General features: G+C 42.3%; 1 protein-coding gene across 2 annotated transcripts; it reads right to left on the bottom strand.

Moving 5' to 3' along the window:
- Positions 1-7,132: 7,132 nt before the first annotated feature.
- TMCO1 (transmembrane and coiled-coil domains 1) lies at positions 7,133-54,077 on the bottom strand. Of its 2 annotated transcripts, none has more exons than XM_070746875.1 (7): positions 53,897-54,077; positions 51,629-51,706; positions 35,901-35,960; positions 34,140-34,186; positions 27,727-27,794; positions 13,666-13,810; positions 7,133-7,923 (listed from the first exon to the last, which is right to left on the bottom strand). In XM_070746875.1, the coding sequence occupies exons 1-7, from the start codon at positions 53,964-53,966 to the stop codon at positions 7,825-7,827; spliced, it is 567 nt and encodes a 188-aa protein (XP_070602976.1). In that variant the 5' UTR covers positions 53,967-54,077; the 3' UTR covers positions 7,133-7,824. The 2 variants fall into 2 exon arrangements, with proteins under 2 accessions (XP_070602976.1, XP_070602977.1); XM_070746876.1 differs by having other exon boundaries at positions 13,666-13,755; positions 53,897-54,064.
- Positions 54,078-67,024: the final 12,947 nt, after the last annotated feature.

Below are 67,024 nucleotides of genomic sequence, written 5' to 3'. Positions count from 1 at the left end.
CTTGCAGTGCATCGAGAAGACCGTTCAGGTAAGTATAACGGTCCTTCTCCAATGCACTTGCAAGAAGAGTCCAGGATGGGATATACCCAAGTTAGAGTCAGAGGGAGGGAGAAGGTTGGACCAGGGGTTCTGAAAATGAACACACACCCTGTAACACCCTCCTTCCAAAGGTCGCTTCCGAGGAAGCAAAGGAGTCTATCCTGTAATGTCTTATAAAGGTGGACGGGGCTGCCCACGTGGCAGCTCGACAAATGTCCTCGAGTGAAGCCTGTGTCCTCCAGGCCGATGACGTGGCCGCACTCCTGGTGGAGTGAGCAGTTATCCCCTGTGGTATGGTAGTGTTCTTGGCGGAGTAGGCCTCTGAGATACAATCCCTCAACCACCGGCTGATGGTTTGAGGAGACACCTTCCTACCCATCGTTCTGGTGGAGAAAGACACAAAGAGACCCTCGGAAGATCTGAACTCTTGAGTTCGACGTACATAGATTTTTAAAGCACGTCTAACGTCCAGCTTGTGCCACCTCAGCTCAGATGGGTGGCTGCCATGGGTGCAGAAGTCCGGCACCACGATGTCTTGTGACCTATGAAAATAAGTGTTCACCTTTGGAACAAAGGCTGGGTCCAATCGAAGCACCACCCTGTCTGGATAAAACCGGCAAAGGTCTTGTCTGATTGATAGTGCTGAAATTTCTGAGACCCTCCTGGCTGATGTAATAGCCACCAGGAAGGCAGTCTTAATGGATAGGAACCTCAGGGAGATGTGTCGTAAAGGTTCAAACGGCGGACCTGTTAAGGCATGAAGGACCAATGAGAGGTCCCAGGAAGGAAACCTATGCACCGCAGAAGGCTTTAGGTTGGTCGCTCCTCGCAGAAAATCTCTGATCCATGGATGCTTCGAGAGGGAACGGCAGTGACTCCCGACGAGGACCGTTGACAGGGCAGTGACATGGCGTCGAAGAGTATTTGGGGCAAGACCCCGGTCCAGGCCCGCTTGTAAGAAGGAGAGCACCATCAAGGGAGATGCTCCCTGCGGGTCCACCTGCCTCTGCTTGCAGAAATCGGCGAATGCCGCCCAAGTATTCTGGTATAACCTCCTGGTGGATGGTCTGCGGGCTGCCTGCATAGTGTCTATGACTGCCTCCGGCACGAGCTGGGTCCTCAGATGTTCCCGCTCAAGTGCCAGACGGTCAGCTGCCACCAATGAGGCTCCGGATGACTCATTGCCCCTTGTGTGAGGAGTACTCGATGATCCGAAATTCTCCAGTAGGCCACCAAGTCTGCGAACCAGATGCGTCTCGGCCAATAAGGAGCTAGAAGGAGAACCTCCGCTCGTTCCTCCAGTAGTTTTCGAATGACTTTCGGTATCAGTGGAATTGGCGGGAAGGCATAAAGCAAGCCCGCCGGCCACCTTTGGTGTAAAGCATTCACTCCCTCCGCTCCGGGTGAGGGGAAGCGGGAGAAAAAACGGGGAAGTTGGGTGTTGTGGACAGTCGCAAAGAGGTCTAGTATAGGCTCGCCGAACCTGCTGACCAGCTCCTGGAAGATCGTGGGGTCGAGGCGCCACTCCCCGGGATCCAGAGTCTCCCGACTCAACCAATCCGGGTAAACATTGTCCACCCCCGAGATGTGTTCCGCTGAAATAGAGGCCAAATTGGCCTCCGCCCACCGTAGCAGGGACTCCGACTCCTTCATTAGGCGACAAGATCGTGTGCCGCCCTGCCTGTTGATATGGGCCCGGGTGGAAACATTGTCCGTGAGGACCAGGACGTGACGCCCTCGCACCATGGGGGCGAAACTCCGGAGGGCCAACGAGACCGCCTTCAGCTCCAGGAAGTTGATGTTGGTGTCCTGTAGGTCCCGACGGTCCCACAAGCCCTGGGCCATCTGAGAGGCAAGGTGGGCCCCCCATCCCAACAAACTGGCATCGGTCGTCAGTGTGATATGTCGTTTTGTCAGATATGAGGATCCCTTGTCCAACGCCGGAGAAGTCCACCAGCCTAGCGAGCTGCGAACCCCTCTCGGAAGGGAAATCCTCCTGTGTAGGTGGCTTGATTTTGTCCTTTGGAAAGGAAGCAGGAACCATTGCAACGGTCTTAAGTGATGTCTGGCCCACGGTACTACCTCTATACAGGATACCAGGGTCCCCAAAATCTTTGATAGGAAAGAAAGTCTCGGGAACCTCTGACCGTTCAGATCCCTCAAGAGTCTCCTGATGGATGACCGCCTCTCCGGGGAGAGGGAGACCATACCCTGAGTGGTATCGATGATGGTCCCCAGGTGAGCCAGCCTCCTCGTGGGCGTCAAGTGGCTCTTGTCCCAATTCACTGTGAAGCCATGGCGTTCGAGAGTGCTGATGGTCAATTGCAGATCCCGATACGCCTGGTCCCTTGTCTTTGCCAGTATAACAATGTCGTCTAGGTACGCCATGAGGCGTACCGACTGCTGTGGCAGAGAAGAAGTGAGAACGTCCAAGAGCTTTGTAAAGGTTCTGGGAGCGGACGAAAGCCCAAAAGGCATTAATCTGTATTGAAAGTGGATTCCACTCAGACAGAACCGAAGAAACCTCCTGTGTGGTGGGAAGATGGGAACGTGCAAGTAAGCCTCTTTGAGGTCGATCGACGTTAAGAAGTCCATGTGACGGATAGACGCGAGGATGGTTCTCAGCGAGTGCATTTTGAAACGTCTGTACCTTACGTAGATGTTCAGTTGACGCAGGTTCAGAATCAGTCTGACCCCTCCGGAGGTTTTGGGCACGAGGAAAACTGGAGAATAAAACCCCGTACCTCGTTCTCCTGTGGGAACCTCTTCTATGGCCCCTATCTCCAGGAGATGAGAGACCTCTTGGTGAAGCAGGTTCCTCTTTTGCGCATCCAAGGGGAGCTGACAGGTGACGAAACGTTGGGGTGGAAGGTGAAGGAATTCGATCCGTAGACCCTCGGCCACAGTGGTCGCCGCCCAGGCGTCCGAAGACAAACTGGCCCATGGTTCCGCGAAGTGAGCCAGCCTGCCCCCTAATGGAAAGGGGGTGAGGGAGTCATTTATTCTTCCTGAAGCCGCTCCCAGCTCCTCTGAAGGGTCTGCGTCCCTGATAGGGTCTGCCACGGTCTTGAGTAGTCGACCTATCTGACCGATAAGACCCTTGGTTGAAGGAGCCCTGGAAGTAAGGCCTCGATGCCTGGGCTGTGCTCGAGGAGGGCTCCGAGCGAAAGGGCTGGCGCCTTTGATATGGAGTGAATCGTCTCTCCGGTTTCTTTGACCTTGGCATAACTTTCTTTTTGTCCTTATCCTCGATCAACACGTCGTCGAGGACCTCTCCAAAGAGCTTGCCACCCTTAAACGGTGCTGAGGCCAAGCTCCATTTGGACTTGACGTCCGCCTGCCAGCTGCACAGCCATAGGAGCCGGCGGGAGGATACTGACGAGGCCATGGCCCTGGCCGCGAACTTGGCCGCATTAGCCGTCGCATCTGCTGAGAATTCGGTGGCCGCTAGGATTTTATTTAGATCCTGGCGAAGGCGTCCGTCCTCAGGATCCACCCTGGATTGGAGCTCCTTAATCCAAAGGAGAGTAGCCCGGTTAAAAAAGGAGGCCGTAGAGGAGGCCCGAATGGCCCAGGCCGCCATCTGGTGGGTCTTGCGCACGAGATTTTCGGCCCTCTTGTCCTCAGCCCGTAGACCCTCCTGAGACTCGGAGGGGACCAGGGCATTGGAAACTAAGCTGGTGACTGGCTTGTCCACCACCGGGAACGTTAACAAGTCCTCCATTTGCTGGTCAAAGGAGTACAATTTGCGGTCGAGGTTGGACGGGCCCTGTGCCGCTGCCGGGTTCTCCCAAGGCCTCTGAACCGTTTCCAAGAACAGATGCGAGGAGGGAATGTCCACTGTCTCTTGGCTCGGCAGTACGAAAAGGCTAGCCTTAGGTTGGGATGAAGCGGAGGCATCTGGTTGTCCGCCCTCCCCTGCCTGTTCGATGGTGAGCTTGGCCTTATTGAGGAGGACCCTAAACAGGGATGACTTGAAGAGACCTGTGAAGGCAGGTTGTTCCGGGGGGTGTTCATCCCCCGACAGGTCATCCTCTCGATCGCTATAGTCCTATTGAATGGAATCCTCCTCCTCCATAGACCCAGTCATAGAGTGAGAGGCTGGGGCAGTCCAAGGATCCCTGGATCTCGGTGGGGGAGGACCTGCCAGAGCATGTGGTTGATATGCTCCTGTCTCAACTCCCTGGGAAAATGCATTGGCGATCAGATCTTGCAGGGCCTGTGGCATGCTCTGCCAAGTGTCTTGAGCGGTGCGCAAACCCGCTGCTGTCGGGGTGAAGGTAGATGACTGCGCTGAAACATGGTGAGAAGGGGCGCAGGATTGAGGCAGAAAGGTGCCAGGCCACGTGGGAGCTTGCCTTCCCCAGGTGCGTGCCTCCGAAGGGTTAGGCTGGGTAGGCCTCTCTGGAGACCAGTCCCTTTCAGAAGCCGAGCCTGCTACCCCTGCTGGAATCACGGGGGAGGCTGGTGGAGGTGTGGGGCCAAAGGCTCTAGTTGGTATTGAGGCTTGCTTCTGTGAGGCCTCCAACTGCCTTTCCAGGGCCTTTATTCGTTTCTCTGCTTCTCTGAGAGAAGAGCCCTGAGAGGTTTTTGTCTTTTGGCCCTTTTCTTTAGGGGTGTTGGGCCTAGCAATGGCGGTGGCCTCCTCCCCTGTTTGGACTGGTGTTTCTGCCATAACCTTTCCCTATGCACACTCACGGTCAGGAGAAAGAACAGAGCACGAGCCAGCCAGAAGCCTTATCGTTTTACTTGAAGCAATGGCGATGCACAAATAACGGAGCTAAGACTCCACTGCGCCTGCGTGTCACCAGGCCAGAAGGAAAAAAACCCAAGGGAGAGCTCTCCGCAGGGCTAGCCCGGCCCCTGCTCCATTTGGCTATATTCCCTGTCTCAGTTGACGTCGCCATGGCAACTGTCTAACAGTCTGAGCAGAGCTGCGGCTCCAAGAGGAAATCGGGCCGGGTGCTAATAGACCAGCAGGGGGTGGGCGGGGACTCCTCCTCCGCCCTGGCCTGCTGTCGGAGGGCTGGCCCTCTGTTGCCGTGACAACCGCCCCTGCGGTCTCGTCGGGCAAGCAATGAGGCCTCAGAATCGGGCGGGAATTCTTCTCTCCATTCCCGCCCTTATACTGCCCCCCCCAAGATGGCGACGCTCCGTGCCTGCCTTATCGAACTGAGGGATTCCCCGGCAGGACTCGATGCGAGCGGCAAGAGGTGGAGGGGGGGGGGTTTCCTGTCGGGGCGTCTGGGGGCTGTTTCCCGGCTTCGGAATCCCGATCTTCAAGCGGCATATTCGCCATGGGGAGCAGGCCCCCCATAGCGGCAGCCGACCGCCTTTCCACCGGGTGCCACCGCGGAGGTAAGCGACCCGGGCGCTCCTCTGGGACCCTTCAACAGGCCTTTTTGCCTGTTGAGAGGAGCTGCAGCTTAGGGGGGTTAAACCCACTGGAAGTAATAACCCCCGCTGCTAACGTGAAGCCGCCCCCTGTGCCTGAAAGAATGAAAACACAAGAATAAATTATTACAAACAATACTAAGAAATTTATCAATAAAATTAACCCTATTAAACTAAGTTTAATAGGAGAACTAAAACTCAAAGTCCCATTACTGCGACTGAGTTTTTTAGACTGGAGGGCTAAGGGGGCGGTGCCTGACTAATATTTAAATATTTAAATTAAACTCAGTCCCAGCCAATCAGGCTGAGAATAACCCATCCTGGACTCTCCTTGCAAGTGCATTGGAGAAAGAAATAGTCTTGTGACATATCAAATGAAAGCTGGTACTGTTCTGAGAAAAATTTCAATTGCAATTTCAATTTATTAGATTTGTATGCCGCCCCTCTCTGAAGACTCGGGGCGGCTCACAACAATAATAAAAACAGTATAACAATGGAACAAATCTAATAATAAAATTATATTAAAAACCCCCAACAATTTAAAAACCATACAACACATACATACTAAACATAAAATATAAGAAAGCCTGGGGGAGATGTCTTAATTTCCCCATGCCTGGTAATATAGGTGGGTCTTGAGTAACTTGCGAAAGACAAGGAGGGTGGGGGCTGTTCTAATCTCCGGGGGGAGTTGATTCCAGAGGGCCGGGGCCGACACAGAGAAGGCTCTTCCCCTGGGGCCCGCCGAACGACATTGTTTGTTCGACGGGATCCGGAGAAGGCCAACTCTGTGGGACCTTATCGGCCGCTGGGATTCGTGCGGTAGAAGGCGGTTCCGGAGGTATTCTGGTCCAGTGCCATGAAGGGCTTTAAAGGTCATTACCAACACTTTGAATTGTGACCGGAAACTGATTGGCAGCCAGTGGAGGCCACAGAGTGTTATAGAAACATGGGCGAATCTAGGAAGCCCCAGGATAGCTCTCGCGGCCGCATTCTGCACGATCTGAAATTTCCGAACACTTTTCAAAGGTAGCCCCATGTAGAGAGCGTTGCAGTAGTCGAACCTTGAGGTGATAAGGGCATGAGCGACTGTGAGCAATGACTCTGTCCAAATAGGGCCGCAACTGGTGCACCAGGCAAACGGCCTCCTCGCCACAGCCGAAAGATGGTGTTCCAATGTTAGCTGTGGATCGAGGAGGACGCCCAAGTTGCGAACCCTCTCTGAGGGGGTCAATAATTCCCCCCCCAGGGTAATGGATGGACAGATGGAATTGTCCTTGGGAGGCAAAACCCACAGCCACTCCGTCTTGTCTGGATTTAGTTTGAGCTTGTTGACACCAATCCAGACCCCAACAGCCTCCTGGCACCGGCACATCACTTCCACTGCTTCGTTGACTGGACATGGGGTGGAGATGTACAACTGGGTATCATCCACATATTGATGAAGCCTCTCCCACCTCTTAATCTTAATTCTAGTCCAAGATATGATAAAAAATGTAAAGCCATACCAGGCCAGAATTTGCGCTTTTTCAAAACTTTAGAAGTCTATAAAAAATTAACCGATGAAGAAAAAAATTCAAAACTTTTAATTTGTCATTAACTAAAGTAGTACTTCATTAAAAAAAATGTAGAGTCAGGTTAGAGTCATATTTCAATCACTTGCTATGGAAGACCTGTATCAAAAACTTTGCCAAAAAGGTTGCCAAATATGAAGCATATTTATTGAAATATATCACAAAATTTCCATTTATAACACTGTTCCACTTTTTTCTCCTTGCCACTTTCACATTGAAACAATGGAACAAAACAAAAGAGCAACAAATTAACAAAAATATGCTCTGAGGAAAATTTTTAATTATTTCTGTAAATCAAAATTACAATAATTAATGGAGATTAAGTGTCTCATGCCAAATTTTCTGTCATAATTTAATGGAACCTCCATTATCCATTAAAATCAAGTGTTGAATGACAATGTATGATCTTTCTCATAAATCCCTAGAGAAATCCAGTTAATGTTGGACTAAATTAACATTTGAAAAAGGGCAGCAAGAGGGAAGACAAATTAAACAGGGATAATGGAAATTCTTTTTTGTTTATCAGTAAGAGTGGAATCATGATTTAAAAAAAACCAATTTTATATGAATTCCTGCCCCATCTTTAATTTCAATTATATTCTTACAAGTTTTTCCAGACTTTAAGATCTTTATGAAAGTATCTTCTCTCCATCCTGGAAACACAGGACCAACCTAAGATATTTATTCAACTTGGTTCAATTCATAAAACCACACGTTTCTAGATATCTTGGGTATCCAAATATTTTTTTAAAAATTTATATAAAATCTGAATATTTTTTTAAAAATTTAATTGGCAAAAGAGATTTTTTTTCTTATTTCAGGAGAACTTCCCAGCTTGAGGTGGGGGACCGAGGAATCCTCCAGCCTGCTTGGTGGCAGCTCGGGAAGGAGCCAGACCCAACAGCTTCTGAATATTCTGATAAAAGAGCAAAAAAGACAGTGCATTTAGAATAAAGCAAGTTTTCCATTAATAAATAATCAAAACTATATGTTAATCAACCTCAAATAATTGCTAGTTTCATTTAGACTTACACATTTACAAACTAAAAAAAGTAGGTGTGCTTAATCTGTACCATTCTGATTATAAAGAAATAAAAATATAATTATTAAATACAGTTAAGGGATTTTCAGAATTTATATTCTGTGAGAAATAAGGGAGATAAAATGAAGATTTAGATTCCAGTATACAAATAAGCCAACTAATGTAATAATTTCAATTCAATAATTGCAGCTATTCAATTTTATTTATAGTGTTAGAGAAATGATTTGCTATTGCCTTCTCCTGTTCACTCCCCCCAACTTTTCAATTTAGAAAGTACTTCAATTTAGGAATACCTAATGATCCTCCCAATAATCATAGCTAACTTTGTGTTGCATGAAATCAGCCAAAACTGGTTAAGTGTTATCATCTTCTAATCTAAGCCACCATTCAATATAACACAAATTTTGTTCCCAGCTTTTAAATGTTGTATTTCAATTGCTTATGTCCAAAACAAATTAAAAATTGCTTACATTCATCATAAACGTCGCTTTTGTGACCACAACAACAATTATGCATTTTTACTATAGAAACAGACGATTTTGCATCTTCTCATTTATACAGTCAGACTAAGAACACTATATGCATTGCAAATTTACACAGATTACCAAAAACTGTTCAGAAGTGTGTGGTTTTCCGAGATTTACGACTATACTGCAAATCAGTTTCACGAATCAATCCCCAAATATAGTCGCCCATCATGTTTTTGTTATATTGTCCTTGGTAATGGCGTTCAAAGTTCATAATGTCCTGGTGAAAGCGCTCGCCTTGCTCCTCTGAATAAGCTCCCATGTTCTCTTTGAACTTATCAAGATGAGCATCAAGGATATGGATTTTGAGTGACATCCTGCAGCCCATTGCAGCATAGTTCTTTATCAGAGTCTGAACCAGTTATACATAGTTTTCATCTTTATGATTGCCTAGGAAGTCGCGAACCACTGCAACAAAACTGTTCCAAGCTGCTCTCTCCTTCCTATTCAGCTTCTTGGGAAATTCACTGCACTCTATGATCTTCTTGATTTGTGGTCTGACGAAGACACCAGCTTTGATCTTTGCTTCAGACAGCTTAGGGAAAAAATCTTGGAGGTAATTGAAAGCTCTCGACTCCTTATCTAGAGCCCTGACAAATTATTTATGAGCCCCAACTTGATGTGTAGTGGTGGCATCAGCACCTTGCATGGGTCCACCAGTGGCTCCCACTTTACATTGTTCTTCCCCACAGTGAACTCTGTCCGCTGAGGCCAGTCCCGCCTGTGGTAGTGCGCTTCAGTATCCCGGCTGTCCCAAAGGCAAATAAAGCAAGGATAACTTAAAACCACCTTGGAGGCCCAACAGGAATGACACCATTTTGAAATCTCCGATAACTTCCCAGCCGTACTCATCATACTTCAAGGCACCTAGCAACATCTTGACACAGGAAGAGATGATACTTATTCCCATTGTGAAGCAGCACGGCTTTGAGGCTCTTGCATGAGCTGTCTATGATGAGGCGCCATTCATTCGGGTTACAGGTGATACCTATAGCCTTGAATAGACCAGCCACATTGTTGCAGAAGCACAGTCCATCTTGATGACTGAAGAAGATGGAAAAAACTTGGTGACGCTTCCTCTGATCTGTGACTTGGACACTTTCATCTAATAAGTTCCATTGCTTCAGCCTTGATGTCAGAAGCTCAGGGTTGGACTTGGTGAGACCAAGGTCTCTGATCAGATCGTTGAGGTCTTTTTGGTTAGGGTAGTATGGCTTCCGCTCCTCATCTACATATGAAGAGAAATCGTGATCTTCAATGTCTTCCTTGGTGTCTGACCTGCTGCTTTCTTTTGAAGGTGGTGTAGCTCTGTCTGGAGGTGTTGGTACAGGAAGTTCAGGGCAGTGTGGTACTGGGGCAATAGATGAAGGAATGTCAGGATACGTTACAGGCGGTGCATTTTTGCCAGTGAGACGTTTGGAAGGGTCCACCATGCAGAAGTAACAATTTGTTGAGTGATCAGTCGGTTCACGCCAAATTCTTGGGATAGCAAAATGCATGGCTCTCTTCTCTCCCCTGTACCAACCTATAAGCAAACAAAATAAAATTTGGATTGAGAATTTGATTTAGGCCTATTTCACACTAATGATTAGTGATATTTACAATATTAACACAGTTAATCTGCTATTTAAGAGAGTAGCATTTATCCACTTACCTTCAAGAGTTTTCTTGCAGTGCTCACATGTCAAATGAGGAGCCCATGGTTTGTCTTAGTCACCAACAGGCATGCCGAAGTATGCTTTGTAGGCCTCACACATCTTAGCAGATGCTTCCAGAGTACTTTTTCGCTCTTGTCTTTATAAACTGGCCACCTACGTAGCAAAATGCGTCTGCTGGATGTATGCAACCTCTTGATGCCATCTAAATTGACTAAATTGCTGTGTACTGTAAGGAAAAGGGATGTCTCTCCAAACTTGATAAAAATGGTCTTTATTCCATGCAGTATTAAAGTACAAGAGTGTACTGAGGATTCAGCAGAGCAAGATTGATCACCTGGTCCCAGAGTAACACACAAGATATACATTTGCATTCCTAAACTCCTCCTGTAATGGGTGTGGGGTGAAGCGTGAATACTGTCGTTATCAGAATCTGAATAGATATTGAATTCACACCTGTCTGTCTAGTTCAATTCCCCTTTGTCTGTGATGGCCATTGCCCACTTACTATGCAATCCCAATCAATTAGATCCTGTTTCTCTGTCTCTCAGGAAGGGCTATAGTGGCTCTATATAACTGTTATACAGCTACCTACAATTCTGTACAGTCCCAGAAAGTTCTAGATAATTCTGGACAGTTGTAGAAACTTCTTGATAGTTCTTACAATTCCAGAAACTTCTTAAGTATCTTCAAATATTGCGAATATCCTTAAAAATAGATTACATTTCAAAATATCATTGTGCTGACCACAAAAGCAAAGTTTACAGGGAAAATAACTTTTTTCTATTCATTTAAGGTACAAACAATCAGGAAAACACACTTAACAACTGGGAACAATTTTTTTTTGAAAATTGTTACATGGTTATCAAACATGTATTGTGTAGTGTGGTGTGGTGTATAGTACAGTATATCATACAGTATTTATTTTTATATTTGTACTTTATATTTTGTAATTTTTGTTTGTTCTCATTCACTTAATACTGTTACTGCCTTGACTATTAATTTTTTTCTTGAAAGCATACAAATTGAAATAGAACTTGAATTTTGCCAACTGCTGCTATCTAAGTTAGTCTGGGTAAATGTCTTTTCAAGCAACATAAAATATAGTATCCTCAATATTTCAGGAAATATGTATGGAATTGAAATTGTTCCAATACAATTAATAGGCTTTGAAAGCAATAGCAATACACTTGGATTTATACACCGCTTCACAGTACTTTACAGCCCTCTCTAAGCAGTTTACAGAGTCACCATATTGCCCCCAATAATCTAGATCCTCATTTAACAAAGCAATTTAATAAAACACATTTCTGAACTCAGAATAAATCCAATTACCATATTTTTCACACTATAAAGTGGTCTGGGCTATAAGACACACATTAGCTTTAGAGGCGAAAAACAAGGGGGGGGGGGGGGAAATCAGCCTCTACCTTCTAGCATCCCTCCGGTATTTATCTGGCTAGCAACCTTGCAGCAAATAGAAACAGCCTGCCTCCTCTGTGTCTGCTGCCCCTGCTGGAGAATTTATTTATTTATTTATTTATTTATTTATTACTTAGATTTGTATGCCGCCCCTCTCCGAAGACTCGGGGCGGCTCACAACATGTAGAAACAAATCATAAGTAAACAGACAAATTTAAAAATATTTAAATATTTTAAAAACCCCATATGCTAACAGACGCACACACAGACATACCATGCATAAATTAAACATGCCCAGGGGGAGATGTTTCAGTTCCCCCATGCCTGACGGCAGAGGTGGGTTTTAAGGAGTTTACGGAAGGCAGGAAGAGTAGGGGCAGTCCTAATCTCCGGGGGGAGTTGGTTCCAGAGGGCCGGTGCCGCCACAGAGAAGGCTCTTCCCCTGGGGCCCGCCAACCGACATTGTTTAGTTGACGGGACCCGGAGAAGGCCCACTCTGTGGGACCTAATCGGTCGCTGGGATTCGTGCGGCAGGAGGCGGTCTCGGAGATATTCTGGTCCAATGCCATGAAGGGCTTTAAAGGTCATAACCAACACTTTGAATTGTGACCGGAAACTGATCGGCAGCCAATGCAGAATGCTGGAGCCTTCACTGCCAAGCAGCTGATTGGCGATTGGATTGGCCTCCTGGAATACCATTGATAAGCGTTCCTTGCTGCCAGCTATTGCTGCTGCTATTTGGCAGTGGCAAAAAGGTGGCAGTGGTGATAAGTGTTGGTGAACAGGTGGCAGCAATAGGCAGTGACAATTCCTGCCACCTGTACAATTGATCAGCAGTATTCAGGGAGGCCAATTCAACCATCAATCAGCTGCTCAGCAGTAAAGGCTCCAGCATTCCCCAGCAGACACGGAGGAGGCAGGCTGTTTGCTGCTGCACCAACTCCCCCCCCCCCGGCAATATTCGCTCTATAAGACACATAGACATTTCCACCCACGGGGGGCGGGGGGGGAAGGTGTGTCTTATATTAAAAAAAATACAGATAGTATCTCTAGCTTTTCAGACATGGTGTTGGAATCCTAATGTATTATAACCGAGTTTCCGTACAATTCCAAACAAGAAAGGCAGTTACTGAAATTATAATATACAGTAGCAAAGGCACAAACATTCTAGGAGTGGAATGATGATATCATCATCATAATCATGACAACTATCCTTGTCCCAAATCAATCTACTGGATGATAATTTGAAGATAAAAGACCTACCACTAATAGATACCATGCACAGATACAGGATAGTCTAGAACAGTGATGGTGAACCATTTTTTCCTCGCTTGATGAAGGAGCATGCATGCCCACACCCATAATTCAATGCCTCGGGAGGGTGAAAACAGCTTTCCCTGCCCCCCACAGGCCTTCTGCAAGCCAAAAACAGACTGTTTCCCAACTTCTGTTGAGCTCAGTAGGATCATGTTTTGCCCTCCCCAGGCTCCAAAGGATCTCCTGGAGCCGGGGTAGGGTAAAAATGCCCTCCCCAATCCCTCCGGAAACTCTCTGAAAGCCATAAATGCCCTCCCAGCGCCTCAGTGCAAGCCAAAAATCAGCTGGCTGGCACACACATGCACATTGGAGCTGAGCTAGGGCAACGGCTCATGTGCCAGCAGATATGGCTCCATGTGCCACCTGTGGCACCCATGCCATAGTTTCGCCATTACTGGTGTAGTACCTAGAGACAATGATTGGTTCAAAGTCACCCAGCCAGCTTTTGTGTTTAATAGAACTGTTTCCCTATTCCTAATCCAGCATATACAACATAAACATAAAATACACAAAGATACATACTAAGAAATGAAATAGATCAGTGTTGCATTTTGTTGAAATTTTAAAATATTTACTAGGAAAACCACAACATCCATCGGTAGCAAACTACACCAATCATTGCTTCTAATTCTCTAGAGTTTTTGTACAAATTATGGTTATTCAGCCATAGAAGTAAAACACAAAGCAGTCCTTACCTGCCGAATAGACATGGTGCAGAGAATATAGAGAAAAATGAAGGAACAATCTGTGCAATCTTCACCCAGAAGATTGCGATGAGACAAACCCTGAATGTAAGAAAGTGGTATGAATGGGAGCTTTGCAACCACTCTTCCATCAAATCTGCAAAAAGAATTTGGTTATAAGGCATTTTATATTAATTGCAGAGTAATTTCAATAGAGAGATAAACAATATTTTGTTTATAAGCAACATTTTGCTCCACATTAATCAAATAACATCACATTTATAATAATAACATAATAATACATAATACATAAATAACATAATACATAATAACATAAAATTACAAGGACAGAATAAGGAGTAACCTCCCATCTACATAACCTTGCTTTATAAATGGATATTTTAAATTAAACGGGAAAATAATCGTTGAAATGAGCTTTGGTAACTGTTATTTTACTTCTCCACATAATCACCACCACTTACCATAGTTCCCTCTAAGGTGTGCAGCGCGCTGGAGCGCAGGCAAATCCTAAGGATAGCCCAGTTTTCCAAGCTGGCGCGGAACCAGCGAGGTTTCTCCCCGATCGACAGCTGATCCGCCCCTCCTAAGCTGTCGGCGGGGGAGAAACCTCCGGCTTCTCTGGCTCTGTCTGAGGCTGCCGTCGCACGCACCCACCTCCCGTGACATCAGAAGGCAGAAGATTGGGGGGGCTGATGGAGGCCAGCCCCCTCGCGCCAATGAAGGCCGCCCTGCGGGCTTTCTCTAGTGTCTGAATACAGAGCGCCGAGGGACGCCCTTCCGCTTCCCCTCAGTTGCCGCCATGTGCGTCATGTCACTTGCCCAGCAGCGGGCGTTTCTCGCAGGGTTCCACCCCCAGTTTGGATGGGGGCGGCTAGTCACCACGGGCATCCCCCTTTTGCTTTCTCTCGGGCTGCAGGATTGGGGTGGGGGCTGATGGAGTGAGCCCCCTCGTGCCGATCAAGGCCGCTTTGCAGGCTTTCTCTAGTGTCTGGATACGGCCATGCACCCAAAAACACACACCCCGCCCGCGGAAGGAGCCGCCCCTGCCCGCCCAGCACCTCCGTCCCCTCACGCCCATGGCTTCTCGTCGCTGTCCCCCGCCCACCCGCCCTCTCTTTCTCCTCCTCTGCTTTCCGCCTTGGGGCGTGGCTCCTCCTGCAACAGCAGTGGTGGCTGCGGCTTCTTGTCCTATTCATCCGGACGCTAGCCACTCCGAGCGATTTGGGAACGCCCGCCCCGCCCCTCCCTTCGCTGAGAGCGCTTTTGTCCCGGGCTATCCGCGAGGGGGCTGCAGGAGAAGCTGGGCGGGCGTTCTTCTCACAGTGGAGGCCGTCGAAGGTGATTTGGAATGTCGAGCGCCTTGCACGCCCGGATGGGTCTCCAATTTAAAAGCCGGGGAGGGGGAATCGAGGAGAGACTTGCCGCCCTCTACAGTATGTGAGCCTTCCAGCCCTTGGCAAGCCGCAGGTCCAGCGGAAACCATTCCCACAAGGGTGGGGGGGGTGTGATTCCCTGGGGCTTGGGTGCTCCTTGGTGTAATCCCGGGGGGGTCCCCCAGGAACCCCCAAAGTGGAAATGTTTATTTCTCCATTCAAAGATGTCAGGGACAATCTGCTGCCCACCTGATATTTCCGCTTGGGGACGATGCTTATTTCCCAAGCGTCACATCGCCACCCTTTACGGGTGGTTTGCTCCCACGGTAGCTGTGGTAGCGAAAGACCCAGAAATGGGGAGGGGAAAGGAAAGGAAACATTCCTGAGCCGTTCAGAACAATTTTAAGCTGCTTCCCCCCGGAAAACAGGGACAGTTTAAAGGCAGCTGATTCAGTCGAAAATATGCATCTTGGAAATTCAATTCAATTCAATGTATTAGATTTGTATGCCACCCCTCTCCGAAGACTTGGGGCAGCTCACAACAGTAATAAAAACAGTATAACAATGGAACAAATCCAACAATAATATAAAAAAACCCAACAATTTAAAAACCATACAACACATAGATGATATTCCAATGTTAGCTGTGGATTGAGGAGGACGCCCAAGTTGCGAACCCTCTCTGAGGGGGTCAATAATCCCCCCCCCCAGGGTAATGGACGGACAGATGGAATTGTCCTTAGGAGGCAAAACCCACAGCCACTCCGTCTTGTCTGGATTGAGTTTGAGCTTGTTGACACCCATCCAGACCCCAACAGCCTCCAGGCACCGGCACATCACTTCCACTGCTTCGTTGACTGGACATGGGGTGGAGATGTACAACTGGGTATCATCCGCATATTGATGATACCTCACCCCATGCCCTTGGATGATATTAAATAGCAGGGGGGAGAGGACCGACCCCTGAGGCACCCCACAAGGGAGAAACCTAGAGGTCGACCTCTGACCCCCCACTAACACCGACTACGACCAACCGGAGAGGTAGGAGGAGAACCACTGAAGAACAGTGCCTCCCACTCCCAACCCCTCCAGCCGGTGCAGAAGGATACCATGGTCGATGGTATCGAAAGCCGCTAAAAGGTCAAGAAGCACCAGGACAGAGGACAAGCCCCTGTCCCGGGCCCTCCAGAGATCATCCATCAACGCGACCAAAGCAGTTTCTGTGCTATAGCCGGGCCTGAAACCAGACTGCTGACGGCCTAGATAATCGGTTTCTTCCAAGGACCGTTGGAGTTGGAATGCTGCCACCTTCTCGACAACCTTCCCCATAAAGGGAAGGTTGGAGACTGGACGATAGTTGTTGAGCACGGCTGGGTCCAGGGAAGGCTTCTTGAGGAGGGGCACACAAGTGCCTCCTTATAAGGAGCCAGAAAGGACCCCCTCCCCAAGGAGGAATTGACAATCTCCTGGACCCAGCTCTGTGTCACCTCTCGGCCAGCCGAAACCAACCAAGAGGGACACGGATCCAGTAAACAGGTGGCGGAACTCACAGCTCCAATGGCCTTGTCCACTTCATCAGGTGTCACCAAGTCAAACTCCTCCCAGACCGATGGACAAAGACATTTAGCCCCAGTCACCTCAACTGACTCGTTGTCAGTTGATACTGCTATACAATTAGAGTCAAGAAAAGACGTGACTTATTTTCTATATAAAATGCCCGCCTTGGGATACCCAGTGATGCAGAGGAGCGTCCGCCGTTAACTTATAATAATAATAACAGTTGGAAGGGACCTTAGAGGTCTTCTAGTCCAACCCCCTGCTTAGGCAGGAAACTTGTTTAAATGACCTTTTCTATTGCTCAAGTGCAGAAGTTATTGTAATATAGGGATGCATCAGAGCTTTAAAAGATGGATTGTGTCATTATCTGCAAAACATTATTTTCTTTTGAAACTTTTTGCTCACTTTCTTTTAGGGGGAGGAAAGCCTTTTGTTATTGGGGAAACAGGCATGCAATTATAATTGGTTAAAGAGGAAAACACTGTGAAAATGCAGTTATAAATAGCAATAATTTTTCCCATAACAAACCTATGCTATTTTAGCATGCGGTGCTTGCAAAACTGTTAAGATAAGTGAATTTAGAAAAGTGGATTCTGCAAACAATTGGTAAATCAACTATGGGCAGTTGATGTACTTTATACTTCATATTAAAGCGCTAACTATTGGAGTACTAGTTTGAGAAAATGATTGAGGCAGAAAATGACAGGAAAGAGAGAGAAACAGAAAGAGAAGTGACTCTTGATTTAAAGCATATGGTAAAAGCACTTAAATAATAAAAGAGAAAAAAAACCCCAGCCCTCACCTGTTTTTATTAATAGTTATGTTTTTGGTTTTGCTGGTTGTTTTAGTTTTAATAGTAATAGATTTTGGTTTTGTTTTATTATTAATTTCTTTTAATAAAAAATAAGGGATTTATTTATTTATTTATATTTCTATGCCGCCCAGTCCCAAGGGGACTGCCGCTTAGACACTATACTTTTCCGCCCACCCCGAAAAGAAATTAGAGGGAACACTGTCACTTACTACAATTTTTTCCCCACAAGGGACAAGATTTTTAAAGATGTGAAATAATTCTACAATTGGATCTTTTCAAAAGATCCTGACAATCCTTTCTATTCTAAGTCACGTTTCCCATAATGATATCCTTCCATGGTCACATGCTGCCATTTCTGAACTGTATGAGGTAAATTAGATCCAATACACTGAGTGCCTTGTGAGGTATGAGGTCTAGCAAAACTTCCTTCTTATGCATCTGACCTCTGCTTAATCATCTTTTTAAAATACAAAATAAAAAAATAAATAAACGGAAAGAAAAGATACAGAAATGTGAAGGAACTTATGATTTTGTGAAGAAACTTATAATTTTAGAAAATAAACAGAAAAATGTGGGTTAGACAGCATCACTACCAAACGGATTTGTAACTGGCTAACTAACTGCCTTCACCAAGTAGTACTTAATGGAACTGCATCTACATGGAGAGAAATATGCAGCGTGGTTCCCCTGGCTCTGCCTTAGGGCCAGTACTCTTCAATATCTTCATCAATAATTTAAATGAGGGAATAGATGGGGAACTCATCAAATTTGCAAACAAGCTAGCAGGAATACCCAACACTCCAGAACAGGAGTCTCCAACCTGTGGGCCATGGTCCACTACCATGGCTTAATCACCACTACCATGGCTTAATCACCATGAGTGGCTAGCTGGTATGTATGGCCATGCATTGTCGCAAGTATTGAGGTTCATCACGATCCTACTGACACGAGCATCATAGCAGACAGGTGCAGTCCCCTTCACATGAGCATTGGAGGCATTTATCCCACTTGTACAAGTCTCATTGCAGCTGCTTGCTATCCCATTCATGTGAGCCATGTCGCGGGCACTTGCTGTCCTACTCGTGCTTGTGTCACAAGCTCTTGTGAGAGTCATCACGGCAGGTCATGGTCCCACTCGTGCAAGCCTTGTTTCAGGCATTGGTGGTCCCACTTGCACAAGTGTCACTGCAAGAAATGAGGGTGATCGCGACTCCATTTGCACAAACATTGTCGCAGGCAGTCGCACTCCTACTTGTGTTAGCCTTGGCACAGATGCTTGCAGCCCCATTCGCGCAAGCCTCACTGCAGGTTTTGCGCTTCCATTTGCGCAAGCCTCATTGTGAGCACTTGAGGCCCCACTCATGCGAACGTCCTGGTCATGTGCACATTCCTCCCCTTCCCCAAAGAAGCATCCCTCCCTCCCTCCCCTCCCCGCTCCAGGCTACCATCCTGGAAAGGTTGAGGAACTCTACTCCAGAACGCAAGCTTAACCTACATAAGGAGCTTGACAGACTTGAACATAGGGCTCAATCTGACAAAATGAAATTCAATGATGAAAAAATTAAGATTCTACATTTAGGCAACAAAAACCAAATGCACAGATATAAAATAGGTGGTGCCTGGCTCAATAGCAGTGAGAAAGATCTTGGAGTCCTAATGGACAATCATTTAAATATGAGCATGCAGTGTGCTGCAGTTGCCAAAAAAGCTAACTTAGACATATGCTGCATTAATAGAGGGAGAGAATCCAGATTTGTTCTGACTTAGGTGTTCCCAAACCATAAAGCAGACGCCTTGTCCCCACAAAAACCTATTTTTATTAAGTTACTATGAATTTCTCTCATTCACATCCCACAAAGTCTTTCAAGGGTGCATTTACAGTCACAGACCTTATCTGGCTTGGAGACCTGCCAGGCTGATTTCTTCAAAACTTGGCAAGGAGTCTCTGAGAGTCATGAACCAATTACCCGTATATACTCGAGTATAAGTCAACCCGATTATAAGTCGAGGCACCTACTTTTGCCACAAAAACTCGGAAAATTTATTGACTAGAGTATAAGTCGAGGATGAAAATGCAGTGGCTAATGGTAACTTACAAAAATGGAAACCAATAAAATTACATCAATTGAAGCATCAGTAGATTAAATGTTTTAGAATATTTATTTCAAAGAAAACCAGTAAACTAGCTCTTTCTAGCAAACAGGTATATGTCCCCCCATGGCAGCTATAGACAAAAAAAAAATGCAAGTACTTACCTCAATCCCCTGCAGCTCCCACTGGTTTGGGTTAGGGTACCTGACCTCTCCTTGCCTCAAAGAGATACAATTTCCCTATCTATTTACTATTACCGAACTTCCAAAATATACTATTTAATTCTATGTATATATGCCATATGTGTACATACATATTACACACAGGCACACAAAATATGCATTATCTACTATATAAACTGTTTGTGTATATACAGAGAGAGAGAGAGCTCTTATAAAATTATATACATTCAACCTCACTTACTATGATAGGAAAAAAACAAACCCAGAGTCCACTTTCTGCCACACATTTAACCATAACTACAACATTACACGTGCCTTCAGATGTACTTCCTTAGCTTGCACATCGCTGTTAGAGCTAGGAAATGTCATGGGTTGAGTAAAATGTGGCGATTCTCACTTAACAACGCTTTTGCTTAACAACCAAAATTTTGGGCTCAATTGTGGTTATAGGTCTTTCTTTCTTTCTCTTTCTTTATGTCTCCTTCCTCCCTTCTTCTTTCCTTCTTCCCGCCCTTTTCTTTTTCTGCCTGCCTGCCTTACTACCATCTTTCTGTCTTCCTTCCTTCCCTTTTCCTTCCTTGTTTTCTTCTCTTCCTTCCTTTCCTTCCTTCTTTTTCTTCTTTTATTTCCTTCTCTCTCTCTTTCTATCTTTCTCTCTCCCTCCCTCCCTTCCTCCGGCACTTATTGTTCCATTGACTCTCTTTCCTCCCCCCCCCCTTTTAATTTAATTTAATTTTATTTAGCTATTTATTTATTTATTGGATTTGTATGCCGCCCCTCTCCGTAGACTCGGGGCGGCTAACAACAGTAATTAAAAACATCACATAAATCCAATACTAAAACAACTAAAAAACCCTTATTGTAAAACCAAACATCCCTACAAACAAACATAACATGCATAAATTGTAAATGCCTAGGGGGAAAGAATATCTCAGTTCCCCCATGCCTGACGGCAGAGGTGGGTTTTAAGGAGCTTACGAAAGGCAAGGAGGGTGGGGGCAATTCTAATCTTCGGGGGGAGTTGGTTCCAGAGGGCCGGGGCTGCCACAGAGAAGGCTTTTCCCCTGGGCCCCGCCAAACGACATTGTTTTGTTGCTGGGACCCAAAGAAGGCCCACTCTGTGGGACCTAACCGGTCGCTGGGATTCATGCGGCAGAAGGCGGTCTCGTAGATACCCTGGTCCGGTGCCATGAAGGGCTTTATAGGTGATGACCAACACTTTGAATTGTGACCAGAAACTGATCGGTAACCAATGCAGACTGCGGAGTGTTGGTGTTACATGGGCATTTTTGGGAAAGCCCATGATAGCTCTCGCAGGTGCATTCTGCACGATCTGAAGTTTCCGAACACTTTTCAAAGGTAGCCCCATGTAGAGAGCGTTACAGTAGTCAAGCCTCGAGGTGATGAGGGTATGAATGACTGTGAGCAGTGACTCCCGGTCCAAATAGGACTGCAACTGGTGCACCAGGAGAACCTGGGCAAACGCCCCTCTCGCCACAACTGAAAGATGTTTTTCTAATGTGAGCTGTGGATCGAGGAGGACGCCCAAGTTGCGGACCCTCTCCGAGGGGGTCAATAATTCCCCCCCCCGGGTGATGGATGGACAGATGGAATTGTCCTTGGGAGGAAAAACCCACAACCACTCCGTCTTATCAGGATTGAGTTTGAGTCTGTTGACACCCATCCAGGCCCCAACAGCCTCCAGACACCGGCACATCACTTCCACTGCTTCGTTGACTGGACATGGGGTGGAGACGTAAAGCTGGGTATCATCAGCGTACTGATGATACCTCACCCCATGCCCTTGGATGATCTCACCCAGTGGTTTCCTGTAGATATTAAATAGCAGGGGGAGAGGACCGACCCCTGAGGCACCCCACAAAGGAGAGACCTCGGGGTCGACCTCTGACCCTCCACTAACACTGACTGCGACCGACCGGAGAGGTAGGAGGAGAACCACTGAAGAACAGTGCCTCCCACTCCCAACCCCTCCAGCCGGCGCAGAAGGATACCATGGTCGATGGTATCGAAAGCTGCTGAGAGGTCAAGGAGCCCACCAGAGATCATCCATCAACGCGACCAAAGCAGTTTCCATGCTGTAACCGGGCCTGAAACCCGACTGCTGGGGACCTAGATAATCGGCTTCTTCCAAGAACCGCTGGAGCTGGAGCGCCACCACCTTCTCAACAACCTTCCCCATAAAGGGAATGTTGGAGACTGGACGATAGTTATTAAGTACGGCTGGGTCCAGGGAAGGCTTCTTGAGGAGGGGGCGTACAAGCGCCTCCTTATAGGGTGCTGGAAAGGACCCACTCCCCAAGGAAGCGTTGACAATCTCCTGGACCCAGCTCCGTGTCACCTCCCTGCTGGCCGAAACCAGCCAGGAGGGACACGGATCCAGTAAGCAGGTGGAACTCACAGCTCCAATGGCCTTGTCCACTTCATCAGGTGTCACCAGATCAAACTCTTCCCAGACAGGTGGACAAGTACGTGCCCCAGTCACCTCGACTGACTCATTGTCAATCGACTCTGCTTTCCAATCGGAGTTGAGGTCCGCCCTGATCCAAGCGATTTTATCAGCGAAAAATGAGTTAAAGTCCTCGGCACTACTCTGCAAGGGCTCCCCAACTCCCCCCTGGTTAAGAAGGGAGTGGGCCACCCTAAACAGAGCGGCCGGGCGAGATTCCGCTGATGCAATCAAGGCGGCATGGTACGTGCATCTTGCCGCCTTGAGCGCCACTTTGTAAGTCTTAATATGAGCTCTTACAAGTGTTCGATCGGATTCAGACTTACTCTTCCTCCATCGCTTCTCTAGACGTCTCTTCTGGCGTTTCAACTCCCGGAGCTCCTCGTTGAACCATGGTGCTCTACGGGGTCTAGTGCCACGGAGAGGTCGCAACGGCGCAATCCGGCCGAGAGCCTCTGCTGCAGCATTGTTCCAGGCCTCAGCAAAAGACTGTGCCAAACTGTGGACGAGTGTATCTGGAATAACCCCAAGCACCCTCTGAAAGCCCTCTGGGTCCATCAGGCGTCTGGGGCGGAACTTCTTAATCGGTTCTGCCTCCCTGCGGGGAAAAATTTGCGGGGGAGCCGAGGTGACAGAGGGAGGAAGGGTAGGAGGGTGGGGTTGGGGTTTCCTGTCTCTTTCCCCTCCCGTTCACTCGGGACCGGCAGATGCGAGTCACACACCAGCGCCCTCTCTCCCTGCGCTCTCCCTCCCTCCCTTCGCCGCTCCGCCGGTGGAAGTTAGCGGCAAATGTCCCCCCATTAGCTCACTTCAGCAGCGGCGACAAGGAGGGGAGTACTGCCTGCCCAGTGCGTGCATAAACTAGGCACAAGAGAGCGAAAAAGGTGTCGTCGAGAGTTGAGCTCCCGTTTCCCCCCCCCTCCTTGGCTCTGGGACTTCATCTATTTCTTTTACCCAGCTCTCTGCCTTCACATCTGCCCGAGTCATCTTCGCAGCCACAGCTTTCCTCTGCCCGAGGTGGTCCACCTGAGTGAGAAAACTTCCTTCCTTCCTTGTAGGTAACACTCAAATCGTTGCATAAAATGGTCCCAAGTGTCTGTTACTGGATCAAAAGGATCAAAGGACTTGAGGGAGGCAGGGCGTGATCCCTGATAAGACATAATGCACCCTAACCAGAGAAATAAAGGAAGGGATAAAAAAAATTACTTGCAGTTTACACAGTCACCTGATGTAACGTTGGTGGCAAGAACAGCAGCCTAATAAAATAATAAAAAAATGTACAGGCCCGCCAACATCCCCAAAGGCCCCAGAAGCAGCAAGGCCTATAACTGCAAAAGGCAACAAGGTTCACACGCCCCCGCCCCCAATTTAGCAGCCACAGCAACCCTGCAGTCGATAAGATGAAAGGCTGGCACAAAACTTGAAGCGGCAGGGACAGTGATGGCAGCGGCGGTAACAGCGGCGATTCCACAGGCCGCCAAACAGCTGAGCAAGACCAGAGGGGCCGGCAAAAGTACTTGAGGCAGAGATTTGAGACGGCAGCGGCGGCAGCTGCTTCAAAACCACCAAACAGCTGAGGCAACTGAGAGACCGGCAAGGAGATGAAAAGAACCCAAAAGCGGTGGCGACGGCGATGATGACTCTGCAGGCCACCAAACAGCCGAGGAGACAAGAAAAAAAAACCTGAAGGAGCCCATGAACAGAAAAAAACATTCAGACTCACGGTGGGTAAGAGACAAAAACACCCCTCCTCGTCGCCAGTGCAATGTCCTTGCTAGGAAGAAACGAGGAGCCAGCCCGTCAGTTGGATTAAAATGCCTTTTATTGCAGGTTGAGGCAACCACAGTTTAACAGGTAGAAAATCAGTGAGGAGACTGCACCCGGCAGTTGTTTATATATGCTGCTGCTGGGCATGGTCACTAATTACTAAGGCCACAACTAGATCATGTGAAGTGTTTTTAAAAAATATTTTTATGTATTTTTATAATATAAAAACACACACACAACATATGACATGTAACATGTGCTCAGTGATTGTGCCCACCACCAGACAAACAATCATATCCCACCACCAGTCGGGGGTATTTCTTGTATAATTTTTTTTAATCCAAGAGCGAAATATTTATTTACATATTATAAAGTGATTCCAATTTGTTTCTTATAGCTTGGTCTCGGATCCTACTCGTCATATATCGTCTTACCTTGCCCCATCGCCCCATCAGCTGTTGCAAATCAGTTTCATTAGTCAAATTCATCCTTTTGTCCATAATCACAAATTGAATGTAGTCCACCATGTACCTATACCAATTTTTCTTTGTCCATTTTGTCGCGTCTTTCCACCCCAAGACTATTACTGCCTGAACGCTTTCTATCGCTGCTTGTTTTATTTCTCTGAATTCTCCCATCTCACTATTTTTAACTAATACTGCCATTTCCTTAGTAATTGTCCATCTTATATTTAATATTCTATTAATATCCTCTTGCACTTTTTGCCAAAAGTTCTGCACGACTGGGCATTCCCAGAGCATATGCATAAACACTCCTTTATCTTGGCACCCATGCCAACACATACCTTTAACATTCTGCTGAAAGTGTGCAAGTTGAACGGGTGTGTAATACCACTTATGTAATATTTTCCTTCTCATTTCCCTTACTCTTGTATTCTTAATTTTCCTTATATTCTCTACTATATTTTCCATCTCTTGCACCTCAACTTGTATCTCATTTTGCCACCATTTAGTCAATCCTTGGATCACATCCCCGTCTGACTTCACTAACATCTTATATATATTGCTTACTTGTGCCTTTGTACCCTCAGTTTTTTCTCTTATTATTTTCTCTAACTCTATCTCCTCCCTAAATATTGCTTCTTTATTCTCCCTTTCATTCAGATATTTACATATTGCGTTTGTTTGTAGCCATCTTCCCTTACCCATCCACCATTCTATACGATTTCTACTTGGCCTCCCATCCTTCTCATATAACTGTTCCATCTTAGTTATCCCTCTTCCCTTCAACTCTCCTATAACCCTATTTAAATTTATTTCATTATCTTTATTTATTACATAAAGCAATGAGAGTTTTGATTTATATAATCCTATTTCCCCCTGCCATTTTTTCCAAATTTCCATAGTCCCTTTCATGGGACCTATTAATTTTTCTAAATCGCTCCTATTCCACTGCATAAAAATTAATTCTCTATTCTTCATCCCGTTTATCTGTTTTTCCAGTTTCACCCATTTATTTTCGAATAATTGCAGCTCCATTAATCTTTCAATTTGAAATGCTTCCCTATACAGCTCCAAACAAGGAATTCCCCATCCACCCTCTTTTTCATTCGCTATTAACCACTCTTTTCTTATTCTTAGTCTCTTATCTTCTTCAACCCAATAATTAAGTTTTTATCCCACTCTCTAAATTTGGATGCTGATAGCCCCCCCTGACAGTACCTGAAAGGTACATCATTTTGGGAATTATCATCATTTTCATGGCTCTTATTTTAGAGATTCTCCTTAGCCTTTTCTCTTTCCAGCTCCTCATCTGTTTCATCATTTCCCCCCATATTAATCTATAATTCACCACCTCGATTTTCGCTGGATTTCTCAATAACCAAATTCCCAGATATTTAATTTTCTTTAGTCCTAACTTCAACCCTGTGGTCACGTGAAGTGTTAATACACTATAACACTTTGAATAATGCATCCAGGTTTGATTGCCACAATGTAAAAAAGATGTTGTGGCTTCAGAAAGAATACAAAGAGCAACAAAGATGATTAGTGGACTGGCGGCTAAACATATTCTGAATGCAGGAATTTGGTATGTCTAGTCTAGTCAAAAGAAGAATTAGTGGTGGCATGATAGCATGCCTCCGCCTGCTACTTGGAGGGTCAGCCTGGTGGACACAGACCTTGGATTCACCAGTGCTGCATGGGCTGCACAACCCAAGAGTGCACCAGCCACGCAGCTACCCACCCATTCCTTCCCATCATCTGCCTTTGTTTACTTTCAGCCATGACAAGGCAGGCGACTGCATGGCTCATCCAACAAGCCAGATCACATGCCTTTTCCCCACGCCTCTGCCTCCACCTGCTGCTTAGAGGGCCAGCATGGCAGTCGCTATGCTCTGACTCAACTGTGGGTTGTGGCTGTTACCGGGCGCCTTTGGTCTCTGCACACTCGCCACCTCCTCTGCTGGCCATGCCCCCACCCTACCGATGACTGATAATCTTAACTGGGGTTTAGTTTTTGGGGTAATTATATTATGAGCATCCTGAAAAATCATGCTAGGGCTTATTTTCTGGTTGGGTCTTATTTTGGGGGAAAAATGGTACATACTTTCAATTTGATGGGGAAACTTACCAACAAATTCAAAGTACACGTAGGGGATCACCACTTTCAGAACTCATAATGAAAGTTATAATAAAATATCTGGAAGTGACAGCACTTCCACAAATACAACCTGAAATATGGATCAGATATATAGATGACACCTTCACTATAAAAAAGAGCCAATTCGAAAACATACACAAAGGAATCCAATTGACCAGGAAGGAAAACAACATCTCACTACCGGTATTCATCATCAGATTATGATGGCAAACTAAAAACAAAAGTGTGTACTGAAAAATCACCCTGCCAACCAAGTGTTCCATTATTAAAGCAATAACCCATCCTTCCACAAGCGAAGCATGTTAAGAACTGAATTTAGATGAGCAGAAACACAGTGCAGCAACCCTGAACAGCAGAAAAAGTAAACAGAGTATCTGTATTATGTCAACAAAATTGTAACTTGGGGGTCCTCTTAGACTCGCAGCTCCTGCTTGAACAGCAAGTAGCAGCTATGACAAGAAGGGCCTTTGCCTAACCTTGTGCTGGTTACCTCTCTTCCTGGACAGGGAGGAACTCTGCTCAGTTCCTCCTGTTGTGTCTCAGAACTTCATATGCTAGGTGAAAACTTGTCAGTGTTTATTCAACTACTACCCTGCAAAATTCCCACAATCCAGCAATTCCCAGTTCATTCTTCAAAATCTCTGCCCACAGGGCACATTTACAATCCAAGAGCAAAACTCAAATACACACACCTGCACACGCTTCATGCAATTTCATGGCATTTGGAAGTTTACCAATGTCAAGGCAAAAAATCAGACCTTAGTCAACAACACGGATTCTTGCTATTGACCATCAACAGACATATAGATATTAATGATACGTATGTATTGTGCAAAAGAGATAATCAAGAAGCCAAAAGGGGAACAAAAAGACCAAAACACCTCCCCACCAGCAATCAACACCTAGATGTGCACAGATTAAAAGCAAAATTACCATCAGACTAACAATGCTTCCTTTTCCCAGATTGCCCACTTGGGCTAACAGGAAACAGCGCAACCAAAAAACCTCCAAGATCATCCCCACCAACACTGACAGGGCAAGCTGTTAGAATATAAACTGAAAGAAAATCCAATTTTCTATTAGCACTGATGTTATCTGATGAAGTGTCTGCAAGAAAGCACCAAGAATCCCTCATTTTTAAAATAACTTGAAGTAAAAACAGTATCAATAATCACCTACATGGCATTAAACATTCCCATCAGAGCAGTGAAACAAAAACCAATGGCAAACATGGACTTCATGCGAACCTGCAATAAAAAAAGTGAAAACATTACTATTTGATACATAAGAATCCAAAGTACGAAAGAGAGGCTGAGGGAAGATTTACAAAGCAATCTCTTAGCTTTCTGGAAGGTCATTAAAACTTTTCACTAGACAGTGGGATAAAAACGTAGAGTCTGCAGATAAATGTTAGGGCACCCTGGGAAGTTCATTGAGGAGTTGATTTTTTTAAGGGGATGGGTATGGTTTTTATAATTTTATTGCTGTGAGACTCCCAAAATTATTTTAAGATGGGCAGCCATATAAATATTTTAAAATAAACATAAATGCCATAGAATATTAAAATTGCCTGGCACTAAATATATCATAGCAACCATGTATCTATGTGTATTTCATGCTCGTTCAGGTGGTTTAGTCTCAAGTCATTTATGGCTCTAAAAGTCAATTCCACTGCATTAAGTTGTATTGCATTGCATTGTTGTAAGCCACCCTGAGTCCCATTGGCAGCATTGAAGTCAAATCAATTAAATTAAATTAAATGAAATCAGGTCATGAAATCAGGTCATCATATGATCATATCATCCAATCCCAGACAACAGTCTAACATGCTTCTCTTGTGGAAGGTTGGGTTATTGCTTTAATAGTAGAACACTTGATTGGCAGGGTGACTTTTGTTTCTAGTTTGCCATAGTTTTTTTGTCTTCTAGTTTTGTTTCTAGCTGCCCTGTTTGTCTAATTAAAGTTTCTCTTCTATTTAAAAAGTAATAATTTAAAGAAGGATTGAGGGTTGAGCGTTGAGGGTTGTCTAGATAGCATTGAGGGTTGAGGGTTAGTTGTTTTTCAACTAATACTATTAATGATCTATCCAGGATACTTTAAAATTTAGGAACTGAGCACAGGGTTGTTTCTAGTCCTGGCCTGGAAACTGGCAATATCAAAAGCATTTGCGAACCTCAAATGTTTACTGGCTCCCAGTTTTTAAAAAGAAGAGATTAAAAGTCAGAAAAGTCAGAATAGTTAAATTTCATTAGGAATGTGTTTCCAAATAAAATCTGATGATTCCATCTGGCGAGATTTGGATACATTAGTTAAACTGAACAACAAAAGCAGAAAGCCCAGCATCACAGATTTGGAGTAGCTACTGTATTTAGTACATCAACTGCAATTATTTGTTCAGTGTAGGATCCAAAGTAAAACAACCCAGAAAAAGTAGTCTCTACTTGAGAGCACCGTTCACTCTAAGGTGAAAAATGCCCCAAAACTACCCCCCACGCACCCTTTTCCAAGGCCATGCAAGGAGCCGGGTGTTGGAGTTGGGGGCGGGGAGCGACAAAAATGCGGAGGCAGGCCAAGGTTACTTTAAATGTCGGCTCCCCCAGCGCCTCCGGCCCCCTCACGCCCCTGGCTTCTCGCTGCTGACCCCCACCTGCCTGATCCGCCCCTCTCTCCGGCTTTCTTGGGGCGCGGGTCGTCCCGCAGTGGTGGTTGCAGCGGTGGTGGCTGCTGCAGCTTCTTGTCCTCCTCATCTGGCCGCTAGCCGCTCCGAGCGCTTTGGGAACGCCCACCCCGCCCCTCTCACAGTCCCTTCGCCAAGAGTGCTTTCGTCCCAGCTGTCAGCGAAGGGGCTGCAGGAGAGGAGGGGCAGGTGTTCTTCTCACAGCGGAGGCTGGCAAAGGTTAGTTTGAATGTTGGGTGTGCATGCGCGTGCGCTTCCCATCCCCCTGCCAGCCCACCTGGAACATTCAAACTAAGAAAAACCTTCGCCGGCCTCCGCAGAGAAGAAAGGAAGAGAGAGAAAGAGAGAACAAGAGAGAGAAAGAGAGAGCAACAGACAGAGCGAGATAGAAAGTGAGAAAGAGAGAGAGAAAGAAAGAGGGGGGAGAGAGAAAGAGAGAAAGTTAGCAAGAGAGAGAGAACAAGAGAGAAAGAGTGAGTGAGAAAGAAAACAAGAAAAAGCAAGAGAGAGAAAGAAAACAAGAGAATGCAAGAGAAAGAAAACAAGAGAAAGAGAAAGAGCAACAGACAGAGCGAGATAGAAAGGAGAGGGAGAGAGAGAAAGAGCAAGAGGGAGAGAGAGAAAGTGAGAAAGAGAGAGAGAAAGGGGGGAGAGAAAGAGAGATAGCAAGAGAGAGAACAAGAGAGAGAAAGCATGAGAGAGAGAAAGAAAACAAGAGAGAAAGAGTGAGTGAGAGAGAGAGAAAGCAAGAGAGAACAAGAGAGAGAGAAAGAGAAAGAGATAGCAACAGACAGAGAGAGATAGAAAGGAGAGAGGGAGAGAGAAAGTGAGAAAAAGAGAGAGAGCAAGAGGGGGGGAGAGAGAAAGTGAGAAAGAGATAGAGAAGAGAGGAAGGAAGAGAGAGGGAGAGAGCAAGAAAGAGAGGAGAGAGGAAGGGAGCAAGAGAGAGAGAGAGAAAGCAATAGAGAGAAGAGAGGAAGGGAGAGAGAAATGATAGAAAAAAGGGGAGAAAAAGTGAAATGAGAAAATGATTGAGACAATGACAGGAAAGAGAGCGAAACAGATTTAAAGCATATGGTAAAAAGCACTTAAATAATAACAGAGAAAAAAAACCCAGCCCTCACCTGTTTTTGGAAATGGTTCAAGAGTTCACACACAAACACACACACACACACACAGGGGGGAGAGGAGGCAGGGATGGAAAAAAAGAGGAGAAATGAGAGAGGGAAGGAATGGGAGAAAAAGGAAGAAAGAGATGAGACAGAAAAGGGGGACAGACAGGAGAGAGACCCAGAAATGAGAACAGTGGTAGAAATTTGAGGAGGGATGATTGATTAAATATGGAATGACTATGGAATATTGGTAAAAGATATATTTAAGTGTTGTTTAATATTAGGATGTATTAATTTTAAAAATTGGATTAGAATTTTAGAACTACATATAGAATTACATAAGTAAAATTAATTGAAGATACATATGATAAATAAGGGGTTTATGATATATATTGTATGATTTTATGAGTTTGCATTATGCATTTAAAATAAACTTGGAAATGTAGAAGATTGATGTAAGTTAATAATAGTAAATGCCAAGTGCCTGAAAATTAATTGAGCTTGGAAATATTGAATGAAATTATAGAAAAGTATAATTTATGGAAATATATTAATTGATGCATTGGTGTTCAGGTAGATTTTCATAGTATTACTAGATTACTATAATACTATGATAAATATTTAACAAATGAAGATTTTAAAGCATGGATTTATTAATAGTTGTGTTTTTGGTTTTGCTGGTTGTTTTGTTTTAATAGTAATAGATTTTGGTTTTGTTTTATTATTAATTTATTTTAATTTTAAAAAAGGATTTTTTATTTATACATACATACATACATACATACATACATACATACATACATACATACATACATACTTCTATGCCCGCTCAGACACTATAATTTTTCCGCCACACTGAAACTAAATTAGAGGGAACATTGCTTGAGGGTATCTAGTGGAGTCCACCAGCACTCTAACTGCCCAAGACTTCTGTTAAGGCCTGTTTTCTAACAGTCATTCCAAATCTGAATTTTTGTAATTTAAATCTGTTTTGCTCCTTTGGAATGAGAAAGAATAAATCCTTACCTCCTTTTTGGAATGGGACTTTTCATCTCCAACTCTTCATTCTCCTTGTTTTTTTTTTCTCCTTGGGCAATTATCTCCCAACTTAAGTGACACACCTCCATTTGCCCTGGGCAACAGGTCACTGGCATTCAATGCAGCTGTTTCACAGAAAGAGAGTCTGTCCTGTGTGTTCCACCTCCCCAGATAAGTTAGCCCCAACCAATCAGCTAGAAGGGCCTACTCTCCCCCCCCCCCCGCCAATACAAATCCAGCAAAAGAAGAGAGGAAGTGATATCCAATTATCTTTTTGCTTCTGAGTAAACCAACAGTTCCATTTGAAATACTAGGTGATTATTTCAATCCTAGCATTGAATTTAGTAAAACTTACTTCCAAGTGAACCAAGTGTCCCCCCGTCCCCATCTCCCCAAAAATAGCCTGGTCTCCAGTTCAGAAGAGGAACCAACTGCTTTCTGGCGTGTGATCCAATGAAATGGCCTGTTATCTCTGCGCTCTGCCTTCCTTCCCTTTCTCACCAACACACACATACACACATGACCTTCTGCATCTTTCTATTTCTGAGCTTGGATTCTCCTCAAAGTGGAGAAAATGTGCCTTTCCGGAGGGGGGAATTGAGATCGCTAGGATATCACAACTTTTCTTCATTTTGAGGCACATTTTCTCCACTTTGAGGAGAACCCCAGCGTAGAAATGGAAAGACGAGGGGTAGAATGCGGAGGAAAGGTAAAGGAAGGAGAATCCCAGTGCAGAAACTTCCGAGTAAACCAACTGGTCCTCTTTGTAATGGTGGGCTGGGCTGGGAGGGGGAGATAGATGCATTGTGGCAAATTATTTTACGCCTCTCTCCTTTCGCTGGATTTATATTAATTGTCCTCTAAAGAATTCTTACTTCCAAGTAAACCAACTGTTTCATTTGAAATACTAGGCGATTACTGCAATCCTAGCATTGAATTTAGTGAGACTTAATTGCTAGGAATCCAAGCGTTCCCCCACCCACCCCCCAAAAATAGGCTGGTCTCCATTTCAGAAAAAAGATCACTAGGATATCACTTCCTCTTTCCTTTCGTTGGATTTGCATTGGTTGGGGAGAGGGGAAGAGTAGGCCCTTCTAGCTGATTGGTTGGGACTAACTGTTCAGGGAGGTGGAACACCCAGGATGGACCCTCATTCTGTGAAACAGCTGTGTCAAAGGGTGTGGGATGCAGATGCTGGTGACCAATTGCCCAGGGCAACTGGTTGGAGGCATGTCACCTGAGGAGATAAGTCAAGGGATAATCGCCTGAGAAGAAACACCCAAGGAGAATGAAGAGTCGGAGACAAAAAGTCCTAGACCCCTCCTTTTAACAGTTTGACCAATGGACCAAGTACCCAAGGAGGCACAGGTTCTCTTCACCAGATAAGCACAGGCACCTGCCTTGGAATGCTTTAATTTAGAACCTTGGCTTCCTAAACTCAACAGACTGAGGTATTCCATAATCTCACTGGTCCTTTCTAACTCTTGATTCTAAAATGATGCCCAATTTCTGCAGTGGATACTGACAAATTCCCTCAATTGTATATGGATTATTTCTTTTCCATTCAAAAAAACTATATCCAGTCTTTGTATCTTCATTATAGATTGTGCATATCTCTTAATATCTGCTTCTTGGTATGTGAATTATTATTCATCATTACTAAATCCTGTTGAGTATTTTAAGACTATACAAATAAGATTGAAATACAAAAAAATAGCTTAATCTGGCTACTTCTCACCTTTTGTGATAAATGCAATTATTAAATCAAAAACTGCTCAATTTGAAAATCAACTTTTGACTTTGGGATTTGAGGATTAGATTGAATTTGAGTAAAGAAATACTGTAGCTTCATAAATATAAGGTTATTTAGATTTGACAATTTACTATGTGTTGTATTAAAAATAAGAGAAAAATGTATTAAGAATATTGTTTTTTTAGAATGGTGATTTCAATTTTGTATAGTTATAGTGATAGGTTGTTAAAAAGGTGCATTGAAAAAACTTGAAAGTAAATCTCAAGATATAAGGTGTTCCTACAGAAGTTATGAAGAGACAAAACTCTTGTCATTAAGTTTCTGGTACTCCCTATGGTCCAAGAATGATTACAAAGATCAACTTGACCAAACGGACAAGCAACAAACTTTGCTGAATGATTATACAGAATTTACAGTGATGGCGAACCTTTTTTTTTCCTTGTGTGCTGAAAGAGCATGCATGTGCGCTATGGCATATGTGTGAATGCCCACAGCCATAATTCAATACCTGGGGAGGGCAAAAATAGCTTCCCACAATACCCGGAGGCCCTCTGGAGGCCAGAAATTGCCTGTTTCCCAATTTCTGGTGGCCCCAGTAGGCTCGTGTTTTGCCCTCCCCAGGTTCCAAAGGTTTCCCTGGAGCTGGGAGCCCCATCCCACGGAGGCTCTCTGGAAGCCAAAAATCAGCTGGCTGGCGCACACATGCACGTTGGAGCTGAGCTAGGACAACGGCTTGTGTGCCAGCAGATATGACTCTGCGTGCCACCTGTGGCACCCATGCCACAGGTTCTCCATCACTGACCTATAACTCAGCAAACAAGCTAATTAAACTAAAGTAACTATTCTTTCTTCTTGTATAAGTAATCCCAGATTACCCAGAAAACTGAAGTAATCTGGGATTAAGTATATAAGAGGGAAGAAGTCTGAAACCACATCTTGTGCAGGTAGTCCTCAACTTACAACCACATTCATAATTCCATTGAACAGGAGCAGATTCTTTTGTAACACTCACCATTGATAAATCTCTATTGTTGTTCTTCAGTTTCTCTTCTTGCCTCTCTGAAAAACATTACAAATGTTAGATCAATTTACAAAATCAGAAACTTACTTCCAATGAGCCAAGTATCATCTAAAAAACTTTATGATAAAACAAAGTGGCATATTGGGAAGTTTGAAGATTCAGATCAATTACCCATATCCTAAAAGTGTACATATTGTTGTATATTGTATTACTGGATGTACACTTCATGTAGTATTTCTCTATTTTCTGTTACGCCCCCCCACCCCCACCCCCAGGAAGAAGTAAACATTTCACAACCCCATCTCTACAATTTGGGTCCCAATGGAATTTTAGTGTTAATATTTATTAATTTATTTATTATAAGCTGCAAGGAAACTATTGACTGGGGAAGGCTGCTCTACCCACTTACCCTGGAATAAATCACACTGAACTCAGTGGAGCCTATTTTCAGTTAGGCAGGCACAGGCTACTGTGGTCGCTGGCCTGGCCCATAAGCGACACCTCTGCCGGGTACTCATCATGAAGGCTGTGGAAGGAGGCTTTAGGGTGCCATTCAAAGCTTTTTTCTGGATACTGAAGATGCTTCTCCTTGTCCAGCAGCAGGCTTGCCATGCCATTCATGGCTACTGCAGCACCCACTGAGAACAACAAGAATTCATGCAGCTGCCTCGCCCCGCCTGGCTGCTTTCTCTTCCGGGCAACTAAGAAAACACTCCCTATCCGGGGGAATCGATTGAGAGGGACCACACATGTTCCCCTGGGCCTCATGCACCCCCAGGGAGGGGCACCCCACTATTTGAGAAGCACTGACTTAATGCAATGGAGTCCCCCTTTTTTCAAAACTTTGTGGGAACAAGTAAATACTGTGTTGTAAGAAAACTTCCAACTGGAAATGGAAAGTGACTACCATGTTTAGCTGAAAATAAGATCCTGAAATAAGTGCTTGGCCCTATTGCCATGCACTCAAAAGTCTGATTGGGCTTATTACCAAGGAATGTCTTATTTTGGGGAAAACAGGGTTCTATTTTTCATGTAGAAATTGAACTCCATGATTACATTCCAGAATCGAGAACAGTATCACAGCTTATTCAGTTTTGAAACAGGAAAAAAATAAAACCAAAACATAGATAAGCAGCTAAAGGGGTGTATGCATCTCCAGCTAGCCTCTGCTACTATCCTATTTAGATACCATTTACTGCTTACTCCTGATATCCTGCCAATTGTAGTTTGGCAAGCTCTAATCAGCCAAACAATTGCAACCTCTGTGCCTTCCACTGAGTATCTGTATACTGCATGGATCAGAAACAGGGCTGAGAAAATATTTACACACTCCTCACATCCTGGACATGAACTGTTTTAACTTCTATTTTCAGGACATTGCTATAGAGCATTGCTTGCCAAAACAATTAGATATAAGATAGTTCCCCCTCTCATCCATGCTATCACTCTGCTGAACACTTAATTCTTACAGCATTGTCTTTTCCCCCCCAACCTCTCATTTTTCCTGCTATCTGCTCTTATTGGTTTCTTATGATTTATCCATTGTTTGTAACTTATAATTTAATGATTATAACTATGATTATGACCTGTGACCTATTGCTGTTTATATGTATACTGTGATCTTATACATCAGAGACAAATTCCTCGTATGTCCAATTACTCTTGGTCAATCAATTATCTTCTTTCTCTTCTCTTCTCTACTCTACTCTGTTCTACCCTGAAGCACACACAAACTTCAGCACTTGGCATTACCTATTTTTTTTTTCTGCTGTCGGCCTGCTGATTCTGTTATTGTTTCCTTCTTTTTTTCCACTGTAGAAATCAGACAATAAAGCCAGTTATTTTCATAAACAATTATTTTCATAAACTCCTTAGAAAACCACCTTTCTTTTCACTGCTTTGCGCCCACCAAAAATTTAAAGATATTATGAGTAGATTATGGACATATAATATGTGAATAAATGTGCACCTCATTTACCTATGCAGTTCATATTCCTCTACCTGTTGTGTATACTCCCTTGCAGCGTGAGGAATGTTCAGACTCAGAGGAAGATGAGGGTGATTTAGAGATTGTAAATTTCCCAGATTTAGCCACAGAAGGCACGGTTAGTGAAGACCGCAGAGCTAATGACATACACATGAGTTCAGATGAATCAAATGGGGAAGATAAGAGATGGAGATGCTCGTTTTAGACACTTTCACAAACGCTTAGAAGAAAGGGGGAGGAGATATTAGAGTGAGGAATTAATTAATCAATTTACCTCATGTCCGGGTATGAAATGGAAGAGAAGCTGATTTCGTCAATCTTGTCGTTCCAAGATGGGGGCGTCCACAACAAGCTCCAGAAAAGCTAATCTTTGTGTGATTTATTTGCCCGCTTTTATGACTTCTGGCTAGCCCTGATTAGCCCATAAATTTTAGAATGACTTGTGGAATGCTTTTATGTTACTACCAAGCTAATCTACTTAATTGCTAAGGATAGAGAGGAGGAAAGAAAAACACTGGGTGCAACGTCGGTGTATTTGAGAAGAGAACAAAGAGAAATAAAGAAGTTGTGTTTTACTATGAGATGCATTGAGCAATCATTTATTCCAATTATTATCTGCATGAGCCTGAAATCAGAACACTACCCAGAAAAGTTTCCCAGTTTTCTAATCCCAGCAGAAAATGAAAGACTGGGAAAATAAAATACTAAGGGAATACTTGCTTTGCCAAAATTAGTTTATCTTGCAATGAATTATAACTTGGAGGCAAAGTTAGTACTACTGAGGGAAGGAGATGCTCAGAATATTCTCTCCTGTTGGAAGCTTGCTCATTTTCAGGGAAATAAATGTGCTGGTTCAGAATACTGTGTATTTTATGTTTTTTTTAAAAGAACGTCCCATATTTACTTTGTGAAAGAATTACATATTTGTATTTACAGTTGTCATTTCTGTGTGGATTAAGCCTGTTCAATTTCATTTCCTTGGAGAGGGGTAGCATACAAATCCAATAAATAAATAAATAATAAATATAATACAAAATTGTGAGAAAGAAGAATCTTTACTGATTTGTGAGAAAATCTTCCAATTGTTTTTAATACGACTGCAGGTTTCATAAATACTTGCAGGCATTGATATATGTATGTATGTATGTATGTATGTATGTATGTATGTATGTATGTATGTATGTATGTACAGGGGGTGAACATAAAAATGGAAACTCATTGAAAAATCATCAAAATATCTTTTAATATGGTGTTTGTCCAACTTTTACGGCAAATACAGCCTCAATTTTCCAAGGTATTGATTCATACAGATTGTGAATTGTTTCCAAAGGAATTTTAGCCCATTCTTCAATTAAAGCACCCTCCAGTTCTTTTAGAGACGATGGTGGTGGAAATCAACTTCTTACTTGAATCTCTAAAATCGACCATAAATCCTCAATAATGTTGAGGTCTGGTGATTGTGGTGGCCAGATGAGATGCTGAACTTCATTAGAATGTTCCTCGTGCCATTCTTTAACAATTCTTGCTATATGGATTGGTGCATTATCATCTTGAAAGATGGCATTCCTCTCTGGAAACAGTTCTTGAACCATAGGATGAATTTGGTCGGCCAAAATTCCTAAATAGTGATGGCTGTTAATTCTTCCATGAAGGGAAATCATTGTCCCGGCGGATTTCCAAGAAATAGCACCCCAGATCATCACTGAAACCCCACCCACCCACCCCGCCATGTTTGACGGTTGGGAGAAGGCAGTCTGGATGAAATGATTCTTTTGGCTGTCTCCAAACATAAGCACGGCTGGAGGTCGGAAAAATGGTAAACGATGATTCGTCAGAGAAAATCATATTTTGCCACTGTTTGAGGGACCATTTCTGGTGGTTTCTACACCACTCTAAACGTTTTGAAACATTTGTCTTTGAGACCAGAAGTTTTCTAATTGCAGCTCTTCCGTGGAATCCAGATTTGTGAAGCTGCCTTCAAACAGTTTTTGTGGAAACTGGGTTCTGTACGTGTCTATTGAGCTCTGCAGTGATTTTAGGAGCTGTGGTCTTGCGATCCGCTCTAACAATTCACTTTAGAGTCCGACGGTCTCTCTCTGACAACTTTGACTTTTTATGATGCCAAAAAGTCATGTTTCCATTTTTATGTCCACCCCCGTATGTAGCAGAGGAGTTCTGGGAGTTGGAGAGGAATTCTGGGAGTTGGAGTCCACTAGTCTTAGATCTGTCAAGTTTGAAGACCCCTGGGTTAAGGGTGAGGGATGCAAGGGTCTTCAAACCTGGCAAGTTTAAGGCTGTGGACTTCAACTTCCATTTCTGAGCTACCATGACTGAAGGAGGAATTCTGGGACTTGAAGTCCAAAAATCTTAAAGCTGTCAAGTTTGAAGTTTGTAAAAAGTGTACATGGTTTTAAAAAGTAAATGCGGTTGTAAAAGGTATTCTGCTACACTGGTATTTTATTAAACAATATAATACTACCCCATTTGGTTCAGAATACTTTTTTCCTTGTTTTCCTCCTCTAAAATCTAGGTGTGTCTTATACATTGGTGCGTCTTATACACCGAAAAATATGGTGTGTGTGTGTGTATACTTACATACATATACACATATACATACATACATACATACATACACATATACAGTGTGTGTGTGTGTAAGTATTTATGTTTGTATGTAAACATATATAACCCCCCCCACACAAGACTATATATATATATATAGTCTTGGCGTTACCATTCACATTGAGTTCAGGGATGGGTTGGAGGAAAGAAAATTATTCCTGAGAGCTCAAGCATAATTGAATCATAGTTCACTGATTCTGTTCTTGCATTATTGTGCTGCATTTTCTGAGCCTCATTGATGGTCTGGTTATTGTCAAAATAGTTTGAGACCGGGATTTTGAAAGGATTGTTTCCATACAAGCTGCTGTCCCATCACCAACAACTCTGTTCTCTGTTTCTGTTGCAAAAGTAGCAAATTGAAAAACAAGTCCAGTGCCTTTGCTTTTATGGTGGTGTTACTTAAGGTGTCTTAACACAGTTGTCTGCAGAATCTTTATCAGTGTGGAAATGAACCATAACTGAGAATATTCTCCCAGATTTTTAAAATGAAAATATACAGTTAATCATATGCATTTATTTAAGCTTCAGACTTTGCGGAGATGACAAATAGCTTTTCCTTGTAGGATGAAGAAATGTGATTTGTTCAACAAAAATGGCCTGCATTGATCCAGGATTAAATTTTAATGTCCTCTCCTGGGTGTAATTGGGCCATCAGAAAATGTGATGGGGAAATATTTCTGAGAGATGTTGTAAAGTGTTTTGCAGGACCTTAAAAAATGTCGCTTAATGATCTTTCCAGGGAGTAAATGGCTGCAGGCAAGATACGATTTTGGCTGTCAAGGGTTTTCATTTTTGTGCACCTTTTTATGATAATTAACATGATCTCAAGCTATATCTTGTTTACCTCCCAGTATGAGAATGTGCCCAAGAATGAAATGGAGAAGTGTGTCATGCTTTCCAATCATCTATTCTTTTTTTCTTTTGGTGCATGCTTTTATGGGAGATATTCTCTGTAAATAACTGATTTCCCACATTGCAGGTAACAAATTCTTTGAAGACATATGTATTCAAAGTTTTCACAAACTCTATATAGTATTGAATATACCTTTGACTGCGTTAATATCAAAACTGTTGTACTTGTGTAATACGTTCTGATGAAATAAGCCATATTATGATTTAAGGGGCCAAGTTGATGTCTCCTGAACTTAAAAACATAGAAATCTCCGCTTCATCCTCCTGCTCCTGACCCAGCTGTTCCCATTGTTCCAGTCCCTTTGTCCAGACTACAAGTTCCTCTGCCCAAGTTAAGACATTGCCGGCATCAGAGACTCTTGATGGCTCAACAACTGCTTCCAGTATTTGGTTGAATGATCAGGGGGCAGCCCTGACAAATGCTTTTGGATGGACTCCTGAGACTTTGAAGCCACTGAGTTGATTTTTTACTTTCATGTTCATTTTCCTTCCAAGCCACAGGGAAGGGCCTGGGGGGGATGGTTTTGTGTGTAATCCTTGTCCACCTCAGGTCATGCCTGATTCTGAAGAGGATGAGCCAGGCCCCTCAGGGTACCCTGGGCCAGGGGGGCTGCCAGAGGAAGCTGAGAGCAAGAGTGAGGCAGACAGTGAGTTGGGAGAGCCTGAGGGGGCTGATGTGACAATGGGAGATAGGTCTCTGTGAGACAGTGGGGAAGACATATTAGTGGAAAATACACTGCTCAAAAAAATAAAAGGAACACTTAAACTACAGAATATAACTCCAAGTATTCAATGAGAATATTTCATTCATTCAGATCTAGAATGTATTATTTGAGTGTTCCCTTTATTTTTTTGAGCAGTATACTTGGATTAATCTGCGCTAGAGAAGGATGGCTAGAAGGTGAGAGGAGCTCCAGAGTAAAAGGTATTAATTCACAGCCTTAGCTCTTTCAGGTGTGATGCCACTTCCAGGCAATATAAAGGAAGGGTTGTGGGAAATGGGGGCGTGGACTCTCAATGTTCGTTCCATGGAAGAGCAGAGAAACTGTGGTATGCTTGGAAAAAAGTTCTAAAAATCATGATCTCTGCCTCCAAAGACATTCTGTGCAGTATTTCTGTGCTAGCAAAGGTACTTGGTGAGCTACTGCCTGTTTTGAGTAACGAGAAGGGGTTATCTCAGGAATGTGATGACAAATGAGTTTGGCACATTTCCCAGACCCAGAGTCGAAGCTGATTTTTATTAATGAGATAGAATCCTGCTTCTAAGCTACTTAAGCTATGCATTGCATTCATGTATCCTACTTGAGTGAATAAAGAGTGAGTTTTATTTATTTCGAGAATAGGAATTTATAGGAAGACCGCAACCCGAACATGTGGTAACAATGAACATATTATTGCTAAGATCTACTGTATAAAATGTTATTGAAATTTAATTTGGAAAATTAACATTGCATGATTCAGTGGCCAAGGAATTTTGGATATAATGTGATGCTTAAACAATGAGAAAATATGTGAACAGAGGGTTTAAAATTTACATTAAATTATAATCTAAAAGGAAATTTCTATAAGATGATGTATTATTGGTATTTAATACCAGATAGGTTACAGGGGGTGGACACAAAAATGAAAACATGTGACTTTTTGGCATCATAATGTTTGAACATGTTCAAATCAATCAAAACTTGACATATTTTAATGTTTTTTTAAAAAAATTCTGTTATTTGTTGTTTTTTTAAACTACCTTTTTTTTAAACAGAAATTTAAGGAAATTGTTTATAAACTTCTAGAAATTGCAGACCTCTCAGACTTTCAAAGAGGCCAAATTGTTGGTGCTCGAATGGCAGGTGCTAGTGTAACAGAAAGTGCCCGAATGTTTGGCATTTCAAGAGGTAATGTCTCAAAAGTAAGGACTGCTTTTGAAAGAGAAGGGAAAACGTCCGCAGCCAAGCACAGATCTGGTCAAAAGTCAAAGTTGTCTGAGAGAGACCGAAAGACTCTAAAGTGAATTGTCAGAGCGGATTGCAAGACTGCAGCTCCTAAAATCACTGCAGAGCTCAATAGACACGTACAGAACCCAGTTTCCACAAAAACTGTTCAAAGGGAGCTTCACAAATCTATTTTTTTAAATATATATATATATAATTTTTAATTGATTTTTAAAGAATTTTACAAAAAACAAAACAGAAAACATAAGTGTACCATCACCATACAGAAAAAAAACCCTTCACCAGGGAAGAATCAATTTTGTGTCCTTGATTTGCTTTGTCTCTGGGTTACATTGTTCATTCTTTATAGAGTGATTGAATTTTATTTCTTACATTTGCATCGCTTACTGATGTTAATATATAATTTTTAACCATCTCCCACCGCCATTGTTGCTGCTAATTTCCCTTCATTATAATTATGTAGTCTAATTTCCATAATTTCATAGTGAATGTGATCCGCCATATATTTGCACCAATTTTTTATCGTCCATTTATTGTCATCTTTCCACCCAAGCACTATAGTTGCCTGGGCACTTTCTATCGCTGCAATTTTGATTTCTTCATATTCTTTTACCTCACTATTTTTTATCAATAATGCTGCTTCCTTAGTTAATTTCCAATTACCATTCGTAATTTTGTTCACTTCCATTTGTATTTGTTTCCAAAATTTTTGAACTTTATTACATTCCCAAAACATATGCATAAATACTCCTTTTTCCTTGCACCCATGCCAACAATTTCCTTTCTTCATTGTTTGAAAACGTGCTAATTGTACTGGTGTATAATACCATTTATGTAATATTTTTCTTTTCATCTCTCTTATTCTTGTGTTTTTAATTTTTTTTAATATTTTCAATTATACCCTCCATATCCCATTCATCAATTTCTAATTCGTCCTGCCAATATCTCGTCAATCCTTTTACTACTTGTTCTTCCACTTGTAATAATTCTCTCTATATATTACCTGTTTGTGCTTTTATATTCTTGCACTTATCCCTTAGTATCTTTTCTAAATTTGTTTCTTGTCTCATAAATTGTTGTGGTTCAGTCTGGGACCCCTCCGGGAATGGCTGACCTTCTGTTGGTTTCCAGCTCAGAGGGAGAGGCTGAGGAACAGGAGGTGCAGACTGACGAGGAAGAGGAATCCCAGGCTGAAGAAGGACAGCCAGAGTCCCACCAGGGGGAGCTCTCCCCAGCAAGCAGCCTGGATTCCTTAGGGGAAAATGCTCAAGACATCATAGATATGCGACAAAGGAGAGCTAATCAGAGACGGACTCAATTGGCTAAGTATTTCCAGCATTAGAGGTCACAGCTGGGTTTGGGTGTGGTGCTCTTGGGAAAGGATAAAAGGCGGACCCACCCTTCCTGGCTTGTGGAGTTTTATCTTGGAGATTCGTGAGACCTGTCTGTGAACTTTGGTGGCTTACAATCCTGGTTTGTGCCTTGGACTATTGAAACCTTGGGGGGGGGGGGTGCCAGCAAGAAGCTTGTGGTATTGACTGGACATCAGGACCCTGCTGTAACGTATTATAGCTTGTCTGTTGTGAAGACAGGTTTTCCTTTGTGCTTCTTTTTCCCAGCTATAAAATACTTTTGGCTTTTACCAGAGTGTCTGGCTGTTTTTTCAGTTGGTGTTGAGGTCTGGGAAAACCCAGACAGAACAATAAATATTTCTTTGTTTTCCCTTTTACTTAAATATGTACTTATCGCATTGGTTTGTAACCAGTTTTGTTGTCCCAGGCACCTCTCTATTTCATTTCTATTAATTCTTCCTTCCCTTTCATATAACTGTTCTATTCTCTTCCCTTTCATATAACTGTTCTATTATCTTTGTGAGGTTACTTTCTTTCTTTGTATTTATCACATGCAGCGTTGCTAATTTAGAGTTTGTCATTTTCAATTTATCTTGCCATTTCATCCAACTCTCTATTATCGCTTTAGTAGGATCTAATAGTCTATTTATTTCTACCTTATTCCATTTCCTAAATAATAATTCCTGATTCTTAATATCATTAATTTCTTTCTCTAATTCTACCCATGGTTTTTCCTCTAATAATTGTAATTCCATTAGCCTATCAATATGATATGTGTCACTATAGTACTCCAAGTTTGGATTTCCCCAACCTCCCTCGTCCTCCGTTGCTATCAGCCATTTTTTTTAAATTCTTGGTCTTTTATTACCTTCTATCCACACGTTCAATTTAGTATCCCATTCTCTTATCTTTCTTATTGGGAAGGTTCCATGCATTACTTGTAAAATATATAGCATTTTTGGGATAATCATCATCTTTAAAGCTCTTACTTTAGCCAATCTTCACAAATTTTTATTTTTCCAGTTCTTAATTTGTTTCTGAATTTTTTTCCATATTAAATTATAATTAAATTCCACCATTTTTCCCAGGTTCTTTAATAACCATACTCCTAAATATTTCATTTTCTTGCTACCCAGTTTTAAACCCGATACCTTCCGTATTTCAATTTGTTCTTTAGGCCCTGTATTTAAACAAATGATTTCTGATTTTTCCATATTCACTCTTAACCCTGATTGGTTTTTAAACTCCTGAAGTATTGTAATCATTCTTTTAATCATATCTATTGGTGTTTCTGTGACTATTATAGCATCATCTGCAAATAAATTTAATTTTAATTCCATACTTCCTATTTGATATCCCTTCCATTGTATATCTTTTCTAATTTTATTTGCCAATGTTTCAATTGCCATTGCAAAAAGCATCGGGGATAGGGGGCATCCCTGCTTAGTCCCATTATTTATTTCTATTTTCTCCATTCTATTTCCATTCACTCTAACATAGGCTATGTTGTCCTTGTATATTTCTTTTATTATTTGACAAAACCCTTTCCCCATATTCAAACTATTGCATAATTGGAACAAATACTCATGATTTATTTTATCAAAAGCTTTGTAAACATCTAACTTTAGTAATCCCATTTTCCTTTTAATTTTGGTGGCATGGTGCAGCACATTCACTATATTTCTAATTGGCTCATATATTCTTCTCCCTTTTATAAAACCATACTGGTCTTTCCCGATTATCCTTGGCAATATATTTTCCAACCTATTTGCTAAAATTTTCATAAAAATTTTATAATCTTGATTTAGCAGACTAATTGGGCGGTAGGAACCTGGTTCTTTTAAGTCTCGACCTGGTTTAGGAATTGTTACAATTTCAGACACCTTCCATGTTTGTGGAACATCTAATGTTGTGAGGATATTGTTATACAGTTTCTCCAAATGCGGTAATAGAATTTCTATATACGTTTTATAATATTCACCTGTAAATCCATCGGGGCCTGGTGCTTTACCGGGTTTTAGCCCTTTTACCACTTTAATTATTTCATCCCTTGTTATATTTGCATTTAACATTTGTCTTTCTTCCTCATTCAGCCTTTCTTTAACCTCTATTTCTTGTAACATAACATGTTCTTTTTCATATAATTTTGCATAAAATTCTCTTATTACATTTTCTACTTCTCTATTACCATATTTCATTACCCCATCCTTATCCTTCAAACCATTTATTATTAATTTTTCTTTTCTTTTTTTAAGGTATTTCGCCATTTGTAATGCTGATTTCTTCCCCATTTCAATTCTCTGTTTCACTGCTATTCTCATATTATTCCAATTTTCTTCCTCTATGTCCTTTAATTGTCTTTGTTTAAGTTTTAACAAGTCATTCCATTCTTTATTTCTGGTTATTCTCAAATTTTCTCTTATTGATTCTATTTCCCTTAATCTTTTTTCCCTTTCCATCCCCCAACTTTTTCTGATATAAGACTCCATACTAATTAGATTACCCCTAATAACTGCCTTCTTCATGTCCCAGATAACTGATTGTCTCATTCCATCATTTTGATTTATTTCATAAAATTCCTGAATATCTTTCTGAATTTTTTCCTTATTTTCTTCACTTACTGAGACAATTGTGTTATATCTCCAAATTCTTTCTCTACCAGTAGGGTCTATCTTTATAACTGCCGCTATAGCTGCATGATCAGATATCCAATTACTTTTGATTTCTGCCCTTTTAACTTGGATATTTCCTGTTTTGTTCATGAATATATAATCAATACAGCTGAAATTATTGTGTCTTGCTGAATAATATGTCCCTCTATTTGAGTTATCAGCGTGTAAATCTATCATATTTAACTTATTCAAATTTAATTGCTTCTTTTCTTTGTTATTAGCTGTTATTTCTACATTGAAATCCCCAGCAAATATCACCATCCCATCTGAAAAAAAATCCAGTTTACGTTTTGCATTCATAATAAATTGTTTAGCATTTACATTTGGAGCGTATATTACCGCTAACATTATCATCTTTTGATTCATTTTTCCTTTTACAAATAATAATCTTCCTTCTTTATCCCCTTTTGTTTGTATCACCTGAAAAACATTTCTTTGATTTATTAATATGGCCACTCCTTTACAGTTTGTTTCTCCTCTACACTCAAAAATATGTTTCCATTCTTTACTCTTAATCAGTTTATCCATTTTTTTCCTTCCCTTATGAGTTTCAGTAAGAAATAAGAAATCCACATAGTTTTCTTTCGCTAATTTCAATAGTCGATCACCCATAATATTTCCATTTAACCTTTTTCCCTCTTGCAACCCAGAGTTCTGTTAATTTTTTCATTTTTATTAAAGATTCCCCCCACCCAGGTGCCTCCCCCGGAGTTTCTCTCACAAGGAGAGAAGAGCGGAAAAAACATCCGCTGCTTTGGCTAGGCACCTTAAGGGGCATGGTTCCACCGAAGCTAGTGCCCCCCCCCAAACACCCTTTTAAAGTTGGAAATAAAACCCCACCCTCCCCAAGTCTCCCTTAATTTGATTAAAGTTAAAGCAGATATTAAATTGGAACAGACCTCAACTTTCCTCCCCTTAATATGTAAAACCATTTAAACAGTTAAAACAGAGATTTTTACAAACATTTCATTTCTTTTTTTGCCTGGTGACTCTTGCTTCCATCTTGGGATCCGGTGCATCTTTTTCCTTCCCCAAAAGAGCTTGCTTGCCGAGGAGTGTTGATTGTAAAAGCTCCATAAAATCTTTACTTCCTCCTCCTCCTACTGCCCCCCCTTCTTCCAGCATCTCTGTTGTTCTTCCTGCCTGTTGCTGTAGATCTGGATTCAAGCCGAGTTTCGCCAGCATTTCTTTTCCCTCTTGGAATGTTTTTGCTTGATACATCCTCCCTTCATGAAACACGACGATAATGGTGGGATACTGCCAACTAAAACGCATATTCCCCTTGAACAGTGCCTCCGTTATCGGGCGCATTTGAATTTCTTGCGTGTAGGGTTGACACTGACAAATCTTTTAACACCCGAATCGGAGCTCCTTTAGAAGTAAGGTTAGTGATTTTTCTTAATTCTTTATAAACTTTTTCAGCCGTTCTTTCTGAGAGGAATTTAATTACAATGTCTCGTTGATTTGGGTCTCTTCTTGCTCCAAAAACCCAGTGTGCTCTCTCTATTTCATGATCCAAGACTTCAATTTTATTCTCCTTAAACCATTGTTGCATATTTTGGATCATGTTTCTGCTATCAGCAAAATCAGCTTTGAAGCCCCTCAGGCGTAGGTTTGCTCTTCTTAATCTGTCTTCTAACATACTTATGCGTTGACGGTCTTGCTCCCTTTCTTCTTCCAGTTTGGAAACCCTGATACCTTGAACCTGTTGTTCTGTTTTCATTGTTTGTAAATCAGTTGCAGTCTTAGTAACCACATCTTGCATTTCTTTTAACTGCTGACCGACCACAACAAAGGTTTTTAGCAAAGCATCCATTCTCTCTGTGAGCTCCTCCCCCACTTTCTCCGCCATCTCTCCTCTTAAGGTTATTGCTTTATTGCTACTCACAGTTTCGAGTGGAAAGCAGACTGTTTCCAAGTTGTTTCTCTCTCCTTCAATAAGCCCAAGGTATCTCCGGGTTCCAAATTTATGGCTTTATTGCTTAGTTCAATTTATTTGAGACTTAAGTTGGTTCGACAGGGTTTAAAATCCAATGTTTATTTTCTCATTTGAAGAGCGTTCAGCAGAGTGTCTTCAATTTACTGACGCATGCGCAAACCCCCGAGCTTCACAAATCTAGATTCCACGGAAGAGCTGCAATTAGAAAACCTCTGGTCTCAAAGACAAATGTTTCAAAGCATTTAGAGTGGTATAGAAACCACCAGAAATGGTCTCTCAAGCAGTGGCAAAATGTGATTTTCTCTGACGAATCATCGTTTACCCTTTTTCCGACCTCTGGCCATGTTTACGTTTGGAGACAGCCAAAAGAATCATTTCATCCAGACTGCCTTCTCCCAACCGTCAAACATGGCGGGGGGGTTCAGTGATGATCTGGGGTGCTATTTCTTGGAAATCCGCCGGGCCAATGATTTCCCTTCATGGAAGAATTAACAGCCATCACTATTTAGGAATTTTGGTCGACCAAATTCATCCTATGGTTCAAGAACTGTTTCCAGAGGGGGATGCCATCTTCAAGATGATAATGCACCAATCCATAGAGCAAGAATTGTTAAAGAATGGCACGAGGAACATTCTAATGAAGCTCAGCATCTCATCTGGCCACCACAATCACCAGACCTCAACATTATTGAGCATTTATGGTTGATTTTAGAGATTCTAGTAAGAAGATGATTTCCACCACCGTCGTCTCTAAAAGAACTGGAGGGTTCTTTTAGAATGAGCTAAAATTCCTTTGGAAACAATTCACAATTTGTATGAATCAATACCTTGGAGAATTGAGGCTATATTTGCCGTAAAAGTTGGACAAACACCATATTAAAAGATATTTTGATGATTTTTCAATGAGTTTCCATTTTTTGTCCACCCCTTGTATATAAGATATACAAAGGTATTTCAACTGAATGTTGGAATGTTGTAAAAGTAAAGAAGTGACTTTTTATCATCTATGGTAGACATGTGATAAACCAAAAAGAAAAATTTGGAGTATGATTCATACTTTAATACAGACAATTTTGAAAATGGAGATGAAACCAGAAGTTTTCAGTATGGGCCTAATGGAAAAAGAACTAGAGAAAAAAATTGGAATTTTCTTACTATGTATGTTGATAGCAGCAAGCCTATTGTATGCACAAAAATGGAAGGACCAAATTCCTACCATAAATGAATGGTTGGTTGCAGTTGATGGAGTTGGCTGAAATAGCAAACATGACTACTTTGATTAAAGAAAAGAACATAAGTACTTTTGATTCCACACAGAGACTGCTTCTGAACTTTGTGTTTGACATGGGTTTTATAGATTGCACATTGATTGATCTTCATAAGAAATGACTTGTTCATTTTATTTATTTATTAGATTTCTATGCCACCCTTCTTGAGGTGACTCAGGACGGCATACAACATTATAAATACAGCAATATATAAAGAAATCTAAATTACTACAAAAGAATTATACAAATTACTAAAAAAGTATTAAAAATCCCATATACAGTCATACACATTCATCCAATTCAATCATACAATCTCATCACTCATGGCCCCCATGCCCGCCTGCAGAGGTAGGTCTTGAGAGCTTTACGAAAAACCAGAAGGGAGGGGGCAGTACATTTCCCCGGAGGGAGTTCGTTCCAGAGGGCCGAGGCCGCCACAGAGAAGGCTCTTCCCCTAGGCACCACTAGGCAACATTATCTGGCCAACACGGCCTGGAGAAGGCCGACTCTATGGGATCTAACCGGCCGCTGGGATACATAAGGCAGAAGACAGTCCCGAAGATAATCTGGTCCTAAGCCATGTAGGGCTTTATAGATCATAACCAATTGAATTTGGTTATGAAATTTGAATTGCGCCGGGAAACCAACTGGCAACCAGTGCAGCTCACGGAGTGATGTTGAAATGTGGGCAGATCTTGATAGCCCCACTATAGCTTGCGCGGCTGCATTTTGCACAATTTGTAGTCTCCGAACACTCTTCAGAGGCAGCCCCATGTAAGACAGGATTACAGTAATCGAACCTCGAGGTGATAAGGGCATGAGTGACTGAGGTGACTCCCTGTCCAGATAGGACCGCAACTGGAGCACAAGGTATACCTGTGCGAATGCCTCCCTCGCCACAGCCAAGAGATTGTCTTCTAAGCTCAGCTATGGATCGAGGAGGGCGCCCAAGTTGCGAGGCTCCAAGATTCCCCCCCCACACACCGGGTAATGGATGGACAGTTGGTATTTTCCCTGGGAGACAAAATCCACAGCCACTCCATCTTGTCGGGGTTGAGTTTGAGCCTATTAACGTCCATCCAGACCCTGACAGCCTCCAGACACCGGCACATTACTTCCACTGCTTCACTGAGTGGACATGGGGTATATAGTTGAGTGTTGTCAGCATACTGATGGTAACTCACCCGTGTCCTTTGATGATATCACCCAGCAGTTTCATGTAGATATTAAACAGCAGGGGCGAGAGGACCAACCCCTGAGGAATCCCACAAAGGAGGGATCTAGGAGTCGACCTCTGGCCACCTGCTAACACCGACTGCGACCGACCAAAGAGGTAGGAAGACAACCACCATAAAACGGTGCCTCCCACTCCCAACCCCGTCGGCGCAGAAGGATACCATGGTCGATGATATCGAAAGCTGCTGAGAGGTCAAGACGTACCAGGATAGAGGATAACCCCTGTCCCGGGCCTGCCAGAGATTATCCATCAGCGCGATCAAAGCAGTTTCTGTGCTATAGCCGGGTCTGAATCCTGACAGCTGGGGGCCTAATAATCGGCTTCTTCCAAGGACCGCTGGAGCTGGAGCAACACCACCTTCTCAACAACCTTCTCCGTAAAGGGAAGGTTGGAGACTGGACGGTAGTTATTAAGTACAGCTGGGTCCAGGGAAGGCTTCTTAAGGAGGGGGCGCACAACTGCCTCCTTGCAGGGTGCTGGGAAGGAGCCCTCCCTCAATGAAGCATTGACAATCTCCTGGACTCAGCCCCGTTTCACCTCCCTACTGGCCAAAACCAGCTAGGAGGAACATGGATCCAATAAGCAGGTGGCGAAACTCACAGCTCCTATGGCCTTGTCCACTTCATCAGGCGTCACCAGGTCAAACTCCTTCCACACAACAGGACTAAGACGTGCCTCTGTCACTCATTGTCAGCTGATGCTGCATTCCATTCGGAGTCAAGGTCTTTCCGGATCTGAGCGATTTTATCTGCGAAAAACTCAATAAAATCCTCAGTCCTACCCTGCAAGGGTTCATCAACTCCCCCCTGGTTAAGGACGGAGCGATTCACCCTAAACAGAGCGGCTGGGCAAGATTCTGCTGATGAAATCAAGGCAGCATGATACGTGCTTCTTGCCACCTTGAGCGCCAGTTTATAAGTCTCAATATGACCTCTTAAAAGTGTTTGGTTGGATTCAGATTTACTTTTCCATACTACAGTATTATGGAAAAGCAAAAAGTTGGGATTTGATGTTAATGCCTTATTTTACTGTAACAGAGACATAGAAGTCAATGCTTCTCCCCCCACCAACTCCAAAATCTTTCCTCACATCTCTTCCCCCTTTCCCTCCCTGCCACTGCTTTTCTATTTATTTTTGTATTTTATGCAATACTTTATAACTCAATAAAAATGTTAAGCTCAAAAAGTGCCGTTTATATGACAGTCATCTTTGCTGGCTATTGTTTTATTTACCATTCCTCTGCAACATGTGACTCATTTGGAGAGCACTGACTGCTGGGGTTATTGCATATAGATCACAAACCAACCATTGCTACATAAGAATGTAGCAATAGCAATAGCGCTTATTTTTAAACACCACTTCAGTGTTTTACTGCCCTAAGCGGTTTATAGAGTCCCCAACAATCTGGCTCCTCATTTTACTAATCTCAGAAGGATAGAAGGTTGATTCAGTGAGATTCGAACTGCTGGTAGGCAGCAGTCAGCATAAGCACCTGCAAAAATGCATTTTAACCACTTCTTAGTATGTATTTGCAAACATACTCACATTTTTTACTCTGTTTCTCCACTTCTGCTTTCAGTCTTTTATACTTATCCGTTCTATACACCAGAACCCATGTTATGCCTGAAATAAACATAAGACAGAAAAATATGTACAACTGGATAAAAACACTCAAAAATCTTTGGGCCAGTTGGTTCTATCAGTGGGACAAAACATCTAAGGCATTTTTTTGCATTTTGCATTAATTGGGGTTAACTCTAACCATTTAAAACATTCCAAATCCACTCTCATAAATGTAAGACTCAACTCCGTGCCTCTTTTATGCAGTTAGCATTCTGCAATGCAAAGCCTGATGTGGCCCTTGAATCAACATTAGTTATTCATATCTGCCATAGCAAGAACCTTGATTATTTACAGCAATGAGAAGTCTCACAATTGCTTAATATTTTATGGTTCCATTCAATTAATTAATTAATTAATTGCTTGTGTCATTATGAAACAATAATTTTAAATTTACAATTACAATGAGAAAAAAGCAAATGCAGCTTCTCAGGTGAGAAGTCCCAGTTATTTGTTGATATTTACATGTTCAGTATACAGTATAGTGTTTACTTCTATTAGAATATTTGTAGTCCATCTCAGTATTTCAAAATTGAGTTGTAAAGCAGATCTTTTCTATTTTGAACCTGAGCAAGATAAACAGCTTTTCTATTGCATGCTTTTTGAGATTATTTAAAAAAATAAAATAAAGAAAGCACTGATAGATCAGACCATTATTTCATACAGTAGCCAGAAAGGGCTTTCCAAGATGCTTCACTAGCTATTAAAGTACGACCATCAATAAAATGATGTCAACACTTTGGTTGAGATTATCCAATTACCATTGCTGTAAAACTATGAGAAACAACCAAACACCTTTCTCGAAATTATGAGAAACAACCAAGCACTTTTATCCATCTAACTACAGTTTTAGGTAACAGCCTACTGTGCCCCCACCCTCTCTAATTAAGCAGAATTGCTGAATGGAGAGGAAAATAGCCAATCCACTTCATAAATCTGAAGTGAATATTTTCTGCAATCTTGGTTTAGCTTTCCCCTACAAATTAATACAACCATAAATTAATAATGTCTTTTCCAGAATATTCAATTCTACTCTATCTCTCATTCATCTTAACAGACTTCCACCATAGAGATGTGCTGGAGAATTCGGGCAAAAATACTGGGTTATTGCTGCTATCCAATAATGACTACATAATACAACTGAATCTTATTATTCATGGATTTGCTTAACAGCTACAATTTATTTGTAATTGCAAAATCGATACCCATGGCACTTTACTCATTCACAGGCAATGCACAGATTTGATATTTTGGTGTTTGTGGAGATTTTACAGAACAAAACCAATCAGCATTACTGTAATCTGGTCACTGGACCTCTACAAACACACACCCCATAGCTCCCAAGACAAAACTCACTGCTTACTCCAACTTTCATTATTAGTGATAACATATTTATCTTGAACTAATTGGCTGATTGACAAAGGATACTGTAAACAAAATGCCTTGTGCCTGACATAGTTCTGTTAGTGGGGGAGGGACTTTTAAAGATGGTGTGAGGCCATGTGTTTTAGACAGATCTGGGAAGACTCTTTTGAGGATTATTTTCTGTAATATGCACCATACTGATTTCTTATTCATTATAATATCAGCTGTTGGTGTAATTGGTATACTATATTTAATAATCTTCTGGTATAAAGTCATGGGTTGGATGTGATTCAACGATTTTGAGCACAAGATAAGGTATATTTTTATCATGGTTAGAAAATACATTTAATTCTGCACTTTTGTTATATGCCTATAACAATTTTGACTGGACAGAATTATTATAATATTTCTAACCTTTTTAGTGTCAAGCAATGGATCAAGGAATTCAAATATGACAATTTGAATCATCCCTGGCAAAATAAGCCAGCCAAGATTCTGAGGTGAAATTCCTTCTAAATCATCTGAGAAGTCAGCCAGCACCTTCCTGATTCCCTTCCCCATCCCGTTGCCTTTTCGACTGCAATGCAAGCATCCATTTCCACTCTTCTCGACGTAAAAGAACTCGGAGCTTCTATAATTATCCTGCCAGCTTCTGAACAGAAGTGCAGAATGATCATGGAATACAAATACCAATTGAATGTGCACGAAGTTGCAATAAATACAATTACAATTTGTTAAAGGAAGATGACCCTAACTGTAGCCACCGTCCTGCTCTTCGTTCTTCTCACTTGGAAAGTGACTGATTCTACCCTCGTTTTCCCCACTCACCCTCCGCTAACAAAGCGGTGCAGATCGATATGAAAACAATAAGGATAGTATCAGCGAACATAGTAGTCATCTCACAGATCTAGCGGTAAATGTTCCGGAAACTAGGCCAAAACGGAAACAAGAGAATATCGACATTTACGTCCTAGAGAGTGCGTAACTTCCCAGTTGACCGGAAATCCCTGCAGGATCAGTGTTCTTTTCCGCGCATGCCTGCCTATTAGAATTCGCAGGATATTGAAGCTCGGCTGGTCCCGGAAATAACAAGAGAGGGAGCTGTCCACAAAAAAGTGGTGGGAAGGAGATGTGTACAAGTGTGGAGGCTTGGCATTAGGGTAGCAAGAGTGCAGGTGAGGTTGAGGAGCCTATCATATTTAGGGGATGAGACTTGGAGGTTGCAAGCCATGCATGGAATACTGCGTCCACTTCTGGTTTCTATGATACATAAAATATGTTCCTAGAAAGTGCAGAAAGGGTCTAGATTCTAGAAGCTAAACTTTGTGATTGATGAACGGTTAAGGGAAATAGAAACATCTAGCCTATCTTTTTTTTATTTATTCATTTGTCCAATACACAAATACATAGGAAGAAAAATAGACATGTAAAGTGAACTTAGAGGAGAGGATATATGAAAGAAAGAAAATACTGTATATATAATAAGTGAGAGAAAGGAAAGACAATTGGACAGGGGACGAAAGGCACACCAGTGCACTTATGTACGCCCCTATCCAAGAGAAGGATTAAGAACTGAATGATAGCTCTCTTTCAGTCCTTGAGGGGCTGTCACAGAGGAAAGGGGATCAATATAATAATTAATAATAATAATGATAATATTAGATTTGTATGCTGCCCCTCTCTGAAGACTCGGGGCGACTCACAATAATACAATATTACAATAATACAAATCTAATACAGTATTAAGAAAAAAACTAAATTAAAAACCCTCTATCCTTAAAAAGCAATCAAGCTAGACAATCACACCACACTCAAATCCTACTAGTCAGAAGTCAGAAGAGGGGGGGTATTAATCCCCCCAATGCCTGGCGAAATAAATGGGTCTTCAAGATCTTGGAAAGGCAAGGAGGGTGGGGGCACTTCGAATCTCTGGGGGGAATTGATTCCAGATGGCCGGGGCCACCACAGAGAAGGCTTTTCCCCTAGGTCCCGCCAGACTACATTTAGTCGACGGGATCCAGAGAAGGCTAACTCTGTGGAATCTAATCGGCCACTGGGATTCATGCCGCAGAAGACGGTCCCGTAAGTATTGTGGCCCGATGCCATGTAGGGCTCTATAGGTCATTACCAACACTTTGAAATGTGACCGGAAACTAATCGGCAACCAGTGCAGGCCACGGAGTGTTGACGAAACATGGGCATATCTAGGAAGGCCCATGATTGCTTGTGCAGCTGCATTCTGCATGATCTGAAGTTTCCGAACACTCTTCAGAGGTAGCCCCATGTGGAGAGCGTTGCAGTAATCAAACTTCGAGATGATAAGGGCATGAGTGACTGTGAGCAGAGACTCCCTGTCCAAATAGGGCCACAACTGGTACACCAGGCAAACCTGGGCAAATGCCCTCCTCGCCACAGCCAAAAGATGGTGTTCTAATGTTAGCTATGGATAAAGAAGGACACCCAAGTTGCGGACCCCCTCCGAGAGGGTCAATAATTCCCCCCAAAGGGGAGTGGACGGGCAGATGGAATTGTCCTTGGGAGGCAAAGCCCACAGCCACTCCGTCTTTTCAGGGTTGTGTTTGAGTCAGTTGACACCCATCCAGATCCTAACAGCCTACAGGCACCGGCACATCACTTCCACTGCTTCGCCAACTAGACATGGGGTGGAGATGTACAGGTGGGTGTCATCAGCATACTGATGACAAACCACCCCATTCCCTTGGATGATCTCACCCAGCGGTTTCATGTAGATATTAAATAGTAGGGGGAGAGGACTGAGGCACCCCACAAGGGAGAAACCTCGAGGTCGACCTCTGACCCCCCCACTAACTCCGGCTGCGATTGGCCAGAGAGGTAGGAGAACCACGGTAGAACAGTGCCCTCCACTCCCAACCCCTCCAGCCATTGCAGAAGGATACCATGGTCAATGGTATTGAAAGCCACTGAGAGGTCATGAAGCACCAGAACAGAGGATAAACCCCTGTCCCGGGCCTGCCAGAGATTATCCATCAGCGTAACCAAAGCAGTTTCCGTGCTGTAGCCGGGTCTGAATCCTGACTGCTGAGGGCCTAAATAATCGGCTTCTTCCAAGGACCACTGGAGCTGGTGCAACACCACCTTCTCAACAATCTTCCCATAAAGGGAAGATTGGAGACTGGACGGTAGTTATTAAGTACAGCTGGGTCCAGGGAAGGCTTCTTGAGGAGGGGGTGCACAAGTGCCTCCTTGTAGGGAGCCAGGAAGGACCCCCCTCAATGAAGCATTGACAATCTCTTGGACCAGCTCCGTGTCACCTCCCTGCTGGCTGAGACCATGGGTCCAGTAAAGAGGTGGCGGAACTCACAGCTCCAATGGCCTTGTCCACCTCATCAGGTGTCACAAACTCCTCCCAGATAGATGGACATGGACGGGCCCCAGTCACCTTGACTGACTCATTGTCAGCCGACAATGCAGTCCAATTGGAGTAGAGGTCCATCCGAATCTGATCGATTTTATCAGCGAAAATCCCCTGCAAGGGCTCCCCAACTCCCCTCTGATTAACAAGGGAGCGGGTTACCCTAAACAGGGCGGTCGGGCGGGATTGCGCTGATGCAATCAAGGTGGCATGATATGCGCATCTTGCCACCTTGAGTGCCACTTTGTAAATCTTAATATGAGCTCTTACAAGTGTTCAATCAGACTCAGATTTACTCTTCCTCCACCGTTTCTCTAGACGACTCTTCTGACTTTTCAATACCCAAAGTTCCTTGGTTAACCAAGGAGCTCTCTGGGGTCTAGTGCTACAGAGAGGTTGCAACAACGCAATCCAGTCAAGAGCTTCCGCTGCCGCTTTATACCAGGCCACAGCAAGAGACAGCCGAACTATGTATGAGTGAATCCGATAAAACCCCAAGCACCCTCTGAAAGCCCTCTGGGTCCATCAGGCATCTGGGGTGGAACCATCTAATCAGTTCCGCCTCCCTACGGGGGAGGATTGGAGCCTTGAAGTCAAGCCGTAGCAGAAAATGGTCTGACCATGACAAAGGCAGAACATCTAAGCCCCTTAGTCTATCACTCAGCTATTGCGAGAGAAATATCATGTCGGGTGTGTGCCCCCTGAACCCTGAGTCGGACCCTGAACTACTTGAGTCAGGTCCATGGCTGTCATGGTGGCCAGAACTCCTGCGCTAACCCAGAGGATTTGCCGAGTGACGGCAGATTCTAGTCCCCAAGACAATGAGTCCGGGGAACTCCACCACCAACCTGTCTACCTCCTCGAGCAGCACAGACAGGTGGGAGGTAGGTATGTGAACAACAAGCCCACCTGAACCCCTAGGTCCAACTTCACAAAGATCTCCTGCAATCTCAGGAGAACGAGTCTGTGTAGGCAAATAGTCTCCTTGGCTATAATAGCCATTCCTCCCCCACCTCCCCTGATGCCATACCTGAAACCCAGCTGGGTTTCAGAGGGGAGAACTCCTCCCTCTGGGCCCAGCCAGGTTTCAGTCACACATACCAGGTGGGCCTCCTCTTCCAGGATTAAATCCTGGATGAGGAGAGCTTTCTTCACAACCGACCTGCCATTGAGCAGCAGCAGCCTGAGTCCTGGTCCTTATTACACTCATCACCAGAACCCTAGTGTCAGCTTCCACAGTCAGAACTTAGGATAAATAAAACTCAGAGTCCTTTTTTAAGGTTCAAAAGTGCATTTATCAAAATCAGAACTGGAAGCATCTTAGTGAAAGCAAAGACTGGAGAAAAAAGTGCGATACATGCGTATATCAAACCTCTTTTTGACCCCCCTTTGGGAAAATGGCCAATCCCTAGTGTCCATGACCATCAGGTGGAAGCATCCTCACTCCACGAAATGTTTATGGAATGTAACTTCTAACGGTCTCCTTCAAGTCACCTGGTTTGAAGGAAAATGAAATTTATCTCTTTTCATAGGGCCTCCTGCTCTCTTCCCCCCCCTTCATCCCAAGACCCCTCTCCGTTACTATTGTCAACCAAGCATAGAGATATGCAGAAAACATAGTGAAGGTTGACATTTGGACCCCCTGGAACAGGGACTTCAGTCCTAAAAGAGACAAAAAAACCAACAAACAAAATATACAATTATACATTAAGGTTTCTCAGGGTATTTTGCTCTAAAACGATCACTCTCCCTCTGGGCATTCATGTGTTTCTCATCTACCTACTCAGCATGAGATGCAGGGAAATGTTTCCACGCCACTAAGTACTGAAGTTTGCCTCTATGTTTCCTAGAATCAAGAACTTCTTTGACCTCAAAATGTTGCTCTGCTTCAATGAGCGGAGGTGGAGGGGGATCTGATTGAGCAGGACTTAAGTCGAATGTGTGCTCCGGTTTGAGTAAGCTTACATGAAACACTGGGTGAATCTTCCATAACATTTTTGGTAGGTCCAACTTCATAGCTACCGAATTCACCACCTGCACAATTGGGAACGGTCCCACATATTTGGCCCCCAATTTCTTTGACTTTTGCATAATCCTTAAGAACTTCATGGAGAGGTAAACTCTATCCCCCACTTTGTAATTCACTCCACAACTCCTTTTTTTTGTCGGCCTGTGCCTTATGTGCATTATGAGCCTCATCAAGAGCTTTATGAGCTACTGGCCAATTAGTTTTCAACCGGGTTACCAGTCCTTTAAAGAAGGATGTTTGGGCTCATCCTGGGGTAACTCCGGAATAGGTACAAAATCCTGTCCATTTACCAGTTTAAAAGGAGTGAATCCTGTGCTACTATGTAGCGAATTGTTATAGGCAACCTCTGCGAACAAGAAAAGTTCGCTCCAATTGGCCTGTTGCTAATTTAAATAACACCGAAGGTACTGCTCTAATACAGAGTTAGCCGGTTCACACCGACCGTTCGTTTGCGGGTGGTGGGCTGAACTTAACCCCTGCTTGGTACCGATCAAGCTCAAAAACTCTTTCCAAAAATCCGAAGTGAACTGCACCCTTCCGTCTGAAATGACTCTCTCAGGGACTCCATGAAGATGATATACATGTTGTATGAACAGCTTTGCTAAGACTCTAGAAGTGGGGATTTTTGGGCAAGCTACAAAATGAACCTGTTTGGAAAAAAGATCATTAACAACCCAAATAACCGTATTCCCCCCAGTTTCAGGCAAATCCACAATAAAATCCATAGAAATGTCCTTCCAGGGTGCCCCGGGTCTCGCCACACTTTGCAACAGTCTTTGGGGCCAACCCAGGGGACACTTCATTGCTGCATAGATAGGGCAGCTTACCACATAAATCTCAATGTCCTTTTTCATGGAGGGCCACCAAAATTGCCTCCTCAACAGGTGTAGGGTCTTTAGAAATGCAAAGTGTCCAGCCACCTTTCTAATATGACAGTTCTCATCGAGGCAGGAACATACACTCTTGACCCTAACCATGCTAATCCAGCACGTTGAGTGCAGTCCGCTTGATGAGTCCGAAACCAGTCATCGGTTTCTAAAGCGTTTTGGAGTTCTGCTACTAAGTTGTCTGGAAAATTGGCCCTCTTTTAACTCTGCTCTCTAGTGATTGCCAGGCACCCCCTTTGTTGTGCTGGGATACTGGTTGGACTATCTCCAGTCTACCACTGTTGTATTGAGGTAACCTAGAGAGAGCGTCTGCCATAAAATTACTTCCCCCAGGTATATAGCGCAACGAGAAGCTGAACCGGTTAAAATGTTGCGCCCATCTAGCTTGCTTGGGGGACAGTTTCCTGGGGGGGGGGGGGTTTAAGCCTCTAAATTTTTGTGATCAGTCCGCACCTCAAAAGGTTGTTTAGCTCCCTCTAGGAAATGCCTCCAGGACAGTAGGGCCCAGCACACTGCAAATGCTTCTTTCTTCCATACTGCCCACCTACATTCAGTCTAAGTGAATTTCCTAGAGGTGTAAGCACAGGGGCGAAGGCCTCTGCCCCCTGCAGCAGTACAGCTCCCATGGCCACATCACTTGCGTCTACTTGAACACAAAAGGTTGCTCCAAATCAGGGCGTTTGAGGATTGGCTCACACACAAACAGTCTCTTTAACTTTTCAAAGGCCGCTTGACATTCCATGGTCCACTGTAATGGGCCATTTGCTTTAGGCTTACCTTCTCCTTTCATTTTCAACAGATTTGTAATTGGCAGCGCTATTTGGGAGAATGCTGGAATAAACTGTCGGTAAAAGTTGGCAAACCCCAGAAAACTCTGCAACTGTTTTCTAGTGCATGGGGCCTCCCGCTCCAGGACTGCCCTCACCTTCTCAGGATCTATCTCCACCCCCTGGTGTGAGATGCGATAGCCCAAATAGTCAATTTTACTCTGGTGAAATTAGCACTTAGACAATTTCGCATATAACTCTGCGGCCTTAAGTTTCTTTAGAACCTCCCTCACAAGTGCCACATGTTCCTCTAATTTTTCTGAGAATATTAATATATCATCAAAGTAGATCAAGACTCCCTTATATAAATGTTTGTGCAACATCTCATCAATTAATTGCATGAAAACTCCTGGCGCCCCCTATAGGCCAAATGGGAGCACTCTAAATTGGAAGCACCCTAAGGGAGTATTGAAAGCCGTTTTCCATTCATCTCCTTCTTTGATGCAAACTCTATAGTAAGCCTCATGCAAATCCAGCTTCGTGAAAATCTTCCCCTTTGCCAAATAGGTCAGCATGTCCTTCATAAGTGGTAGGGGGTACACATTATGCATGCAAATCGTATTTAAATTTCGGTAGTCCACTACGAGTCTCAGAGACCTGTTCTTCTTTTCCCGGAACAGGATGGGGGCCGCCATCTGCGATCTAGCTGGCTGAATAAAGCCCCTTGCTAAATTATTGTCAATGAACCTGCGCATTTTCCCCATTTCTCCAGGGGTTAAGGAATACATCTTTGGTTTTGGCAGCTTATTTATTTTTATTTATTTATTTATTTATTATTTAGATTTGTATGCCGCCCCTCTCCGAAGACTCGGGGCGGCTTAACCCCAGGCAGTATCTCAATCCTACAGTCTGTGGCCCAGTGGGGTAGCAGCTTATCTGCCTCTTTTTCACTCAAAACTCCCTTGAGGTCCCAGTACTCGCTAGGGATTTTTCTCTGGCCCACCTCTGCTAGAACAAACCCCAGTTCGTTCTTCCCTTGGTAAGTAACAGTCATGGCTCCAGTACGGCAATTAATTTCAGGGTTCCACGGTAATCCCAAAATAACTGCATTGTCCGGAAGGGGCCGTGTAATAAATTGTATAGTCTCTTGATGGGACACCATTGTCATGATTCTAGTCTCAGTCTCATGTGTGGCCGGCTTCCCCCCTGCCATCGACCCACCCACCCAGTTGGCTAAATGAGATGGGGTCCCTCAGGGGCTGCTGCTTTCTGCTGCATTCCCTGCCCTGAGGGCCCAGCTGTGTCCTCCCCCTCCCCCTCCTCCTCATTTGTGGGGACTTTTAGGTCTCTCTGACCTCTCTTCTCCACCACTAATAGGGCTTCGTTGATTCCTGTTATGAGGTCGGCTAACAGACGGCCCTCCTGGCTGACCGCCCCCCCTTTTCCTTCTTTTGTTTCTTACGGTGGGTCACATTTGCATCAGAAAAGAGAGGCTCATCCTCAGATATGCGACTTACTCCGACTCCCATGAACCATCTGGAGGCTCTCCGCGGTGGCTCAGCTTGAAGCTGGTCATCTCCACTTGGCCCCGAATCTTCCTCTCTTTGGAGTATGGTGGGGAGGGCTTCTTAAACTGGTATCATTCTCAGATTGTTCTTCTCCGCTTTCATGTCGGGACATTGTTGCCCGTCCCTGGTAGAAATAATTCTCCAGGAGTGACTAAAAGGCAGTCTTTGCTTAATGTCAGCTGCCACAGTCAGAACTTAGGATAAATAAAACTCAGAGTCCTTTTTTAAGGTTCAAAAGTGAATTTATCAAAATCAGAACTGGAAGCATCTTAGTGAAAGCAAAGACTGGAGAAAAAGGCATGATACATGCGTATATCAAACCACTTTTTGACCCCCTTTGGGAAAATGGCCAATCCCTAGTGTCCATGACCATCAGGTGGATGCATTCTCTCTCTCTTTTTTTTTAAATTTTTATTACAAATATATACACATTTACATACAATATATGTTTTATATTAATACAAGGCTAAATCAACGCGTAACAAATAAACGGACAAACAAACATGACAAACAAACAAACAAAAAGAAAATATTCTTTAAAAAATCTAATTGCTTATTTAAGTACATTAATAACAATAACTATTCACTTAGCATATTTTATAATATTTGTACTTGTATTCCCTTCAGGAGGTAAGTTTTGAATGAATTTTTAATTTTAAATTATTTTCTGGTGAAGTATGTTGTGTCCTCAGCGTATACCATTTTCTCTTGTAGGTTGTCACTGTTCTTTAAATCGTTTAATTCTTTCTTATCCGCCTTCTTTCATTCATATTTAATTTCTTTAATATCATACAGATCTTTCTTTGTAAAAAGGTTTTTTGTATATATGTCTTTTGTATTTTTTTTTCTATGTAATAAAAAGGATATAAAGTATTGTTAATTTGATTTTTTCTTTTGAATTTTATTTCTTTTCTTAAACCAGTTATAAAGATGCATCCAGGTTTTATTGTGTTCGGAATCCTCTTTGTTTTTTAATTTAATTGTTAATGCGTCAAATTCAGCACAGTCTAATATTTTTTTAATTATCAAATCGTCATCAGGTGGTTCGGGTTGCTTCCAATTTTGGGCTATCGTTATTCTGATTGCTGTCAATATATGAATTAATAAGTAATGTTTGTTTTTTTCAATTTTTTGATCTATAATTCCCAGGAGAAAGGCTTCAGGTTTTTTATTTATCTTCATTTGTAAAATCTCTTCTATCCAATTCTACATTTTATTCCAGATTTTTTTCATTTTTGAGCAGGTCCACCAAATGTGGTAGTAGGTCCCCATTTTTTTACACCTCCAACATTTTGGGTTTGTTCCTTTATACATTTTGGCTAATGTTGTCGGTGGAAGGTGCCACCTATAATACATTTTGTATATGTTTTCCTTATAAGCTGTAGATTTTGTTAATTTATAGTTTTTAGTCCAAATTGATTCCCACTTATCTAAATTTATGCTACAACCAAAATTTTTGCCCCAACTATGTATACTATTTTTAACGATGTGTTCCTCCATTTTGTAGTGTAGCATATATCTATATATTTTGGAAATCATTTTCTTTTCTTGGCCTAAAATTATCTTATCTAATTCTATCTCTTTTATTTGTATTTCCTTCCTTTTCCCTTCTTGATATTTTGATTTAATTATGTTATACGCCCACCAATCGATTTTGATTCCAATTTCTTCTAATTGTTCCCTAGTTTTTAATTCCCCATTTTTTTCTAATGTTTGATAATAATTTAACATTTTGTTTAGTTCTCTTGAGTTTGGGTATACCGTCGCCTCTAAGCTCGAGTACCATTTGGGAGTTTGGTGGTAGTACATTTTTTTGATTTTTTTCCAAGTTGTGTATAACGAGTTTCTTATTATATGTTGTTTGAAATAACTATGTGTTTGTTCTTTATTTTCCCACAGAATAGCATGCCACCCTGCTCTCATATCGTGTCCTTCCAGTATTAATAGTCTTTTATTTTCCAATTTAAACCAATCTTTCAACCAATCCATAATTGCTGCATTATAATATAATTCAAAATCTGGTAGTGCAAATCCTCCTTGTTTGATATTATCTTGTAGATATTGTATTCTAATTCTAGGTTTTTTTCCGGCCCAGACAAATTTTGTAATCATTCTATTTAATTTTTGAAAAAAGTCTTTTCTTAATATAATTGGAATCGTCCTAAATAGATATAGAATCTTGGGTAAGATGGACATTTTTATTGTTGAGATTCTACCTATGAGCGAGATAGGCAATTTGTTCTATTTTTCTAATTTCCTTTTTATTACTTTTATTAAAACCGTATAATTATCTTCCTTTATTGTAATTGCTTTTGCTGTTAATTTTATTCCCAAATACTTAACTGTTTTTACTATTTGTAGGCCTAATCTGTCTTCTAATATTTTCTTCTCTGTATTTGTTAAATTTTTTGTCAGTATTTTGGTTTTTTGTTTATTAATTTTTAATCCTGCTACTTTTCCGAATTCAGTGATCTCCTTTAATAAAACTTCCCCTGATTCAATTGGATCTTCTATATTGAATACTAGATCATCGGCAAATGCCTGAATTTTGTATTCTTGACCTTTCAAATTTAATCCTTTAACATTTTTATTTAACCTTATCTGATTTAATAAGATTTCTATGGCCAAAATAAATATTAATGGGGAAAGGGGACATCCTTGCCGTACTCCCTTTTCTATTTTTATATTTTGCGTTAATTGGTCGTTTATTATAACTTTTGCCGATTGTGCAGAGTATATCGTCTTGATTGCTTTTATAAATTTTTCTTTAAATTTCATTTTGGTCAGTTGTTTAATAAAGAAGTTCCAATTCAAATTATCGAATGCTTTTTCCGCGTCTAAAAATATTAATGCCAAATTCTTTCCTGGGTTTGCCTCATAGTATTCTAAAATATTTATAATGTTTCTCAAATTATTTTTTATATTTCTGTTTGGTAAAAAGCCGTTCTGGTCCGGATGTATGATTTCGTTAATTATCCCTTTAAACCTTTCTGCTAATATTGTTGTGAAGATTTTGTAATCTGAGTTTAGTAATGCAATTGGTCTGTATTGTTTTATTAAATATCTTTGTTCCGGATCTTTTGGTATTAGTGTTATTAACCCTTCCTTCCAGGATTCAGGCATTGCTCCTTTATCTAGCACCTCATTCAGCATCTGCAGTAATAATTTTTTGACTGGTTCGTATATTTCTTTGTAATATTCGGCTGGTATTCCATCTACTCCTGGGGTTTTGTTATTGTTTTGTTTTTTAATTGCTAGCTCTAATTCTGTCATAGTTATGGTTTTATCCATTCTATCTATGTTAGTCTCTGATATTTGGGGTAGTTCGATCTCGTTCAAATATTGATCTATTTCTTCCTCTTTTATATCATCTTTCCTATATAGCTGTTGAAAATAGTTTTGTATCATCTTTTTTTTTCTTCTATGTCAATTTGTTTTTTCCCCTTTTCATCTTCCAGTTGTTGGATATATTTCTTCTCTTTCTGTTTTTTAATTTTATAGGCAAGCCACCTTCCCGGTTTGTTTGCATGTTCGAAGTAGTTTTGTTTTACACTTGATTTTTTGGGCTATTTCTTCCTGTGCTATCAAGTTTATCTTGTGTTTAATTACATCTCTTTTTTCTTTTAGTTCGATTTTTTTTGGATCTTTTATCCATTCGGCTTCTATTTGTTCTAATTCTTTTTGATTTTCTCTCATCTCCCTATTTTTATCCTTATTTTTTTTACTAGTGTATGCAATGGTTATCCCCTTATATATGCTTTGGTTGTGTCCCATATATTTTGTATGGTTGTGTCTTCATTCCAATTTTTTTCTAGAAAGATATCTAATTCTTTATTTGAAAATTCTTTGTATTTGTTTTCTTGTATAATTTTTGTATTCATTGTCCATCTATTTTTTTTAGTTTGGTTTCCTCTAATTATAATACTTACTGGGTTGTGGTCTGCTCAAAAGTTGGGTTCTATTTCTGCTGATATTATCTCTTGTTGTAATTCTATGTTTGTCCATATCATGTCCAATCTAGACCATGAGTCGTGTGGGTGTGAATAATAAGTATATTTACATTCATCCCTGTGTCTTTCCCTCCATGTATCCTTTAATTTAAATTCCTCTATAATATCTTTGAGTTTTTCTGGTATTGTTTTTTTCTTTTTACTCTTTTCTTTACCTTTATAGTCTTTGTCGTAATCTATTATTATATTAAAGTCCCCAATCACACAGATGTTTCCTTTTTCAATTTTTATTATTTTTTGGTACAACTTTTTATTAAAAAAAAATTGGTCTTTATTGGGAGCATAAATCACAATTAAATTTGTTTTTGTTTTTTTATTAATTTCGATTTCTATTATAAGTATTCTACCCTCTTCATCACTGTCAATTACTTTTGGATTTAACCAGCTTTTAACATATAGTGCAATTCCTCTTTTTTTTTCATTTGCAAGTGATGTGAATAGTTTCCCCAGTTTCGGGTATTCCAATACTTTCTTATCCTTTTTCTTTACATGGACTTCCTGAAGGCATATTACATCTAAATTTTGTTTTATTAGTTTTGTAAATGTTTGTCCTCTTTTTTGAGGAGAGTTCATTCCATTTATATTCACCGAAAATAATTTAATTTCTTTATTCATTCTTCGTCAACTATCTTGCCCTTTTACTGCTTCTAAGCTCTCTGTAGTTTTCTGTTTTCTCCCCTTTCCCCTTGCTTATCTTGTCTGTTCTCTCTTCCTCTATCTCTCCCTCCTCTTGGCTTGTTGTCTCCAGTTCCGTGCTGCTTTCCCCTTCTTTCTTCAGATGTTCTAGAATAAATTTGTCTGCTTGTTCTAGTGTTTCTATATTTATTTTCTTCCCCTTCCACGTTACCATTACCCCCTCTGGCACTAACCATCTAAATTGTATCTCGTTTTTTATTAATTTGTTTGTAAAGTAATGGTAATCCCTCCTTCGTTCCCTAATTCTTTTGGGTATTTGTTTCAGCACAATGATGTCTTTTCCTTTATACGATAAGACCCCTTTGGTATTCCTATATATCTCATCTCCCAGGGTTTTTTTGGTGAATCTAAGGTGGACCTCTCTGGGGAGTTGATGGCGACGTGCGTAATTAGTTTGCACTCGATATACCTCGTCTACGTGGTTAATTAGTTCGTTTTCGTTTATTTTTAACTCTTCAGCGAAGAGTTCAACTACGATCGCAAACAAGTTCTCCCCTTTTTCTTCTGGTATATTTTGTAGCCCAGTGTTTCCCAACCTTTTTTGAGCCGCGGCACATTATTCATATTTTCAAAATCCTGGGGAACACTGAACGGGGTGGGTGGGG

This window comes from Erythrolamprus reginae, chromosome 3, assembly GCF_031021105.1.
Source record: "Erythrolamprus reginae isolate rEryReg1 chromosome 3, rEryReg1.hap1, whole genome shotgun sequence".
Taxonomy (NCBI): domain Eukaryota; kingdom Metazoa; phylum Chordata; class Lepidosauria; order Squamata; family Dipsadidae; genus Erythrolamprus; species Erythrolamprus reginae.
The sequence above is the reverse complement of the archived record's forward strand: the minus strand, read 5'-3'. Positions and strand labels throughout refer to the sequence as shown.

What these genes read in the sequence shown, in the direction of transcription:
- TMCO1 (XM_070746875.1), bottom strand. Translation starts at nt 53,966, where the DNA reads ATGACTACTATGTTCGCTGATACTATCCTTATTGTTTTCATATCGATC. An exon ending in CACCGCTTTGTTAGCGGAGG is followed by an intron (nt 51,707 to 53,896) that starts GTGAGTGGGGAA and finishes TGTTTATTTCAG; the next exon opens with GCATAACATGGGTTCTGGTG. An exon ending in GGAGAAACAGAGTAAAAAAT is followed by an intron (nt 35,961 to 51,628) that starts GTGAGTATGTTT and finishes TGATTTCTACAG; the next exon opens with TGGAAAAAAAGAAGGAAACA.